A 66,491-nucleotide genomic window follows, 5' to 3' on the forward strand; every position below is an offset into this window, starting at 1 on the left:
CCTAGATATGGTCAAGGGAAGCCTCTTTAAAGCTGATAGCAAGCAGAAATTTGTAATTAATGACAGGCTTAAGCAGCAAGAAGTTTTAAAACAATGAAAAATATACATAGGAGAAAGAACAGTAGATTGTTGTATGGTTCTAATAAGTTACACGAAAACAGTGTACACAGACTGGCCAGCCTTTGGCATTCCATGAAAGGTATTACGGTCACATTGACGGACAGAAGAATGGAGACAAAAAAAAAAAACAGAGAAAATGCCACATCAGAGAACAAGTAAAGAAAATCCTTTCTCATCAGTTCAAATATAAAAGGGACTGGGACAACTGAAGCAGAGCACAATATTGTTTGTCCGGTAGGTTTAAAATAAGAGAGACATAGAAGCTAGGTTACAAAAAATAATAATAACATATTTTTCCGACTGTATTTGATGTTAGACTGTATGTTGATGCTTCATGCCAATGCCTGGTGTTCATGTAAACACTTCGAGACTTCTCAAGACATACCAATAATATCCATTTCAGTTAATTGGCTCCTGCAAGAAAGTGAGTTGCTGCAGGTACTCGAACTCGTACACCTGGCTGTAATTCTGAACGCCAGTATATGATCGTGTCCCAAATCTATCCTTGCATGCGACTAATTAGGGTCAGTTATGTTTCCTCACGGGACTGACGCTTTACCGATCCTGTCCTAATACAGTACATTCCAGCAGCAGTGCCCGGTAAGGAGGCGGGGTTTCCATTAACGCCATTTCTGGTTGGCTGCTGAAGGATTATGACGTTGGCGTCGCTTCTCTCGCCCTCCTTCCTGCTGCATCATCGCTGCTGCCCACCGCGCGCTGCTCCTGCCAGTGCCGCCCTCCTGCCCGAACCGGATCGGACTGGACCGGACCCGCCAGTCGGGCCATGGCCAAGCAAGAGCAGGTGCTCCAGCTGGAGCCGCAACACGAACTCCGATTTAAAGGTAAGGCTCGCCGCCAACGTGTTAGTCAAAAATAGCAGGCATCGGCGGCCATTTTCCGGAGGAGGGGGCCGGGGAGCAAGCAGGCGAGCGTCCTTCATTTGAGGAAAGGCCGGGCCTGTCCTCGTCGCCGACATCGCCTTTCGATGTGTGTATCTCACCCCACTGCCATTTCACGTTCACTTATCGAGCTGTGTCCTGCAGTGGCGATCTACGCGTCATTAACCATGCAGCCCCACTCCCATACAGTGTTTGCCTGCTGGCCTGCACGCAGACCCACCCGTCACCTGCTTTTGGGCTGAGCCGTACTCAGTCGTCGTCCATAGGATTGCAAGATTATCCACAATGACAATCACTGGGCCGTGTGCTGTAACCCCTTAGTCTGCTATAAGGTAACCTGGACAACCGACGAGGCGTGATAACTGCGTTGCGCCACTGCACTGATTTTGGAGCCACGGTGGGCGAAGAAATGGGCGGGTGGCATTAACCATGCAAGGTAGTGTCACCAGTGGACGAGCGCGGTGGGGTTATTCCTGTTCCAGAGTGCTGTTATCGGGGTGTAACCTTTTAATGGACGCCTAATTAGTTTTATGGTCATTACACTCTGGAGTGCATTAGCTAGCTGTGTTTGCAATGCTTCATCAGCAGTAACATTTAAATTAAAATTGAAAAGCCACCACTTACCTAAACTATTCCTCCAGCCTTAATCTAATACAATGGACATTACCATGTCTTACAGTATTACAGGTTATTTTGTTTAATAGATCTGTTTCTACTGCTCTTCATCCATAACTGATACATGTAGTACTATTTTTTTTTTTCAGCCACAGTTTCAATTTTGCACATTTGATTATGTTGACAGCATTTGATACTGGTACGTGGTTATATCTGTATTAAGTATCTTCTGTTGATGTGCTGTAGAACAAAGGTTGTTGTCAATTTTTTTTTTTTTCACCATTCATAGGTGTATGGACTGTTTATGAAACATCCACTTAATGCTGTCATAAGCAGTTCATGGTACCGCATCAAGCCAATTGTCACACTGGACGGTACGATTAAACTTGTTTTAAGGTGAACGTGAATTGTTGACATTTTAAAGGTCCATATCTCCTCTAAATTGTAGAGACTGTATTTTAAAAATGAGTGCCCTTTATGTTTTATATGTAGCCCCTTTCATGATCTTTTTCTTTCAATTTTTTTTTTTAAACCTTCTTAATTTACTTTGAGGGTTACAGGGTGCCAGGCAGCATCAGGAGGAAGGCAGGAACCAACCCTGGATGGGGAGCCAGTTTGTCGTAGGTCATATTCCCTCAGATGCCCACACTTCACCAGTTCAGACCCACAAATTAAACTCACCTGCACATCTTGAAATATGTGATGAAAACCCAAACGTTTCTTCCTGGAATGTGAGCCCTGTCTGTCAAAGCTGGGATCATTACTACTGTGTGACTCTCTGTCTTTTGCACATTCTTTTCATGAAGTGTTTCACTTTCAACACAGTACATGTCATGTTACACTTAACATAAAAAACAAAAAGTAGCTAAACATCCAGATAGGATTATTTCCTTTTTAGACATGCCTACTCTTTTTTTTTCCTGTGCTGTGATTGTACTGAATGTGACATTCTAGAATGACGACAATGCACTGAATTTGAGCGCAGGTTCCCAGCACACACTGATACCATAGTTGTTTAAATGTGTTTTTGTATACTGGAGATTTTAGGACCTGTTATTTGTTATTAGGACACTGTTGGAGGAGCATGTCACTAGATCTGTAGTGTCTTTTTTTTTTTTTTTTTTGGTTGGGTGGGGGTTGCCTTTAAAGTAATTTTCCTGTGTGACATACATTAATGTATTAGGGCACCCATTTCTGACATGCTACATTAGTAACCTGATCTTCAGTGACTCCCCCATGTGAACTTGCTTGCTCCTTTCTTTCCAGCTCCTGTGAATGTGAAACTGCTGTCACATATCTCATGTTACTTGAAACTAAAGCTAGTCTTTGGGCAGCCTATGCACCCTGGATGATTATTTTCTTGATATTAATAAGTAAAATGCATTCTTCGCTTTCATGATATTCCTTCTTTGTCACCCACATGTGGACAACAAGCAAAATTGGAACTTACAGTATTATAATTTAAATTTCTTAATTGTTTTACGTGCTGTTTAAATTCATTACTCTTAGCAACAGACTAAAGCCTAGAGACTTAAACTGATAGGACATAACAGCAAACTAAATAGTGCAGAGTTGCTCATACTAAGTTAGTGTTCCCTTTATAGTAGATTGCAAATCATAGGACTGGAGATATTAACTGGCTACCGTTATGAAAGTACAGTCTTGTATATTTCTGATAAAAAACTGAACATTTCTTTGATTATACTATAATCTAGATTGTTTTAGTAATTATAATTAAGATTGTTTCTGTAATAACAATGTATCACCAGTTTGATGAAAGGTAAGGCTATAGCATAGATTGGGTGGGCAACTCTGATCTTGGAGAGCTGTAGTGGCTGCAGATTTTTATTCCAACCCAGAAACCCGTCCTCCATAATAACCGATCTTCTTTAATTTAATAGCTTGTTAGTGTTTTAACTCCAGCATGTCAGTTCATTCTTAAATCAAAGATTTTTTTTTTCTTTCTAATGATACATGTATCATCCAAGATATTTGAAGCCTAAAACAGATAATTTTTGGTTTTTTACTTTCTCTTCAGTTTAAATCAAATAGCGAGCGATGAATACACACGGGTGGAAATGAAGACAAGCTAAATGTAAAATTTTTGGTTCCTTTGTCATTTGCATCTTAATGCTAATAAGGAGCAGTTTAAACAATGAATACAGCTGTTTAAGACTGAGATAAGCAATTAAGGGTTCAAAATCTTAACAAGTGAGACAACTGAAATGAAGCAGAAAAATGTCACTTGAGCAATAAGTGCTTCATCAGCAATGGATGATTTCTCATGAAGCAATGAGAACTTGATGAGTAGTGAAAACGAGTCACTAATTAAGAAAATGGTTAGAATGAAAACTGTAAGTATTGTGGCTCTCCAGGATCAGAGTTGGCCACCCCTGGCATAGATCAATGGTTCCAAAGTTCAGTCCACGTGGATCCTCGTGACTGCAGGTATTTGTTCCAGCAAGTTTCACAATTAGTAGTTTTCCTTCTGATTGGTCTTATTATTTAATTAGCTTATTCTGCAATCACAAAACACAATAGTGTGAAATTTACATTTTGTAATACAGTGGTGTGAAAAACTATTTGCCCCCTTCCTGATTTCATATTCTTTTGCATGTTTGTCACACAAAATGTTTCTGATCATCAAACACATTTAACCATTAGTCAAATATAACACAAGTAAACACAAAATGCAGTTTTTAAATGATGGTTTTATTATTTAGGGAGTAAAAAAATCCAAACCTACATGGCCCTGTGTGAAAAAGTAATTGCCCCTTGTTAAAAATAACCTAACTGTGGTGTATCACACCTGAGTTCAATTTCCGTAGCCACCCCAGGCCTGATTACTGCCACACCTGTTTCAATCAAGAAATCACTTAAATAGGAGCTGCCTGACACAGAGAAGTAGACCAAAAGCACCTCAAAAGCTAGACATCATGCCAAGATCCAAAGAAATTCAGGAACAAATGAGAACAGAAGTAATTGAGATCTATCAGTCTGGTAAAGGTTATAAAGCCATTTCTAAAGCTTTGGGACTCCAGCGAACCACAGTGAGAGCCATTATCCACAAATGGCAAAAACATGGAACAGTGGTGAACCTTCCCAGGAGTGGCCGGCCGACCAAAATTACCCCAAGAGCGCAGAGACGACTCATCCGAGAGGTCACAAAAGACCCCAGGACAACGTCTAAAGAACTGCAGGCCTCACTTGCCTCAATTAAGGTCAGTGTTCACGACTCACCATAAGAAAGAGACTGGGCAAAAACGGCCTGCATGGCAGATTTCCAAGACGCAAACCACTGTTAAGCAAAAAGAACATTAGGGCTCATCTCAATTTTGCTAAGAAACATCTCAATGATTGCCAAGACTTTTGGGAAAATACCTTGTGGACTGATGAGACAAAAGTTGAACTTTTTGGAAGGCAAATGTCCCGTTACATCTGGCGTAAAAGGAACACAGCATTTCAGAAAAAAGAACATCATACCAACAGTAAAATATGGTGGTGGTAGTGTGATGGTCTGGGGTTGTTTTGCTGCTTCAGGACCTGGAAGGCTTGCTGTGATAGATGGAACCATGAATTCTACTGTCTACCAAAAATCCTGAAGGAGAATGTCCGCCATCTGTTCGTCAACTCAAGCTGAAGCGATCTTGGGTGCTGCAACAGGACAATGACCCAAAACACACCAGCAAATCCACCTCTGAATGGCTGAAGAAAAACAAAATGAAGACTTTGGAGTGGCCTAGTCAAAGTCCTGACCTGAATCCAATTGAGATGCTATGGCATGACCTTAAAAAGGCGGTTCATGCTAGAAAACCCTCAAATAAAGCTGAATTACAACAATTCTGCAAAGATGAGTGGGCCAAAATTCCTCCAGAGCACTGTAAAAGACTCATTGCAAGTTATCGCAAACGCTTGATTGCAGTTATTGCTGCTAAGGGGGCCCAACCAGTTATTAGGTTCAGGGGGCAATTACTTTTTCACACAAGGCCATGTAGGTTTGGATTTTTTTTCTCCCTAAATAATAAAAACCATCATTTTAAAAACTGCATTTTGTGTTTACTTGTGTTATATTTGACTAATGGTTAAATGTGTTTGATGATCAGAAACATTTTGTGTGACAAACATGCAAAAGAATAAGAAATCAGGAAGGGGGCAAATAGTTTTTCACACCACTGTAAATCTGGAAATTTATGTATTTGTGTTCTACTATTTAACATTCTTTTGTCATTTTACTCTTAATTCACCTGCAACCTTAGTTAAATCTTAATAGTTACAGTTAATGGCAAGCAGGGAGACACCGGGGAAAACTATACAGAATGTTGAAATAGCAGATTCTTCAGTGTCAAACTTCACTAGCATGCTCATTAGTAAATTACGACTTAAATAGCAAGAATACCTAGAAAAAGTGGAATTAAAATCATAATGTTGATGATGAAAATTTTGAAAGTGACAACAAAAAATTAAGTTATCGCTATGTAACATACAGTAATGCTTTCTACATTCCAATAAAAATTTAGAACCCCTAGTTTTATAATTTCAGGATTAACACCAAAACATAGGAACAGAGAGATATCACTTTGACTGATTAAGGTAGGAGTTCATTTAATAGTAGAATTGATTGCACCAAAAAGTTGCACATACATGGTTCTCCTCGGACTGAACTTGGGAACCAATTTGGACTGGGGGTGGGGGGGCAGTATTGTCATCAAATCTGCATCTGCTACTCTGCTTAACAATTTGGGACATGCCACACCTACAGACTTATTATTCAACCTCATTTTTTAAGAATTTGGAAAAGCCTTTTAGTCTGAAAAATTCAGGCATTTACAGTAATTGATTATTCAGCATTGCCCCATAGCGCCATTGCACAGGACTGGCAAGACTGAATGGTAGTATGCAGAGACTATGGCTCAAAGCTCCAAAGAAAGCGAGTAAACAAAGCCACACTTTTTAAGACAGGGGTGTCAAACTCCAGGCCTGGAGGGCCGCAGTGGCTGCAGGTTTTCATTCTGGCCCTTTTCCTAATCATTGACCAGTTTTCACTTTTAATTAACTCATTTTCCCTTCATTTTAATAGCCCTGTTTTTAAGGATTCTGTCCTCTGAATTGATTCGTTTCTTCCTGAAATGGCAGCCAAACAGATATGAGACTTGAAACGAGTCAACAGATGAGCAGCTAAACTAGGATTTCAAATTCCAACCAATTTCACTCCAACCAATCTATTAATGAGAAGCTGATTCTTGCTGTTAAGTAATTAAGCCCATTATTTAATTTTGTGGTCTGTTGCTGCTCTCATTTTGCCACCGCAGACATTTCCAAAACTGTTGATTTTCTGTTCGTCAAAATATTTTGGTGACCTGAGAGATCAACCTTATTGAGACCTTCACTTTTCTTTATTTTCATATATTGTGTGACGGGCACAGGTGAGCTGGTCATGTGGCAGCTCGTTTTGTGTCTCATTATTGTTTGGCTGCTAATTAAAAAAAGAGCCAACTAAGGGGCCTGAGTCAAGTTAATTAAAACTAAAGCAAAAGAAGTTAATTAGCAGCAAAAACTGGTCACCAATGAAGAAGATGGTTAGAATGAAAACCTGCAGCCACTGCGGCCCTCCAGGCCTGGAGTTCGACACCTGTGCTTTAAGATGTGTCTTAGATGTGGAAACATACACTGGTGGTTCTCCGGTTACAATCGAGTTTCATTTCTGTGTAAGTTTGTAACTCGTTTTTGTATGCATATCAGAACTTGACCATGGAAAATGTTAAAATGAACAATCAGCAAAAATGCATAAAATTTTATTATTTAATTTATACAAAACTATTTGACAATGAAGCAGTATTACACTAGTTTAAATCACAAAACATAATTTAAACTTATTAAAACTATACTGAACCACGGATGTGTACAGTACAGTATTTTGACCTAATGCTCAAACCTCCTTCAGTTTTTTTTTAATAACCTCGCGGAGTTGGAAAGGGCATAGTGATGGCACGGAAATCCACCATTAACTGACGATTATGAGGCGCATGCTGTCTCTGCTGAGGTATTGTTCAGCACAGCTTTGACGTGTTCTTAGGACACAGGGGATTTTAAGAACTGCGTTCTACCACTGAGCTAAATGGTCAGTTCCAAATCTAGATGCTTACCGATTACAATGCTTATTGTGTGGCGGTCTTTGCCAACGGTTGCATTTGGTGACACTTGTGAGCAAAAACACAAAATAATTAACATGGTGAGAAAGTACGTGCTGTACGAAGTCTCATTGTTAATGACAGCTGTGTCAGAATTGCATTTCTTCATTCATAACTAAAAATGAAAGTTGCTAAATGAAATTTAGTTAAAAAGAAAACATTTTGATTTTATATGCTTATTCAAAACATCACAACTCCTGAAGTTAAGACCTCTGTAACTTGAGACCCATGTGTATTTTTATTAACCTGCAGCAGTAACCTCTGATAATAGTAGCTGTACTTAACTAATAATAAACTCTAAGTGCTAATAATAAACTCTTTAATCACAACTGGACAGTCCATGCAATGATGAGATAAATGTGCATTCAGAGTCAAAGTGCAGGAGAGAGCAGGAGGTATCAGCAATGGGTGATCTACAGTTCAATGTAAATTGAGCCGAGTCTCACCTCCCGTTCTAATCTGACAAGACTAACAACTGTGCCAAATCTTTCTGTGAATTGATTGTATCTGACTTTACTAACTTTGCTTTCCTGTATTGCTGTAAATGTACAGTACTGGGACACTCAAGAAAATTATTTTTAATGCTAATTATCTGGCCAGGAAGTGTGTATTTGCTCATGAAAATACTACATAAGAGTAGAATAAACACAACAAAGAAATTAAATGTCTGGTGTTTTCTTTTAAAAGTAGTTCTTTTACGAATGCAAAAGTAAAGCAATTCACTTTGTTTCATCACTATACTTTACAGTAGTTTCACGTAGTTCTGTGGTAAAATCTTCCCAGCTTCTTATAGAATTTCCCATAGATCGTATTTTGACCCTGTCTGCTTTTTGTTCTTTTACCTTTTGAAGTAATCCCATACAACTCCTGTTATGTTAAGGTTGGATCTCTGCGACGGCCAGTCTAAGGCTTATTCCATGGTAACACAGATCAATTTGGAAGCATCATGTTCAAAGTTTTCTATCCACACATGTGCTGTCATCATTTTGTCAATATTTTTTTCATCCTAAATCATTCCATTTGGACATGCGCAGTGTGATAGCCAAGAATGATATTTGTTTAAGGAGCAAATCCGAAGTAAGTTCAATTGTTGAAAGAATGAAGAAAAGCAAAAGAGCACCTGAAGAAAACACCACACTGGATGACTTTGTCCAGGCAGAAAGGTTACAAATGAGTAATGGTAGCCAATCCTTAAACAGCTTGCCAAAATAAATACTATAAAATAGTCAAATGTTTCAAGGAGCAGGTATCCAGTGGTTGATGTGAAGAATTTAGAAAGGCATATTTCTATTCCCATAGTAAAGATGACTTTACAAAGGGAATTATCAAGACAGAACTGAAGTCGGTGTCTGATCACATGACAGTTATACTGTATGTCAGAAAAAAGCTGATTTCACCCATCCACACAGTTGTGCTTGTTCTGTCATTTTATGACAATGTATTCCCTTTGGAGAGCATTTTTTGATTAGTTTTTCCCTTGGTCATTAATGTCATTTCAGTGTAAATGGAAGTCCAAAGTAATAAAAAATACACAAATGTATCTGTGTTAGTGTGTACTAAACACAGTATTTGTAGTGTTTCAACTACAGACTTCTAATCAAAGTAAATCTTAAATATACTTAGTGTCATTGGGGAACATTATAATGCTGAAAGATTAAGTTTTTGTCAGTTTTTTTTTTTTTTTTTGGTTCCTGAAGGTATGACCTGAAGTTTGTTCAAGAAAGCAAGATTAGTGAAAAATATAATTAAAGTAAGTCAAAATTAACATAAATTGGGCTAATTCCATTCTAGAAACCCCTGATTATAACAAACCTGCATTTCTGGAACAAATTAATCCAGAATTATGTAATCCTGTATGGGCAAAGATACAGATAACTTGTTTACCCAGCTTTTTGGAAAGTGCCTAGGGTTTGTCTATACCAGAAAGAAAGATTTAACAAAATCTGGTTCAGTTAATGGGGCTTCAAATACTCTGAAACAACCTGCAAAAGAACAGGTTTAGCATGAAGGATTAACACTTTGTAGCCTCAGTAATTAGGGAGTAGAGCGTCCAATTATACAATCAAAGTCTGTAAATGTTCTGTTGGAAATGTTGACACCAGCTGCACTCTTTTTAAGAAGCAGAAAAAAAAAAAGTAATGCTTCTACCTGCATGAACAATTGACATAGAAACATAACTTCTTCACCAAATCCTGCCCAGAAAAATGTAATCGGACACTAATCAGACATCCTGGCATGTCCAGAGAAGGATCTGCATTAATGTTACAATTTTACATCGGAGGCTTTAATATAAATCAACAACCCTCCAAAGTAGAGTCTCAACATTACTATTAAATGTTTACATCATATCCCAAATCGCATCTCAGAAATTGTTTGTAATATAAAGTTATAATATAACCTATACCACACTTAATAAAAAAAGAAAAAAACTCCTTAAAAATGTTGGATTTACAAAGAAGTACACAAGTTCCGTAATGGCAGAAAATATGCTCCCAGTGCTTGCTGAGTTAGGCTGCCTGCGTTCCTGCTCTGGACATGTGGGCTTCTAAAGTGGATGAATTGATGGAAAGTTAAAGCTCTTTTAATTTTTAATTAACTTCTGGGCAGTAAAAACTGAAAATGGACTATCTGATCAACTCATAATGGGTCTGTAAATTTTGCAATGAACACGAGTTAATAGGGAACAACCAATCCAGGATTGTGTGAGCCAATTGATAGCCAATGTTCTGGAACATGCTAATCTGCTGATGCTATAGAAAGCTCCTAAATTATCACTTCCTGTAACCAGTCCTTAAGGAAAATATATTAATATGTTTTTTCAGAAGTCAACATTCCATCATGTCCTAACCACCCCACCCCCCTTTTCAAAAACATCCCCGCACGCAACTATATTTCTCACTAACTCTTCTGGTATCAATTTCAAATCTGAATTTGGTTCTCCAAGAGACATTTTGCCATTCATTGTTTCTCCATGCTTTATGTTCAGCTTGTTGCATTTCCACAAGAATTGATTTGTTAGTTGCACCACTTTCTCCTAAACATTTTTCTAAGACTTCTTTGCACATTCAAAGCAATGTCATAACATAACATAGACAGCAAACAGAAAAAGGTTTGGGGATGGCTACCCCATGCAAAATGAAAAACACATTATCACAGACACAAGTTAAAGACAGAATTGACAATCAGGATGAAACTGGTCTATAAATATGGTGGATTAGAGGAAGAGGTGGAATCAGGGAGGCCAGAACAAGAACTGATGTGGCAGGTAAGATGGGTTCTGGGTATTGGACGTGATGTCATCAAAGGGTGGACCGGTAGTGATGTCCCTTAAAGGCTCAGTCTTTGGCTGTTCTGCAGAGGGACAAGAGGAGAAAAGATCTAATGATAGCCCAACTCCTGGCCTAGCTGAGAAATATGACCATTTGATCCTGTAAACTGTCTCCAATGAGCATGTATGTGACAGCATGTACTTTCAGATTCTGAAAAATTTCCCGTTTTTAATGTTGTGTTCTTTAAATATAATCCATCAGATTCAGACAGCTCTGCAGATCTTCCACTTCCTGTCTTCAACTTACTTTATGTCATTCTGAACACCATATCTTGAAAATACAGTTTAGTGTGCTATTGCTCAATGTACAGTATTTGACCTTGTGGATAAAAAAACAGTGATTTTTATATCTGTCAAAGTGTGTTAGCCTTGGAGAACCCAGGCATTTTTCGTTGTGGCTGCCATTCTGCTGACTCTGATTAGTCTGTCTGTATAGTTTGTGTTGTGTTATTTTTATTTACTTTTTTACACCTGCTACTTCGGGTTGCATTAATTATGATCACCAGACACTTATAAACATAGGATCACAAGTGAATTGCCAGCTTTTTAACTCCATATTTGCTGACTCTGCTTGGACGAGTGAGATCTTTCTAAAAGTAGTGACAGCAACAGCAGATTCACCCAAGGAAAACCATAGGGAAACACACCAGAGTGTGCAACAGGCTGAGGGCTCATGCATACTGTCCACCAATGGCCAGTGTCCTACTAGGCTATGTCCAGTAGCTGGGGAGCAAGCTGGATGACGTCAGACTAAGGGCTGGTTTATATTTCATGCTCAGAATGCGTATGTGCACGCATCATGCCTGCTACACGTTCCTAGCGTTCGTTTGACACATCCACTGAGTATGTCCTCAGAGATTAACGCGACGCATGTGCAAGTTGCAGTGCCAGCAAAAGTTGGGGGCTCAGTGTGATCAACTTGGAACATGACATCAGAGTCTCCATGTACTATCGACATGTGACAGAAAGCCACTATGCGGATCCTACAGGATCAATGTGCGTGCTTCAATTTTTGATGAATGGGTTGATGTGGTGAAGCAAAATGCCAACATACAAATGTATTCATGGTGCTTTTACATTCAAGCATTGCATATTCCCCATTGTAATGACATGGTACATTTTAAAAGTCTCACATACCATCTTCTGTGCCATCTTTTTTTTTTTTCCTCACTTTCACAGCAGCATCAGAATGTTTGGTAGCATATTTGAGCCACTGGGGGAAAAAAATTAAGGACACTGCAAAGTTCTATTTTGTGATTAAAGTGGAAATTTTGGATTTAATCTTGAAATGTCCACTTTAAACTCGTAGTTTATTTTGTCATTAAAGTACATCATCGTAAACGTCATCTTAAAACCAACCCAGTTGGTAATCGCTGTGTTCTTCTGGGGCTTCCTCCTGAACTGACAGCAGTGGCAAGCAGCAATCACCACAGCGGTAGCGCTGCTGCCTCGCAGGAGGCCACACCCCTGATGTTCCTATCCTGGAGTTTGCACGTTTTCCTGGTGGGTTTCCACAGTATGCTCCGGTTTCCTTCCAAAGACATGAAGGTTTGGGGATTTGGTGACACTAAAGTGACACTAGTGTATGTGTATGCTTTTGTTCACCATGCGATGAGCTGATGCCCCATCTAGGGATTTTGTTTCTGTCTCATGCCTGATGCTTGCTGGAGTGGGCGCATCCCTGGATTGATGGATATAATCATTAAACATCCTTTTCAGAGATATTGTGGCAAGGTGTTCTTTGGAGTTTAATGGATGTTTCAGAGAAGAGTCAAGCAAAATGACACCTTTTATTGGCTAACTAAAAAGATTACAATATGCAAGCTTTCGAGGCAACTCATATTGTAATCTTTTTAGTTAGCCAATAAAAGGTGTCATTTTGCTTGACTTTTCTCTACATTCATAATAGCTAACAACACCCTAGTACTATGGATGTTTCAGGAAATTCACAACACAGAGAAACCAAACGTTTTCTCACTGTGTTGATATCTCGCACTGCCACCTTGTGGAATCTTCCAGATTTACGGAAATTGCGCGCATGTATAAACAGTACAACACTTGAATAGCAGTAGCGTCTGTTGGAGGTCACGTCGCGTGAAGTATAAACCCAGCCTAAGGATAAAGGTCTAGTGAGACATTCCAGTCTGCAACATTCTTTCTTACAGAGATATGCCTGAAGAGACATGCCTGACTCCAGTAAGACTGGCCCATGCGATTCAGCCTGCTTAACGATTCAACCTACTTAAATCTCTCTTCATTTACCATATGGACAGAACAGAGGAGTATGAAAAACTGAAAAGTGGAGGAGTGTATCTTATGGTCAACAACAACTGATGCGACAGCAGTAACGGTCACTTACTGTCAGTAACGGTCACTTCCTGACAAGCAGACCCCATGTTGTCTGAGTGGCTGACCATACTTCTTCATCCCTCACTCTCATCACAGGCACTACACCAGACTGTCTTCTGAGCTCTCTACTTTACTCCCTCTATGCAGATGATTGCATATCTGCATGTGTCTCTAACATTATTGTGAAGTTTGATGATGATACAACTGTGGTACGCCTGATATTTAACAACAATGAGGAGACTTCCCTAGATAAAATTGAGAGTTTGTCACAGTGGTGTCAGAACAATAGTCTATTCCTGAATGTCAGCAAGACAAAGGAGCTGATTGTGGACTTTGGGAGAAAACAATGTGGACGCTACCGCCCTCTCAGTATTAACAGTACTCCGTTAGAGAGGGTGGACAGTTTCAGATGCATCAGTGTCCACTTCATGGATGACCTGACCTGGTCCAAGCACATGGGCATCTTGGTGAAGAAGGCACTGTCTTTACCACCTCATTGTTTTCGGGCTGCCTTCTCAGATACTAAATTACTTGTATACATCGACCATCAAAAATATTGTGATAGAAGATGTCACTTCCTGGTTTGGAAAAAGCATGCAACAGTACCACAAGGCTCTGCAAAGAGTGGTGCAGTTAGCAGAACATGTCACTCGGTGTGTACTCCGTAACTTCAGGGACATCTGTATCAAGCAGTGTCATACAAGGGGGATAATTCCATGTCCAATCATTACACTTTCGGACCTCATTGTCACAGATTTTAATGAAACTTGCCTTGCCGATTTGGTCATATGAGTAACCCCTGGTCATGTCTCGGATCAATATTAAGGGAGATTTAAGCTAACAAAGTTTGAACTTCTCATTAGATGCTGACTTTGACTGGCTGTATAAAATAAATAAAATATTAGTTATAACTCATATAAATATGAGTTGCACAGAAATGGTTTCCATATTGTTTTAAAGCTCTTTTCCCACACTACAAATAATAAAAATTGATTAGTGAAACATTTTTTTAAAATTGGTCAATTATTTTTACTAAAGCTAGTTTATAATGTCATGAACATCTCCAGAAAATTTAGTCTTGGGTTTTTGAGTTGTTGCTATGATATCCTTACTTATCTGAAGTGAGCATCAAAACCACAGTTCCTTACAATGGCGCTGAATAGCAGTTAGTGATCAGTGAATGTTGCTGGGCTATTAGGGTTCATGAAAACAAAGACTAAAGCCAGAAATAGCAGTAAAAATATTTTAATTTACATAAAAATAAACATGACAGTTAAAAATGAATAAAGTGGCAATGATGCCAAAGTAACTAAAACAAAATAGAATTAATGGCGAAATCAGAACAGTTTTAGTTTTTCTCTTCAGTTCACGCTTTTGACTTCTTCAGAGATGCTGGCTTACTAAAAAGGGTCTTGAATTACATAAATCATTTGAGATCATGAACACTTTCATTGTATGTTTTCAGAAAATATAGATCAAGCCTTTCCTCATAAACCTGAAAAACTAACACAAAATCTAAACTGAAACTAGGTGGGCTCTTAGACCACTAGAATGAGGAAAGAAATTTTAACTTCATGAATAAATTACGTACAAGCTGTACTATTTGACTGGTAAGGTGGGAATGTAAGAACATAAACAATGGTTACACTCTTAATTTGTACTCCCATCAGAGCCTTTGATGCAGCAATTGAGTCATTGCTTAAAATTGTGTATGTCAGTCCTGTTTCCATCACAGGTTTAACTGCTAAAAGCACATCCTAATGATCCGTGACAAATGTATCAGGATAGCATAGGTATGAGTAGAATGGAGATGGTTCATGAGGTTGTAAAAAGTTCAGTCTCAGTCTCAACTCTCCAGTGCTGGGCATAGTTTCTACAACACATCCTAGCCATGTACCTTCATATCCAGATGTTAAAAGACCAGCCATAGGTTCAGGATTGGGAGGGTCTGCTAAGTCACTACTGGAAGAGTCAGACTGACAGATCTGTTTGTTCTGGGTTTGTGAGTTTTGATAGTCTCACACAGCAATTTCTGCAGATGCGCTGACCTCCCATTAAATTGAGACTTGTCTGATCCTGTATTGCTGTTTAAGACACATCATCTTGAGATGACATTTGAAAGGGTCACAACAAGATTTCTGATTAAATCTAAACAACCTCTCAACCGAAGACATTGTAAAAATGTATGCTGCTTCAGAAAAGACAATGCTTTTACCTCCAGCAGGTAACTGACAGCATCTGCTGTCATCATGCAATTCATTAAAATCTGTGACGATGAGGCCCAAAACTGTGATGATATGACATGGAATTACCCTGGGCAAGAAAATTGTATGACACCAGCCATTTCAACACTTGGCTATTTTTCTTTGCTGTAAAATGCTACCACTGGCTAAAGGTCAGTTCAGAGAGACTGAGAAGGAGTTTTTTTCCATACATTCCATCCGCATATTGAATACGAAAAGTGTTTAGAAATAAATTATACTCTATTGTTATTTGTTATTTAGTGGTTATTATTTACCACATATTATTATTGTCTCTTTGTATTATTCTTAAAGGCGCAGTCATTGGAGTTGCACAACTAAGCATTTCACTATATAAATAATTTGTATGTGACAAATAAAATTAGATTTTAACTCCTATTTATTTATTAAATTGAACCATCAGCAAATCTGGTGCAACTAATCACTACTTGAATCATTTTGAACAAGTGTACTCTTGTTGAAACTTAACAAATACATAGATTGGCCAGGGTCCCCTGAGGAGAAATTGTCTTACAAAATATAAGAAAACTGCTTTTCATTATACAAATGTGTTTTGTCTTGGTAGAGAAATATATTGCTCTACTTTCTCCTTTTGTATTATTAATATGTAGCCTTTGTCAGAATGCTTCAAATCTCACAGACTTACCACTGTTTATAAGGTATTGTACCATATAACTTCTCCCCACCTTCCCTTCTACATCCTCAGGCAATCAGGTGTAGTAAAAGACAAGCAGGAGTTAAGTTACAATATAAAAATGTATTATTGATAGTATTCATAAATAATAACACTATGCAAAGTACATTTGAATTTTGGCAACCATACAACCTGATAAATGTTGATGTGTAGTTTCAGGTGGCTCACAGACTTGTTAGTTACTTAAAAATGTCTCTAGTTCATTTGTTGTCGGCTTTCTTCAGAACAGGCAACATGCCTGTCTCAATATGGCTGCCAAGGTGTGCTCTTCATTGTGTTGTCCTTTTCAGTTCATGCATCAGTTTGGTAAGAGAGAAGGAGTGAGTAAAGCATGAAAATTAATAGATGTTCTGTTCAACCCCTAGAGCTAATAGGACGTTGTGGTACTTAAAGGCTTCTGATACAAGCAAGTTCCAAACAGCCATACTTCAAACTAATGGGGGAATAGAAAACATCTTCACACCTGACTGCCCCCTTAACCCCCCCAAATATAACCATTTCCTGAGCTAAAGTTTGCCAGTTAGGCAGCATGACTTTCCTATGAGGGGTTGACTGAGAGACTTCACAGAAACATTAGCCAAACTTGTTTAAGGCACACCCCTCCAAACTCTGTCATAAAATTCAAAGAGACCCATTCCAAAAAAGTGGGGTAAACATTACTGCTTCTCACTAATGTAACACTTATATTACATTGCTTTACCTAAATTACAAATAAATACATACAAAATATTTATCAACTTGTATGCAATTTCACATCACAACAAAATGTTTGTTTGAATGTATTCTAATATAATTTAATACTTTCATGTGGACACAAACACTTACTACCCAGATGACTAGCATTAGAAATAATTCTCTTGAGTGGTTTATTAGTTTTGCACAATACTTTACATGCCTTGGAGATTCTCTGTGAATACAAGTACAACGTTCAAGCCTTTTGTGTGACTTCTTGTTAAGAATTTAAATCCTGGAGCCTTGGTGTTAAACAGTCCTTTATGTTAAGTGACCTAGACTGTGTCTTAATGGTAATGTTTTTGAATGTTTTGGTCACATGTTCAGTTTATTTCAGGCATTTTGTGTATTAATGGTTGAGACAGTTTGAAGGTTTTTCAGTGGCATGTGCCTGATTTACATATTCAAGGATTTTTTGGTGTTGTACTTGTATAGATAGATGGAACTTTTTGTCCTGAGGGAAATTTGGCTTTTTACAGAAGATCTTTAAATAAATAAAAATGCACAGTATGGTATGAATACACACCAGAATTACTAAAAAGCATGACAATTTTAAAGAAAGAAAACTTCTGACTTGGCTGTCAGTCATGGCGAGACATTATGCAGATGTATTGCTGTTAGTGTAAAGGAACCCCAGCAGTGTTTCTTAGAAAACTTTTGCTGAATAATTCGTTAGGTGAATGTACTCCATGTTGATGTGTCAAAGAGAGCATGTGCAGCATTTTTCATAATGACAGTCCTCTGCTATTATCTCTAGGGAGTCTAGAATGTGTCCCATAACTGAACTTCCCCAGTTGATTCGAAGGGCCTCTTTTGAAGTGATGTAACTAGCCCAGCACACCAGAACATTGCATTGGCTTGGCCGTCACAGGGTTATAGAAGGATGTCACTTCAAACATTAAAGGAACTCCGTCTCCTAAAAAAACCACGCTCAGGGCCAGAAATAAAAGACAAAAGAGTAGATGACAAAGTAGAACGTCATAAAGAATTCAAAAACGTTGGCACGATACACATGCAGAGCAGGTTAGAGATAATGAAAGTACTAAAATTTGAAAGTCTCAAAAAATGATAGTAAAGATCGCATTAGCACAAAAAAAACAAATTATTACTCGGTGAAATAATGGAGTGGCGAAAAGAGAGAGAATTTATTGTTCCGATTGAAACTGTATGTCAGAGTCTTGTAGAGCATCTAATTCGTGTTGCCATCAGGGAAAAGTAGTACTTCTTCCCAATGAAGAGGCGTATCCGCGAGAATTAAAAGATTTGTTGTTTGGTGAAAGTGAAATCCACATACGCGAGTGGTAGAGATGCAAAGTGGCTGGCTGGATATAGAGAGAGAGTGGTAGTCAGAGACTGTATTTACATTATATATTTCCTGAATATTTTAGCATGTGCTGAGAGTTTTTCCTTTTTTTGTAATTAACCTTTTTGACTTTTTAAGGAGGGTGGAGTGAAATGTGTACACTTCAGTTATATGTTGTTCTTTATGCTGCTCCCGTTAGGGGTCACCACAGCAGATCATCTTCTTCCATATCTTTCTGTCCTCTGCATCTTGTTCTGTTACACCCATCACCTGCATGTCCTCTCTTACCACATCCATAAACCTTCACTTAGGCCTTTCTCTTCCCTGGTAGCTCTATCCTTAGCATCCTTCTCCCAATATACCCAGCATCTCTCCTCTGCACATGTCCAAACCAATGCAATCTCACCTCTCTGACTTTGTCTCCCAACCGTCCAACTTGAGCTGACCCTCTAATGTACTCATTTCTAATCATGTTTATCCTTGTCACGCCCAATGCAAATCTTAGCATCTTTAACTCTGCCACCTCCAGCTCTGTCTCCTGCTTTCTGGTCAATGCCACCGTCTCCAAACCATATAACCTAGCTGGTCTCACTACCGTTCTGTAGACTTTCCCTTTCACTCTTGATGATAACAACCGTCTGTCACAAATTACTCCTGAAACTCTTCTCTACCCATTCCACCCTGCCTGCACTCTCTTTTTCATCTCTCTTCCACAATTACTCTGTACTGTTTATCCCAAGTATTTAAACTCATCCACCTTTGCCAACTCTACTCCCTCCATCCTCACCATTCCACTGACCTCCCTCTCATTTACACACATGTATTCTGTCTTGTTCCTACTGACCTTCATTCCTTTTCTCTCTAGTGCATATATTCACCTCTCCAGGGTCTCCTCAACCTGCTCCCTACTATCGCTATAGATCACAATGTCATCAGCAAACATCATAGTCCATGGGGTCTCCTGTCTAATCTCGTCTGTCAACCTGTCCATCACCATTGCAAATAAGAGCCAATCCCTGATGTAATCCCACCTCCAACTTGAATGTATCCATCACTCCTACCGCAGACCTCACCACTGTCGCACTTCTCTCGTACATATCCTGTACAACTGTTACATACTTCTCTGCCACTCCCGACTTCCTCATACAATACCACAGTTCCTCTCGAGGCACCCTGTCATATGCTTTCTCCAGGTCCACAAAGATGCAATGCAACTCCTTCTGGTCTTCTCTAAACTACTCCATCAACATCCTTAGAGCAAACATTGCATCTGTGGTGCTCTTTCATGGCATGAAACCATACTGCTGCTCACTTATCATCACCTCACTTCTTAGCCTAGCTTCCACTACTCTTTCCCATAACTTCATGCTGTGGCTCATCAATTTTATTCCCCTGTAGTTACTGCAGTCATGCACATCCCCCTTATTCTTAAATATCGGCACCAGTACACTTCTTCTCCACTCCTCAGTTTTATAATAGCGTGATTTAATTAAGATACTATCATTGCCCTGTAGCTATATTCCCCCATTGCACTCTCAAAAAAAGTGTTAAAAGAAAAACAGTGTCAACAAAATAGATTTCTTTCATTACTCAGGAATCTGGAAGCAAATAACCTCATGCAAGAAAGGTTGCCATGCTTTCTGAACATGCTGACGTGACCTCCGTTTAGTAAATAAATAACACAGCACATCCCTAAGATATAGTGAAACTAGGCAGTAAAGAGTTTTTCCAGATGAATCTGAATAAGAAGGATTCGGACAACCTTAGACTGAACACTTGACTGTGGACATTGGCGTCATCGAGCATAACTCCTAAGTGGGCAAGACACCTAACTTGAAACTGAAGGAATCTTACATCAATATACATGTTAAACTCTATTTGGGTGTGTATCTAGGGAAAACCAAAAGGTTGAGTTGCATCTCTCATAGGATGGGTATAATTTGTAGTTAGAGAGATAAAAAAATTTAATTGTGTCAAACACAGGTTAAGGAGGGCTGCAATCATTATGGAGAGGCTTTCCACTATCCTTTGGTGAGTGTAATAATAAGGTTATGTCTCTAGAGCTACCTTAGGAAACCTAAAGGAAAAATGTCTTACAGATTTTTTGAACTTCTTTTATCTCTAACGTTGCTTTTTATCATTGTTCCACAATAGACAGTGTAAGGATTAGTATTGTAAATTTCGTCATATTATGATGATAGAAAAGAAAATAAAAAAAAAAATTATTTTTAGTCTCTTGTCCTGTCAAGTATATTACACCGAGAAATGAACATATGAACACTAAGTAGTCTGTGCTTCTGATTATTTTACAGATATTAGCATTTCTTGCAGGAGGTGTTTGCAGTTATCTGCTGTTGACAGAAGGCAAAAGTATTATAGGGTGACTAAATTTGGGGGGGGAACTCTTAAAATGTGATAATGAAATTGCAGATTATGTCATTGATGGTTTCCTTTTGGAAAGCAGAAACATATCGTGGAGTGTGGAATTCTGGAATTTTCACGCTGCACCCAATTCAACACTACACATCTAGTGTGGTTTTTGTGTAAATTTTGTGACACATTCACAGTGCACTCAAAAATGTGTTTTGCCACATCCAATGTGGGGAATGTATCCTATTCTGCATTCAGAAGTGAATGTGTGCAGAAGCAGAGCAAACAAGAGAAAGTAGCCCCATCATTGTTTAAATAAAATAACTACTGTGTTTGTTCAACTACTGTTCATATGCATGTCAAGTTAATTGGTGATTCAAAATTGGCCATATGTTGTGTGAATGAGATTTGCAATGGACTGGCACACATTCTTTTTCACGCAATGAAACATGGATGGCCACCTGTTCCCTGAATTGGTGTATGCAGGTTTGATAAACATTATGTTATGTAACAACAGACTCGCCACACACTTTCTTAGCTTCTTGATGCTTTGTAAGATGACTACATCCCAGCACTTCTGATACATTCCAAACATTTAATTATTCTGTGTTTTGACTTCTTTTTTTGTGTGTATTTGGAAGTTGAGCTCTTATGAATATTTTATGTGTTTTATCAGTGAAGTATTAGTGATGTTAGCATGCTAATGATGACACAAAACTGTGGAGCACAAAGCACATTTTTAGTAAAATAAGTTGTAGCAGATTGCTCTTTTGATTCAGAGGCAAAAAAACAGCATACCATATACAGAGGGTGTTCTCTGTTTTGGTGTATAAGTATGGTAAAGCAGAGAATATTGTTGATTTGCTTTCAGTGCCTAAATCCATCCCAACCTTCCTTTCATTATTATTGGTGGTTTTCTTGGCAGTTAAAAGAGACAGAACAATCCTGTCTGGGTAGTTTGTTTTACCTTCATAAAACTAAATCATTGGGGAGTTTGGGGGGTGTTGAGGGCTGACTGCAGAAGTTGCATTATAAAAATTTCTTCCGATTTTATTTTCAATTTTTAGATGAGATTTAAGTGTTTAACTACTTACCAGGGCCCTCATGCATAACGCTGTGCGTAGAATTCACACTAAAACAAGGCATAAGAACAAAAGCGGAAATATGCGTATGCACAAAAAATCCGATGCATAAATCTGTGTGTTCGCCAAATTCCACGTTCTTCCAGTCCATAAATCACGGTCAGCGTGAAAAGTAACGCACATGCACACGCACACGCCTGCTGTCCCACCCAAACTCCTCCTAAAACTACGCCTCTTTGAATATGCAAGTCAATATTAATAGCCCTTAAGTTCAGCGTTCTGTGAAAAGGTAATGGCAAAAGCACGGGGGGAGGAATAAAACACTTTCAGCGAATACCAAGTGGAAGCAAGGAAAAACGTACTATTTGTTGGTTTAAAACAGTGGTATAAACAACAACAAGAAGGAGATGATTGAGTGACATAGAGTGTCAGAAAAACTCAAAAGCTCAAGTTCATAAAGTCGCACAATGCCCAAAATAAAAAAAGAAGTCAGATATCAGAGTCGCTGTGATCTGAGTGTCATATGAAAGCTTATTAGGGTGTAGAGAAAAGAAAAAAAAAATAGAGACACGGTGAGAAAAAAGCTTGAAAAGTCAGCTTTAATCTCAAAATTTCCACTTTAATCACGTAGTTTATTTTGTCATTAAAGTAGAACATCATTATCTTCATCTTTAAATCGTTTCTCAAATCCCATCATAACTAAAGTAGCACATTAAATGCTTTGTTTTGTATGTGTTCTTCTATGTGCTCTATGTGTGTGAATCACTATGTGCTTCTTAATCAGGCTTTCCCTTCCTCCGACAGGACACAGAATCCATTACATTAGTGATATTCCAGCTCTCTGAATAATTAAAATACTGAGATGTCTACTTGATTTTTTCATGATGATAGGAGTTAAAGCATGTTATTAAACATGGGAACATTGTGTTGCAGTGATAGTGATAAGCTGGCATCCTGTCCAGAGATTTTTCCTGCCTCCCGCAAGATGCTTGCTGCACCGTGCGCGACCTTCGATGAAATAATTTATTGCAGCAGTACTGTCTCTTTCAAATGTACTAACCTCCAATTCCTGTCCTTCCTTTTCTTTCTCCAAGTAAGCAATCACCACACAATCGGCTCTGTAATAGATATAAAGCCAGCTGAAAGCTTAGAACGCCAATTCTTCAAAACATTTAAGGAACATTGAAATATCTTTGTAGTACAAGTTTAATTATTCCATCCATCTATCCTTCCAGTGTCCTGCCAGCACCAGCAAGAATACAGCACGAGCCAGGGACAATTCCTGAACTAACTAGTGCTGCGCCACCGTGTCCTTGCATGTTTAGTTATTAACAATATAGATTGTTTAAATAATGTTATCATTTTATCTGTATAATGTAATAAACATATGTTGCTGCATTTCATCTTAAAAATGATATTGTCATCATATGTAAATACACGCTTTATAAAATGGCTCAGGTTGTGCAATATTATAACTGTATCGCAAGTTTACAGTGAGGTAGTTGTACTTATAAGTACAAAGTGTTTTACAAGAAGCACTTAATGGACTGATTGAGTGTGTTTACAGTTCTTAGGATGAACTGTTTCTGAACCGCGATGTCCCTACAGGAAAGCATTTGCCATATTAGAGCAGTTCAATAGACAGCATGGCTGAGTGTGCTTGATGCTGTATATCGATAATTCTCTTTCTCAGTTTCTGTAGAACTTTGATTCCCCACTCAGATACAGTGATATGAATACTCTGAGTGGTGCAGTGGGAGCAATATGGAAAAAGTGGATCCGCTGTGGCAACCCCTAACGGAAACCGCAGAAAGAAGAAGGAGGAGGTGCAGTGAGAGTAACAACGCTAAAGCATCTATGGTATTTGGAATAGTTTGGCCATTCAGTGGACCATTATATTCTTACAGTTTAATTACAATCGGATGCCTTAAACTAATAAACAATATGTGGTTAATTTGAGTGTATTTATAGAGCCACGTCAGGGTTGTGCATCTAAAAAAGAAACGGAAACCACACTGGAACAAAAGCACTGCTTTGACGCTAGGTGCCTCCAGTTTGCAAAACCAAGCGGAGAACTTGCGTACACCAGGGTTTTTTTTAACTAGCGTGAAAATGTGCGTGGCTTTACACCAAGTTTAGGTTTTATACATTGTGATTTGAGCGTGGAGTGTTTTCGTGCCTATGCACCGTTTATACATGAGGCCCCAGGGCATTACTAAATGTAACAGTAACTGTGTTTACTTTTTTGGTCTTTTTTTTTGTTTGTTTATGTTTATGTAGCTCTGTGTGCAGGCTTTTGTTGTGTTCAACTCAGAAAGCTTAACTCCTGCTGTGAAAGTACAGTACTAATCTACAGTATCTCTGTTCTTTAAGGTCCATTTACAGATGTTGTCACTACAACCCTGAAACTCAATAATCCATCAGAAAAAAATGTCTGCTTTAAAGTGAAGACTACAGCACCTCGCCGCTATTGCGTTCGACCCAACAGTGGTGTCATTGATGCTGGGACATCCATCAACGTCTCTGGTATGTATTCTAAGTAAAAGTCCTCTATTGTATTAAAATATTTATACTGTGTAAAAAGATCTGTACCTGCTGATATGTTAGTATGTCGTAAGAGTTGGTTGTGTTAGAGTTTTAAATGTTTAAACCATGTTGGAATTTGCCTCGAAAGCTTGCATATTGTAATCTTTTTAGTTAGCCAATAAAAAGCGTCATTTTGCTTTATTTTGAGCGTACAAAAGCTGAATTTGAGTGAACAAAATTCATTGCTGCGTGCAAAAATGTATTTCAGTGTTTGCGCTTATCCATATACACACACACAATAGCACCCTCTCGCTCAGTTTTTCATTTAGCTTGCGTAATGTTGCTTGCGCTCACAACATTCTCTGCTGCGGCGCTCAACTCTCTGTACACCGTTATAAGTGTGCCACAAAACCAACCAATCACAGACTTGGTTTCAAAAATTCTGATTGGCCCTTACGGTCTCCAATCAGCTCGCTAGCTGCTGCATTCCGGACACGGAAACACTGTCCACTCAGCCTCGCTTCTTGCAGATAGAGGGAGTTTTGATTTACTCTGCAGCCAAAGAAGAGATGGCAGATGTAATAATAATGTACAAAATGATTTTATATTACTTACATGTGGCGGGACATGTTGTTTTCGTGCTGCTGTTCAGTATTCACGACATAAAGAGAGCTACTCAAATATAATTTGGAGAGTCAGTTGGCATGGTTGTATAATGCAACTACATTATACTACACCAACGATAGTCTTAACAAATAATATATTTTAAAATAAAATAATTAAAGATATTATCCATAAATTGGGGTTTAATTGAGTTTAGTTGGATTTAGCTACATTTGGACTGTTTCGAATGCAGCAGCTAGCGAGCTGATTGGAGACCGTAAGAGCCAATCAGAATTTTTGAAACCAAGTCTGTGATTGGTTGGTTTTGTGGCACACTTATAACGGTGTACAGAGAGTTGAGCGCTTGCAGCAGAGAATGTTGTGAGCGCAGCAACACATTGCGAAAGCAAGCTAAATGAAAAACTGAGCTTAGAGGGGTGCTATTGTGTGTGTGTATATGGATAAGTGCAAACACTGAAATACATTTTTGCACGCAGCAATGAATTTTGTTCACTCAAATTCAGCTTTTGTACGCCAAAATAAATTTCTCCTCAAAATGGAACACTTGCACTTGCAATCTTTTACGCATGCCAGAATATAATTTTGCTTCACATCTCACTATTTTGCAACAAATAAACTGGTGAAAAGGTTTAGAAACCACTTTCAGTATGAATTTACTGCTGTTCTACAGCTGAATGAAGGACACCTACTTGATGGTAACACCCCTGTACTGATGGTGTCTTTTCTTGTACTAAGCACATTGCAGTAATGTAAATTCCCAAGTTCAAGGATACAATAAACAACGAGGAAAACTTTTGGTTTGAAAAAATATATTTAGAATGATATATATTTATTTTCTCAATTAATATTAAAGCTTTGCGTTATATTTTGGTAGTCGAATAATTGTTCAATTTTTTTCCCAATTAGTCACAATTATTTCATGCCTGACTATTTTGATGCCAGCGACCTGTGGTTGCACATTCTGTTCTGGACTCCAGTGAATGTCTTACCTCATCTGCTCATGTCTGTCCACCTGTGAAGGTCACCCTTATGTCTCTGCATTAACACGATTAAAATTAATAATAATCAAATTAAAATAACCAGTGAAACATATGAATTTGAAAATAATCAGATGTTTTATATTAGTGTGACCATCACAATAAAAAAGAAATACATTAAACAATACAAACTAAAGTGCACATAGTCTTTAAACAAAAAAAGTGTATTTAACTTAACCAAAAATGGCCACTGGTGTGTCTTAAAGTCCAAAAGTTTAAATAAAGCTTAAATACAAATACAATAAAACAGTAATGTACAGTTTATTAAAGATTCAGTGCATATATTCCTGATTGCAGTGCAGGAACGTGAGCATTTCGACATGCTCTGGTGTGAGGCTGGCTCTCTTCTATGAGACAATGTTCCCAGCTGCTGAGAAGAGACACTCGGAGGGAGTAGAGGTAGCAGGAATACACAAGCATGATTTTGCAGATAGAGAAAGATGTTTTAATCATTACACTCTGAAGGAAAAGTGTTGTAGTTTATCACATCATGTACTATATTATGCCAAAATAAAAAAATAGTGGACTAAAATATGTAACACGCTAATTACTGATATACTCCAAAACACAAGTTAACTAACGTTAGTTAGAGATCGTTTACTATTCATATGAGCTCAAATATTATACGAAAAAAAAAAAAAAAAACCTAGGATGGCTCAGCTACTCCTAGTCACTCGTTTACTATAGCTCCAAACACATTAGCAAACCTAACTGAAATCATATTCACTTAACCCTTAAACCGCCGCAACTGGCTAAATTCAGTTTCCAGTGCAATTTGGAAATATGCTGAAGCCGAGTATATGCAGTGATGTACATTCATTGAACTCAGCATCTGGCTAAAGTTGTTTCTCAGTCAGCCAGAGTCGTGCTAGTGCATTGCAGTCACAAAAACCAATGTGGGTCTTTGTGAGTGGAGCCTCTATTAAGGGGTTCTGTTTATGACGCGTCAACGATTTTTTGTAGTCGACGTCGTTAATTACGTCGACTAATCGTTGCAGCCCTAATTGTATTTGACAAGTTTAGTATAAATTGGAGATCAGTTTATAATTACGCTTGACAATAAGGTCAGTAGGCATTTGAAACAGAAGGTGAGGTATTCTGTAAATTACTGTGTGTGCTACTTTTCCTCTAAGCAGAAATTTACTTTGTTTTAAATAAAAAACCAATGTTCCTGTTTAAGGGAATTTGGAGTAGAACCAACTACAGTAGAGCTCCTTGTAAAGCATTTGTTTTTCGAGGTTCTTGAGTTTTGCCCATACAGTTAAAAAATTACATCCTGTCGATTCAAATATTCTTTAGGTATACACAAGTGTGTTTCTATAGAAACAATGCTAGGAAATAGAAATATTTTCTAAACACCCTGCAATCAAGACTAAATTAATGTCTAGGTTTGTTTTAAAGTTGAAAATAAGGAATTGTTGTTTAATTCATAGCCTCCACTATTCTATTGCTTATTAATTTCCTGAATGCAAATAAGTGGCACAAGGGAGTTTAGACTGTACATATAAAACTTAACAGATAAACATGCCGTGTAGAAATGTATAGTATTTTTTTTTTATTTACATGCCCAAATTAAACATTAACATTTGATATTATAGTAGTTAATTAAACGATTTAAATATTTTTGCATTTCTTAAGTTTAATTTACTCTTTGTTATAAATTAGTTTAATTATGTTGTAATTAACTGAAGTTTTGTGTCAGTGGTTAGTGATAATGCTTCACTGCCCTAGGGGACCTGGAGTCTCCTTTATGTGGATTCAGGCATGAAAATATGCAAACAGTACAATAAAATCCAGTTTTTAAAACATGGCATGTGCACATTTCTACATTGTTTCACCTTTATAAATCACACTCGTCTTGTAAATGCGCCTACATGAATGTGCCTTGAACTTTACCTGGTTGCTGTCCTGAAACAACCGTACAGTGCATCCAGAAAGTATTCACAGTGCATCACTTTTTCCACATTTTGTTATGTTACAGCCTTATTACAAAATGGATTAAATTCATTTTTTTCCTCAGAATTCTGCACACAACACCCCATAATGACAACGTGAAAAACGTTTACTTGAGATTTTTGCAAATTTATTAAAAATAAAAAAATTGAAAAAGCACATGTACATAAGTATTCACAACCTTTGCCATGAAGCTCAAAATTGAGCTCAGGTGCATCCTGTTTCCCCTGATCATCCTTGAGATGTTTCTGCAGCTTAAATTGGAGTCCACCTGTGGTAAAGTCAGTTGATTGGACATGATTTGGAAAGGCACACATCTGTCTATATAAGATCCCACAGTTGACAGTTCATGTCAGAGCACAAACCAAGCATGATGTCAAAGGAATTGTCTGTAGACCTCCAAGACAGGATTGTCTCGAGGCACAAATCTGGGGAAGGTTACAGAAAAATGTCTGCTGCTTTGAAGGTCCCAATGAGCACAGTGGCCTCCATCATCCATAATTGGAAGAAGGTCGAAACCACCAGGACTCTTCCTAGAGCTGGCCGGCCATCTAAACTGAGCGATTAGGGGAGAAGGGCCTTAGTCAGAGAGGTGACCAAGAACCCGATGATCACTCTGTCAGAGCTCCAGAGGTCCTCTGTGGAGAGAGGGGAACCTTCCAGAAGGACAATCCTCTCTGGAGCAATCCACCAATCAGTCCTGTATGGTAGAGTGGCCAGACGGAAGCCACTCCTTAGTAAAAGACACATGGCAGCCCGCCTGGAGTTTGCCAAAAGGCACCTGAAGGACTTTCAGACCATGAAAAACAAAATTCTCTGGTCTGATGAGACAAAGATTGAACTCTTTGGTGTGAATGCCAGGCGTCACGTTTGGAGGAAACCAGGCACCGCTCATCACCAGGCCAATACCATCCCTACAGTGAAGCATGGTGGTGGCAGCATCATGCTGTGGAGATGTTTTTCAGCTGCAGGAACTGGGAGACTAGTCAGGATAAAGGGAAAGATGACTGCAGCAATGTACAGAGACATCCTGAATGAAAACCTGCTCCAGAGCGCTCTTGACCTCAGACTGGGGTGACGGTTCATCTTTCAGCAGGACAACAACCCAAAGCACACAGCCAAGATGTCAAAGGAGTGGCTTCAGGACAACTCTGTGAATGTCCTTGAGTGGCCCAGCCAGAGCCCAGACTTGAATCTGATCAAACATCTCCGGAGAGATCTTAAAATGGGTGTGCACTGATGCTTCCCATCCAACCTGATGGAGCTTGAGAGGTGCTGCAAAGAGGAATGGGCGAAACTGGCCAAGGATAGGTGTGCCAAGCTTGTGGCATCATATTCAAAAAGACTTGAGGCTGTAATTGGCACCAAAGGTGCATTGACAAACTATTGAGCAATGGCTATAAATACTTATGTACATGTGATTTCTCAGTTTTTTTATTTTTAATAAATTTGCAAAAACCTCAAGTAAACTTTTTTCACGTTGTCATTATGGGGTGTTGTGTGTAGAATTCTGAGGCAAAAATTAATTTAATCCATTTTGGAATAAGGCTGTAACATAACAAAATGTGAAAAAAGTGATGCGCTGTGAATATTTTCCGGATGCACTATATAAAGACTTCGCTAATCAGCCTCATGCATGGGTAATCGCAGTGCTGCACAACATCATTGGCTTGTTAGTGCAGCCTTCTACCTGACTGTGGTATAGCAGGTCCATAGCTCAGATAAAAGCAAAGTTTTAAATAGATAATTGCCGCACTCACGGCTTAGAGGGGGTGTGGTAGTGTGGCAGGAGCGGTTCCCGGGTGTTTCGTGATGCGGGTGGTCCTCGCTTAAGTGCATAGGTTAGGAGTCATCCGCATCTGTAATTGGCTAATCGCCACACCTGATCCACATCCCCATAATATATAATAGAAGTGTGAGGCGGATGGGAAAGGGAGGAAAAGAGTCGGAAAAAAGGAATGAATGGGAAGAGAAGTTAAGGGAGAAGAAGGTGGCAGGAAGGAGAAAGCCAGATGGGAGCATGGAGTAGAACACGTATCATCAAACTGACACATTGAGATCGCTTCACATGCATTCGACAAGTACGTGGTTGTGCTCTGCGACTAATCGTGCAAGGTCATGTGCGGTATTATAGCACCTGTCTTCTACATTCTGAGGGTCAGTGGTGGGGGGTGTAAGGTGCCACTGTCTAAGTGGGTAGCCACTATAATCTGGCACATGTAATGACAGGATTGCTGTTACAAAGAATAGTACAGGCCATATAAAAAGGTGTGGTTTCAGGCAGTCACCTTACCAACAAGCCAGCTACCACGTACAGTATCATCCTGTCTGGCAAATCTTCTTTCCCTCAGAATAAATAAATTGCGGGTTGATCCAGACCACTGAGCAATGACCTTTTGTCAGTCTCATCTTGGCATCACAAATGGCTTGTGCATTAATGGAGTGTAACTTCTTGTGGTTAACAAAAGCTGCTTCATTCTCATTAGATGCCCTTCTTGCAATATGGGTGTAGTAAAGTTCTTTGAGTATGTTAGGAGATCCGGGCATTGCTGCAGATTGTATTTTTATGCTGACAAAACCAGGTTATGTTTTATGTTTGTACACCCACACCATAGGAAAATTGGATGTAGTATCTGTCCAAGCGACTAATGTCTTCCAGCACAGCAGGCATGATGGAAGAAAGCTTGGCAGAGAGATTCCTGACCTGTCAGCCAGTTCCCTGAAAAATGGCAACAGGAAGCCGATAAAAACTGATGATACCCAAAGAAAAGGTTCTTCAGGGCAAATGCGCAGCATTGACATCCTTTTAATGGAACAAAAATAGACTCGGCACATCATATTCATCATTTCCAAGATTTAATGTTTGTTATACCAATGTAGTTACAGTATAAAAACCGCTCAATGATCATTTAGCTGGTTTGGCTGCATTTTCTTTCTTGATCAAAGGTCTTGTCATTTACCAGTTTTTCCAAAATGTTGCTCACAGAAGAGTCAGAGTTGCCATAAATATGGGAATGTTCTTTCAGCAAATTTTCTTTTATTATAAATTCAGAGGTTAGTGTGGAAATCCTTGTACACACATTTTAGGGCTCTTTTTGTGCATGCTAAAGTGTTATAAATCTGACCCCTGGGCCTTATTTCAGTTTGATGACATATATAAAAGTTGTCCTATATAAAATTGCCCATTCTCTTCAAGTAGGTATACTCCTGATTCTGAGGTCTTCTCTATGATGTATCAAAGGCTGGCATCATGAGAAAGGCAGTGCCAGTAAATTAAGCTGTGACTCCTTGCTACCATTTTTAAAAACATGTTTAAAAAATGAAAGAAGTAGTTTGTGGAAACAGTTAACAATTGCAGTACAAGTTCACACTAATGGGTTTGTGAAATGCTTTGTATGTACACCACTCCCTTGTAAAAAATGCCAGTATCCTTGCCAGAAGTTTAAGGTTACTGTAATCCTGCACAACTGGCAAAATCCTGGAAGTGTCTATTGTCTTGGTATCATGATTCTATCTTCCAAACTCTGATATTTGCATGTTATCCCTTCTGTTTCGTTCCTTTCAGTCATGTTACAACCATTTGACTACGATCCTAATGAGAAAAGCAAGCACAAGTTTATGGTGCAGTCTATGGTGGCTCCTTCAGATATGACGGATATAGAGGGAGTGGTAAGTACTCATATCTGTACTTAGTTTTTGTGGTGTAGTAGGCAAACAGGTATATTTGGCCATAATCAGGTGCAGTACTTTTAATCCATGGTAATTATTTTGTGGCAGGCAGCTTGGTGCTTCTTCCTTCTTCCTCACAGCTCTAGGTGACTAGGTTCAATTACAGCTTGGCTGTTTGTCTTATCTTTATGACATGTCATTATGTTTTATCTCGGAAAATTCTGGGAAAATTGTGTCACAATGATCAGCAGTTCAAAACATTCTCTATATATGTACTGTAAGTGTGCTTCTCATGGACTAGTTCTCCATTCCTGCTGGGTTCCTGCTTTGCGCACGGATAAGCAAAAAGTTCTTGTGATCCTTAAATTGAATAACAAGGATAAGTAAAAGGGCTGATGAATGGTTTTATGGTAGAAGACACATATCGAATATATAGGAGAGAGTTAGAATGTGAGTATTATCAAACATAAGTACTGGTTCATTTGAGAGTTCGGGCTCCAGTATACTCGTGGGTAACAGATGAACAGTCTCCATCCATCAATTATCCAACCCGCTATATCCTAACACAGGGTCACGGGGGACTGTTGGAGCCAATCCCAGCCAGCACAGGGCACAAGGCAGAAAATAATCCCCGGGCAGGGTGCCAGTGAACAGTCTATTTAATTTAAATATTGCTTAGAATCATGTAAAGATTATGGATGACACATACTGTCCTCTTCTGCAGTGGAAAGAAGCTAAACCTGAAGAGCTGATGGACTCCAAGCTACGATGTGTCTTTGAGCTTCCAGTTGAGAATGAAAAGCCTGTAAGTGTTAACCATGCGCATGGGTCTAGATGATCCATGCTTGGTCTCACGTGAGTGGTGCTTGATCGTTTTGTGCTTTCCATGTTATGGCATACCATAGCAAGTCTTAGAGTTATATACTTTATCTACTGAAAATGCAAAGTAATTATTTTGTTAGTGTTAGAAGAAAAGGTTATCATAAAACATTCCATTGGTGTAAAGTTTAATTCCTTTTTTATATATGTGTATTTTAAAACAGCATGACTCTGATGCAAACAGAATTATGTCCACAAGTGCAATAAAGACAGAATCCTCATCTTTATCCAAATCGGTCAGCTCCTCTCTGGATGAAGGTGAAGCTAAAAAGGTAATGGAAGAGTGTAGAAGGCTTCAGATAGAGGTTCAACGACTGAGAGAAGAAAACAGACTTATAAAGGTAGGTGTGAGAATAAAATAGTGAGCTACCCTTGGGATTAATAAAGTATCTATCTATCTATCTATTCAAGTGAAGATCTACAAGAGCATGCAGATCATCTGAAGCTCCCAACATGTGTTTTCATTTTTTTGTAAGAAGGTGCTGTTGTGAATTATCTTACTTTTCCCAAATCAGATTCTTTGGGTACTTTACATCCCAGATTTTAAACGGGAAAATAAATTTCACAGAACGCGTTTGGGTATATTTTGTGTGATTTGTATCCTTGTAAAGAGATGCATCCTCTTACTGTATGTATGAAAGATTGGAAGTGTTATGAAGCCTAAGCAGATGAGACCTAATTTGCCTTAACTTTCTCTCATAGGAGGATGATGGCCTCCGAATGAGAAGAACCTCTCCAGTGGCTAGTGGACCTTCAACAGGTGCTACAGCTGTAATGAAGGAAGAAGGGCCTACCACTCGACTGCTTGCACTGTCTGTTTTATTCTTTATTATTGGTGTTATTACAGGGAAATTGGTCTTGTAGAATCAGCATGTGAATGGAATATCCATTCTGGTTTGATCAAAATGCCATATCACTGGGGTAGTATTGAATCATACTGTGTTTAAAAATAAAACAAAAACTCATGAAAGAGTCTCACAGGTCTTGCCTTTAATTAATTAATCTTCCCCCTCCCATCTTGCACAGATACTTTTAATTTTAATGAGAAAATCATATCTTGCGTTGGGGAAACCAAGAAAATGCGTGTTTGCGGAGACGTAGGAAAGAGTGAAATCGTGCAGGGGTGCAGCATAAATGTTAATTTGCTGACCCTTAAGTAAAAGTGCATTTAGCACCTCTGTTCAGCTGTGTCACTACAGTTAATGTGAAGCTGCCACCGCCGGCCAAGGAGACACCGCTCGTCTGGCCATTAGGTCCCTCTCTGTCTGGGTGGTATATGTTTTCACAATGTTCCCGTTACACTTCCAAACTGTAGTGGTGACAGCTCACATGATCCTGTCTGATCCAATCCAGCGCTGGCATTTACCAGTTGGGTTAATTTAGACCAGTGAGCTTCCTCCCCAGTTTGTGATTGCTGCTCATTTCCTCATAATATTCTCAAGACTCCATCCATGCCAACTGTGGACTCTGCAAAATCTTTTCACGCACTGTATATACATATATAAATATATATATATAAATATATATAAAATTAGTCAAATTTATCCTGGAAATTGTACTGATGAAACTCGGCTTGCAAGGATGAAATATACTGGATACTGTTTAGATTTTTGTCCAAGAGGATGTTTCTAACTGGCTGCCATCTAAAATCTAAAACAATTGTCTTAACGGGACCACTTTGTGACTAGAAGTAGGTTTCGCTTTTTTTTCTTTCTGTTCTTTTTTTTTTTTTTTTGACAAAAATGTCAATGAAATACTGTTGAAGTATAAATTATTTTAATGTATTACATGTCAATTACAAATTGTAATAAAATAACTTGCAAAATGAAATGAGTTCTTTCTAAAAATTTATAGAAAGGTGGAAAGTGTTATTTGTGCCGAGAGGGGGTGACCTCCCCTTGCGTATTCTGCAGAGACCATCACCACATTTGTCACAATTGTCGGCAAACAGTTTGTACGTATATAAATAACAATCTTAAGAAATTAATACTCATAATTATCTAGTCTATTGCGTAACGACCGACCCTGTTGGACTATGTAGCATCTTAATAAATTAAATAAAGCCCCATACCTGCTTTGTTTCAGCTGCTTTTGTTTTGTTTTTGCTTTATTTTTCATTTGTTTTTTGCTGTTTTTACGTTGACAATAGTAGGGAGTACAGTGTTCTACTTATCCTATCTGTGTTTCCTGTAAACATAATATAAAAATGTAAGTAGTAGTTTAGGTTCCACCAGGTGTATCTCATGTATGCTTCTTTCAGGTCTTGCATGGCAGCGTGCTTTTGCAGATCAAGGTGTGCTGTATTTGGGTGTCAACAATGTGTATGAGAAGCTGACAACACAGTTCCCAGCTGATTTGTTTTTTCTATAATCTTTGGTGTTTATTCTTGCCAACAAAGCAATTTTCAGTTTATTCAACAGAAAGACGTTTCATGTAAAATGTGTTTAGTATGCAAAGTACTTATTTTATATTTTGTGACTGAATAGCTAGTCATTTTTTAAATAATGGATGTACTGTCTTCTTGGATCAGTTCCCAGCCTAGTTTGGACCGCATGTGATTAGAGTCCAAAGCCGCACAAGCCCTACATGGTCTGCTCCTGCTGGTGCAATGGAAGAGCCAGACACATATCTTTAGGTTCCCTTTAAATGCAGGCATGACTTGCTTTAAAGTGAAATCAAATTGGTCGCCCTCTGTGTTTCGTAGGCTCTTCCAGCATCCATTAAATAGCATTATGACACGCGTTTCAAATCTCACAGCACTTATCTGTTTAAAATGTCTAGGAACGCTCAGCTTCTGTAATCGGCTTTGCACTTAATTGAGAGGAGACGCATCGGTCAGCACCAGGAATGTGTTCGTTTACTTCTGGCTTTAAGCTCTTTTGAGGAATCTTGACCATTAACTGTTAAACTGGACCGCATATGAAGGGACTCCAAAGCCACACAAGCCCTACATACTCTACTCCTGCTGGTACAACAAAACAGCCAGACACGTATATTAAAGTTCCCTTTAATGCAAGCATGACTGGTATCAAAATGAAGCCAAAATGGTCATCCCCGGTGTTCTGTAGGTTCTTCCAGCATCCGTTAAATAACAATATGACACGAATATCAAGTCTCGCAGCACTTATCTCTTAATGTCTAGGAATGATAAACTATTGTAATTGGCTTCACAGTTAAATCTCCGCACTTAATTGAGAGAGTGTGTATGTATATGTATATATGTGTGTGTGTGTGTGTGTGTGTGTGTATATATGTATGTATATATATATATATATATATATATATATATATATATATATATATATATATATATATATATATATATATATATATATATATATATATATATAGTATATATATAGTATATATAGTATGTATATATAGTATGTATAATTTTTTTTAAATTTTTTTTTATATCTTCTACTTTCTAAAAGACCCTTTCAGTTTAAAAGAAAGGTGAGAAATCCAGCGTATATATTGTTAGCTAATTTGAAAGATGCCATTTAGCATGTTTTATTCAGTATAACCCCTCACAACTGGTCAGTATAGGACTGTTGTGTTATTTCTGTCATGACCACCTGGGATGTGCAGTGGTCAGACTGTTGGAATTTTGTAAAATGTGTACAGTTATTATTGGAGCAAATACAGCTGTATTAGCTTGCCTTTCAGAAGAGAGCTTGTCTGTTGCTCTTTTACAAATATTAAAATTCAGGCCACTTCCAGAACAAGCCATGTTTGAAAGCACGTGCAACAACAGAATAAGCTGGCTATAAATTTGCACGAAGCACTTTAACAGTTTTACTGTGGTTAACCACCCGTGTAAGGATGATAAATGTTGAGCATCTGCTTGTGCTTTAAAACCTGGAGTAGCAAGGTCTCTTCTAATTTGCCGTAATGAGTACTGGCTGGGCGGACACGGGATCAGGGAGGTCTCGGGGAGGACGCTTTACACCTGCTCGCATCTGCTTGATCAGGAGAATAACCGAGATACAGGAGTGAAGGCTGAAGGCTTCTGCTTAGTCCTTCTGAAATCCAATTTAAACTAGCAAATGAACTTCCCATTTAATTAGATTTAAAACGTTTACATATTTCTGCATTAATCTTTTGACACTTGAGGGGCTTGGTGTTCTAACAAATATGAATGTAGAACTGAATTTTCTTTTTTTTCAGTTTAGGCTAGTTTTCTGTTTCTGCAGGTTCTGACAAATATCTTTTTTAATAGTCTGGATGGTTCCAAAAAAGAAACCATTTTCTGGTGTGTAGCCACAGATGTGGAGATTAATGGAATTTATTTGTGGGCCACTAAAATGCTCACATCTGCGTCTAGTCAGTTGAGAGCAACTGTGTTTTTGGAACCTTTTACATTTAAATAATTGGTTTGTAAAGTGAAAATAGAGAATAAAGTTACAATATAAATGCTATAAAATAATTTAAATATATGAAAAGTACAGTTTCAATTACTGTTTACTGTGTTCTCCTCGGCGTGGCGTGCCGGACCGGATGAAGCCAGGATTTTCAAATTCAGATGTGAATTAGCTTTGCTTGAAGGATTTTTTTTTACAGGTAAATACAAATTATAATACCAAAATAGAGACTCGTACCTCCCCAGATGTACTAAAACTTTTTGTTTAATTTGATTTGAAGCTCTGTATTGACTAATATAGAGATATTTTGTGAGGGAATAGTTCAGGGCTTAGCAGTGATTGATTGATTTGAGCTTCCTTCTGTTTTTAATGAGCTTTGGAACAGATGTGGCAATCAATTTTTAGACTCAAGTCATTTGTAACTTAACTCTTAATGTGGGTCTGTGCTTACCACACTGCTCAAAAGCAGCATTTTCCTTAGTTTTTTATTTTTTATTTTATTGAATATAAAGTAAGACTAGTAGCAAAACTGAGCCAGGACTATCAACTTGTTTGAGTAGGAAAAATCCACGAAAAGCATTCCTTAAAATATCTGGTTACCAAGCTCATGATGTTTCCGCTGGTCTCCTTAAGATTTCTTACTTTCCGTATGCCGCTTGTCCTGTAAGCGGAAAGCATGATGCAGAAACCAGAACAGGATAAAATGAAAGCTTACGCCTTCCTTAAGTAGTAATAAGCCGCGGCAGGTGACCTAAAGGAACGTTTAAACACCTGATATCGGACCCTTTAAAGACCAGTGAAGTCACAGAAGTGCAATAGTGTGTGGGGAAAAACACGGCTTGAACATTAAGATTTGAACAAGACTCCCTGCTACACATCATCTCACTTCATTCTCCCTGTATTCCCTTATGGGTGCCAAGGACAGTGTTCATCCCCTAGGAGACCCTGTATCAGTAATAAACAAGGAACACAACAATCATCCCCGAGGGGATTTTACGTGGTGCTCTGGTGTAGGCTGCCATCACTGGCTTCAGACCTGAAAAAGGTTTACAGCCCGGCTGGTGTGCAAAAGCTACAGCCCAAGCGATTACCTCATAGTGCTTAGTGGGCCACAGCAAGCCTTTCTGGAACTAATGGGAAAAATGTGTTTGGCTTGCCTTTCTCTCAACCATTCTGTTGCCTTCAGCTTCAGCTGGTCTATAATGAAACTATGAGGTTTATGGCTTCATTATACCTATTAAAGCAACAAAAGTGCAACATTCCTAATTTGAGTGGCATAGGGCGCAGTCTTGCTGTTAGACAGAGCCAAACAGCAGGAAATTGGTTGCACTGGTTCATTCTCCAGGATTGGGTCCCACCTCCCATTACTGTGAACGTCAGCAACCAAATGCCAGATTTGGAGAAATGTCTCACCACTTGTGAACTTCTTACAAGATCCCCCCTGGTACGGGGACTTGAAAATTCTGCCTTCAAAGGCTGCCATAACACTACAGACAGATTGTTTTCATCACTTTAGTCTTTATTATAAAATGAATTGACTACAAAATAAAGTTTGTATGACATCTGACGAGGACCTAGTCCCTCAGTTAGAATACCTTGTGCAGGTCCAAAGTCACAGAAGTATATTTCAATTAAATGTTTACCTTACAGGCATTTGGCGCTGATAATAGAGCAACGCCAGTATGTCCCTCATGAAATAGGACTAGAGGGAAGCTCTTGCAGATGAGCACTCCATCCTGCTCTACCCCCGGGCTTTCTGAAGAGGTCCTAGAGTGCAGCAACGGAGCCCGTCTGATGCTGATGTTTCTTGGAACTGAAATCTTTGGACAGATCGGACCACGAGACTGCATAAGGACACTGCATGCTCCAGCAGTCTGGCAGTCCAGCAATGGGTCCAGTGACACCCACCTTGATGGCTGTAATATCTACACTTGGCTAAAAGGTACAGTTCTGTCTGCCTCAAAACGCTGCAATTAAGCAGGAACCAAGGACGAGAGTGGGGGTCCAAGCAGCCAGCCCTAATATGCTTTTCTCACTTCTGGAGGCTAGCAATAGCTGGTCATGCCTGTCTACTTGCTCTGCTGATGCTGTGCACTGGACCAATGGTGCCTGGTAGGATGTGGGCCTCTTCTGTGGTCTGTCTGGGCTGGAACCATCAGTGGGCCGCTCGCCGGTGAATAATAGTAGGCGACCTTTGTGATCCAGTTGCATTTTGAATAGCTCGTATTCCTTATGAGGAAGCTTAATGCCCAAGACGGTACAGCCTTTCGTCCCGGTGATGTCCTGTTCCACCCCTATGGTCCACTGGCCAGAGTCTCCACATGTACCCTCCTTAGAGGAGTTCAACAGCTGCACTGACGCCTTGTCTACCGGTGTTACTCGTGCTTGTGTCACCTTAAAAGTGAACTTTGTGCCCCCATCACAGAAAGTAGAGTGGCCATCACTGATGTAATGGCCAGCAGCGTGGACGATGAAAGTGGGTTGCCTGCAGGCTGGGTCCGAGTAATGGTAGTAGAAGCCTTCCCAGGAGGAGTTGTGCTCATGGAAGATGAAGTAGCGTGTGAGGAAGAGCACTGCAGGGCGTACCTCACACTCCCAGCTCACCCACTTTCCATGGAGGCTAACGGGAATTTGTGGATGGAGTGGCAGGATTGGAGGATGATGTTCACTGGAGCGGAAGATGATTCCACAGATGGGACATGGATGGACATGATTCTGCGGAGGAGAGCAAAGTGTTAGGGAAAGGAATTGAATCGACAACTTCAGGTGCATTAGAAAATGGGATACCTCTGAAGGGACCCAGCAACTCCCAGGTTCTGTCAAATTGATGCCAGGATCTGGGGTCAGGTTTATAAAACGTGAGTAGTACACAAAGTGGTCCGAAATTTGTGTATGCAACATTCCATGCAATAGTGAAGACTTGATGAGAAAACGTGTGCATATTTACAGCAACACTGACCCATACATATATGCAACATTTCGGATGAAGTGGGAAACAAGGACGCCCTTGATAGAGTAGAAAAGTGCAGTAAAACAGCTTAATGACAACTGAAGCGTATAATTCACATTGCCAGTCCGTTATCATAATGCTGACGTGACAGAGCTATTAAACCTCAAAGGTGATGAATATGATATTCAGACTTTATTTTTGGAATTCTTTAAAGAGGGACAATGCTGCCTATTTGCAATGCAGAACTTTGGTTTTTATCCAGTTTATAACCGGTCAGGGATATTTCGACCAAGCTTTACTCCATCCTGCTCGCTCTGCTGAAAGTCATTAACCGGCAGGTGAGACATGGCACTCAGTTTCTGTAAGGTGCAGGAGTACACACAGTAAACATAACATGTATTTGCCAACATAAAAAGGTCATTTGCTGCAGTGTCTGGTTGTCCTATTGCACTCACTGCAATAAGCGAGAATGAAGCTGCTTTTGTTAACTGCGACCAGTGACATTCCATTAACTCGCATGTCATCTGTGATGCCAACATGAACCGACTGAATCTGCAGTTTATGGTGTGACTTATACTTTTTGATTGTAACCGCCACCAAGTCATTACAAGTGCCAGGTTATAGTGGCTACCCACTCAGTCGGGGACGCCTTTCCTCAACTCTCAGAACGCAAAGGAATGGCGCTACAGTGCCACACACACTCAGTTGTGGAGCACAGCATAGGACTCAAGGTGTCACATGCGCGGCTGCTTTACAGGCCAATGAAGTTCTGCATTATCGTGATTGCATATGTATGAGTTGATTAGCATAGTCCAGATATGATTGTTTCAGAGTGGCAACCAGGCAGGACGTAGAAATGTCCACATATGCACATTTTTACATGATGACTGTGATTTATAAAGGTACGTTGTGACGAAGTGTGCATACACAAAGTCTTCAAAAAAAATCAGATTTTTTGTTTGTGGCGTTCATATTTTCCTTTTTTTAAATGGCGTCACACATTTTTTCACTCTCGAATCCACATAAAGTTTTATAAATGAGACCCCCCCCGGGTCCCTTGTAAGGGACTTAATTGTTAGATTGCTGTAATGTAAAATTAAAAATTAAACTTATAGTAAGTGATCAACCACAGCTTCTAAGTTAGTCCCGACTCCCTAAGGGATGATTGATTTGTGAACGATTAAATATTTTTTAGCGACTCTTTTCAATGAATCATAAGAATCGATTCGTGAGCACAAACAAATCGGCTCAGTGGAGCCCAGCTGAACTAAAGCTGAAGTGCCAGCGTATTCTACGTGATGTCATCATCGCTTTCTGTGTTGATTCATACTTGTTATTGTGTAATGTAACATCTTATTTTATTTATGCATTTTAAATGTATTATCATGCTTTTTGTATGGAAACAGGGCAATGGCGTATAGATTATAATGTTAAATATACAGTACAATGATTTATATATTTATAAATAACTAAATCATATATTTATAGATAATGAATTAAATATAAATTAACAAGCAATATTCATTCATCCATCCATCCATTTTCCAACCCGCTGAATCCAAACACAGGGTCACGGGGGTCCGCTGGAGCCAATCCCAGTTTACACAGGGCACAAGGCAGGAACCAATCCCAGGCAGGGTGCCAATCCACCGCAGGACACACACAAACACACCCACACACCAAGCACACACTAGGGTCAATTTAGAATCGCCAATCCACCTAACCTGCATGTCTTTGGACTGTGGGAGGAAACCCACGCAGACACAGAGTGAACCTGGGTCTCCTAACTGCGAGGCAGCAGCGCTACCACTGTGCCACCGTGCCACCCGCAATATTCATTATATATTTATATACACACATTTCATATATATATACTGTATATATATCTGAAACAAATGTACAAATTAATAATTTATACATTTGTGATGCGATCAGAAGGGGACCCCAGGAAACTACAGCATAAAGTATCCCTAAAGAGGAATCAAAACAAATGATAGCTTGAAAGAATTGATTCAGCAAATCGAATCAAAATGCCCATCACTACTCCCAAGCCACTGAAGGTGTAAACACACTTACCACTGCACTCTGAAGGGGGCGCTGGTAGCCAGTTGGCCTGTACATTGTCCTTTGGCTCCAGTCTGTGTGCACATCTCCCAACAAAAGCTCCTCAACTAACTTTCCTTGCGGGTGATGGTGCTTCTCAACCCGTAGGATGCTGAGCTCCATCATTGAGAAGCCCAGAGCTGCCCTGCAATCCCGACCTGTCTTGGCACTGTAAAGCTCATACATGCTACCCAGCACCCAACTGCCCCAGCCAGACAGTAGCTGGGGACAAGTCTGGTTGATCTGGAGCAGAAACTCATGTATAGTATTCTGACTGTGGAACACAATTCCCACTTTATGCAAGTGATGGTCAGTCTCAGTGGCACCCCGGGTAATCCAGGAGGCCTGCCTCAGACGCAGCTTCCCTTTGATGACAAGTGAATATGAAGGTTCATGACAGCGGCCATCCCGGTAATAGAACTGGAGAGCCTTGAATAGTCGGTTAGGGTAGAAGATATAGAAGCGGGTGAGAAACTCTGGTCCAGGACGCACTTCACAGCTGCCAGAATACAAATAAGGAGGGGGGTGCAGGTTAGGCTCAGGGTGGATCTACTGTCCCACAACGCAGCAAGTCAGTCGAGGATCTTACCCTGTGGACACCCAGCTGCCTTCCAGTCGAGGGGGGATAAGAGCTGTGACTTGGGCCCCATCCTGCAGGTGACGCAGTTGAAAGTTACATTGTGACTCCCAGTAAAGCTTCCCAGTGACGTTCAGACTGGAACGAGGTGCTGACGGAACTTCCCATAGCTTACTTCCTGCCAAAGAAATAGACATGCAAAAAGAATGTACAAATTCAGTGTAATTAGAAGAGAAGGAAGAAAGGTGCCCAGCCCATGCCCCTGAACTGGATAAGTGGGTAGAAAGTAAATGTGCCTAGATGGAGCCCTGGGATTTCCTTACTCCGCACTCCCACCATGTTGTATGATAAGTTTCAGCCAGCATCAACCTTGCACATAATTTATGAATTGTGTGCAGAGGGCTTCCTCTGTCAGCTTGGGGTTCCATAAAAAACACCAGCATTACAGTTTCTCTCTGTGTCCTCCAGTCAGCCACTTGTCAGCAGGAAATCAGGCTGCGTGCGCCATGGCTCTGTGGTTTAGAAATGTCACCACATAGGCCCCAGCAGCATGTCAGAAGGGGAAAATTATAACATTAAAGACTCCATATGTTTCAGAGCCAAAGATGTTCAACATTCAAACTGGACACTTTCTCCTCATTTTTCAAAATTCACTTTGGTTAATGGAATGATACGCTATGCCTGGCAAAACATCTGGATGAAATTAAAGGAAAGACGAGTCACTAGCATACTGGAGGCTGGAAGTTCAGGGTCAGGCTTCCTAGATTTATCATGATGAGAGCATGACCAAACCCTGCCTCTCTAACCACAGCGGGCGCTCAAAAGCCAGAAAAGTGTGAGAGCCCCCCAAACCTCATTGTGCATACAGTACATATCGCTCAAACATATCCAAACCTTTAACTCTTCTGACTATGCAGATCTGACAGCCACGTCCAAGTGTCCAGTGCCACGTGTGGTTAACTACCACTGGCACCTCACCTTCTAGGCTGCACTCTCCGTTCATGGAATGGCAACATTTGCCAGGGTGAAAAGTGAAAGGCCTCGACTCAGCTTCAGCAGGACCCTAGACTTTACTAGTAATGAGAAAGCCAGCCATTCAGTTTGTTGGCTAACTGCTGTGATGCTCAAGCCTGATAATAATTGTCTGCTTTCATTTGCTCTAATGTTTTAATACGATCAGTGCTGTGAAATTAATCAAGTCAGACATCTCAGGTTTCAATTCAGCCACTGGCTACGTCTCTTGCTGGCACCCACTCGTATAGTCAATGTGAGGTTGCTTCATCAGTCAACTCAGCTGCCAACTCCTTGTCTCACCCTGAACAGGTAGATAACATCATCGTTCAGGGACTGACTCACAGGGTCATCATGAGAAGATATTCTTAGTTACCGGATATTCTGCCGAGTCTCTGGCACCTCTCAGCTCGGCTTTAGGCTCCTAGTGTTGCCCTAAACAGGTCTACTTGACATCCTGGTTTGCCCTTGACTCCTATAGTTGTCCTAAACAGTCTCCTACACTCCCAGTTCACTTTCTAACTCCCAGTGTTGCCCCGTACACGTCTACCCATTTCCTAGGTCAGCCATTTATTGCCAGTTTTAACCTAAGCAGGTCTACTTGATTCCCAGTTTACTTGTAGTGCTATCTTAAGCTTGTCTAGTTGACGCCCAGGTGGCTCCCATTGAAACCCCAAGCAGGTCTACCCAGTTTCCAGGTCAAAGGTGGACTCCCAGTGTTAGCCAAAGCAAATCTATTCACAGTTATAGCCATTCACTGCCAGTATTAACCAAAGCAGGTCTGCTTGATTCCCATTTCACTTGCAGTGCTATCATGAGAATATCTAGTTGACACCCACATCCACAGGATGACTCTCGTGGTTAACCCAAGCAGGTCTAGTTGATTCCCAGGTCCACAGCACACTCCCAGTATTGGCTAAAGCAGGTCTGTTCCACTCCACGTCTAGTCTCTGACTCCCAGTGTTATCTCAAGCAGTTCTCAAGCAGCCCGCCATTAACTCACTGTGTTATCTCAGCTTGACATCTAGTTTCACCATTACTTTGACTTATTGGATTACACTAAGGAGTAATTATTACACTCCCAATAATAGCCATGGTTACTGAGCAGGTTCGCTCAATTCCCAATTCAGCCTTGCATTGCCAGTGCTACTCTAAACAGGTTTTCTTGACACCCAGTGTGGCCAGAGAGTGAATTCTGAGATCCAGTGTTACCTAACCAAGACTGCTGGACTCCCATGTCCTCCACTGACTTCTTGTGTCAGCCTAAGGGGGTTGGGAGGGCAGGTCTGCTTGACCATTTGTTTGGGCGCTGCTTCGCACAGTTATTTAGCCAAATATGTGTCACCCTAAGCCTGTCGCCTCATCTCCTTGTTGAGGTTCTGGGTTTTAGCGTAACCTTGAGCAGATCTACTAGATCTGTTGTTGACTTCCAGTGTGATGTCAAGCAGGTTTACCCAACTCCTACTACGGCCACTGACATGTCTCCTCGACTCCCAGCTCCACCAAAGACTCACAGAGTTTTCCTAAGTTGTTCTATTCACCTAATCAATTCAACCCCTCATTTATGTGTTACCCTAAAGACGTGTGCTGGACTTCCATTTCTGTTTCTGTTACCTTACGTGTGTCTGTTTGACTCTGAGGTCTGCCACTGACTCCTGGTGTTACCCTAAGCAAGTCTAGTCAATTACTAGTTTGGATGCTAGGTAGCCAAGTCGGCATGACTCTCGGGTCCACCCCTGACTCCTTGCGTCACCCCATTCAGGTCCTAGTTGAAGCAATGGGTTTCAGTGTAACTTGAGAAGGTCTACTAGATCTATTGCTGACTTCCAGTGTTTCTTCAAGCAGGATTATTCAACTCTTAGTTCTGCCTCAAGCATGTTTACTTGACTCCCAGATCCACCACCAATTCCTAATGTTTTCCTAACTAGTTCTGTTCAACTTCCATTTTTAATGCTGATTCTCTGTTACCTTAAACAAGTGTACCAAACTTGTGGTTCTGCCACCGAGTCCATGTTACCCTCAAGCTTGTCTACTTGAGGTCCACCACCAACTCCCAGTGTTTTCTTAAGTAGTTCTATTCAACTTCTATTTTACAGGCTGATTGATTCTCTGTTACCCCAATTAGGTGTACTGAACTCTCTTTTCTGTTGCTGACTCCCAGTGTCATCCTGGGCATGCCTACTTGACTCTGAGGTCCACTACCAGCTTCTGGCATTTTCCAAAGTAATTCTATACAACGGGTACTCCGGTTTCCTCCCACAGGTTAGGTACATTGGCGATTCTAAATTGTCTCTAGTGTGTGTGTGTGTGTGTGTGTGTCCTGTGGTGGGCTGGCAAACTGCCCGGGGTTTGTTTCCTGCCTTGTGCCCTGTGTTGGCTGGGATTGGGTCCAGCAGACCCCCATGACCCTGTCGTTAGGATATAGTGGGTTGGATAATGGATAGATGGATGAATTCTATACAACTTCCAAATTACAGGCTGATTCTCTGTTACTCTAAGCCGGTGCATTGGACTCCAAGTTCTGTTGCTAACAAATAGTTTTAACCCAAGCACGTCTAGTGGAGTTCAAGGTCTGCCACTAACTCCCATCGTTACCCAAATTAAGTCGACACAACCTGTAGGTCTATTGCTGACTCCTGGTGTTACTCTGAGCAGCTGTACATGACTCCCCGGTTGGTCAACAACTCCCATTGTTATCCTAGGTGTGTTCAGTCAGTTCCAGCTTGGCCACTAACCCTCTGTAATACACTAATGTGGTGTACTGGACTCTCATTTCGCACAGTAGCTTGAAATGCCATTAACCAAGGTAGATAAGGAGAAGTTCACATAGAGACCAGGTATCAGCCACAGCAGAAGATATTTCTAATGATGATACAGCGTCTTTCACCTGGGTGTGTACTCATGGTGATCAAAAGAGAACCCCTGAGAATGGGAAGATGAAACACATAGGCTATCCCCAAAGACTGATGGTTTTTGTCTTGGCTCTCCAAAGCCCTCACCAGGTGTCCTGCTGCTGCACTGCAGCCTCTTGCCCCTCTTACACTTGGCTGACTTGCTTCTTCCTCACCATATGGAAGTGCACTAGAAGGCAACTTGAAGCCAGATGACAGTCAAAAACCCGAGGCGCCTTTAGTGATGCAGAGTAAAGTGTCGACTAAGGAGATTTAAAACAAATGATTTCATAAAGGCAGGACGGCGCTGCCTGAAAAACCACCTCTGACAAGTAAATGGAACAAGATGGGAACCCGGGAGTACTACGCTCAAAGCAGCCTTCCTGTGGTTTCATTAACAATCCAGCATGAGGAATAGGGGCCTCTTGTTTGGGAAGTCGGCAAGAAGCAGCCATGGATTTGCAGGGAGCTCTGCTGCCGACCCCGGGCGTGCTTGCCTCGCCCCTGTGCCAGGTTGTCACCTGTCTCGGCTACACCCTCCGAAGGATGAGGCGCTCCGACTCCCTGGCTGTCTCTTGTAGCCAGCGAGAGTCGAGTGGCCGATCTGAGCTTGCATGCCACTGTCTCCTGCGTATTGCTGTCTACCTGAGAGACCTGCTGGATCGTCCGAATCTTCCGTCGGATCTGACTGTTCAGTCGCGTCTTTTCCGTACCCAGCGACATATGGGACATGTTCTAACTTTCCGCAAAATGCAATAGAAGACTCGGAGTTCTGGTGCTACTTTAACGATCGCTGCGGCGAATGTCAAGACCACTCACCTTCCAGGGTCGATAGCGCGCCCCAGATCAGGAGCAGGTGTGCTTTAAGAGCCATCGCAAAGCACGCGGTCCGGGCAAAGTGGACGAGATAGCTGGCGAGCTGCGGCGGCGGCGGCTGCGGTCTCTAGTCCTGCCTGTCGGATGATCTGCCTCTCAGCTCTGCCTGCAGCGACTGAGGGGCGAGGAGGCGAACAGGGGGTGGAGACTCGCCCCCCTCAGACAGCGCTCGGAGAGCAGCTTCTGGAAGGGCAACAACAACAAACAAAGGGCCCCCGACTTTTAGATCGTTTGCTGACCAGAGGGCGCCTGTCGGCCACGGGTCATCAATCGAGTCCTAGGAGTGTCTATCATCGTCTCCCTGAAGCTCTGGAGGAGGGTATAGGGTACCTCGGTTCATTCATTCAGGATGGAAACAGGGGCTACACTGTACTACAGTATACTGAGGAGCTCGTCCGTGGCCGCGAGCTCCTCTTCAGTCTGTGTGTACGTGGGTGCGGCAATTGGACACTGCGCGTGGAATTCCCATCGTGGAGGGGGTCCTCTAAAATCCCCATGTGCTTTGTGGATGGTGGCACTCTGTGACACGGAGAACATTCTTGTAATTCCGTTCAAGGCTAATGGTGCTTTGATTCAGTCCAGAGACCACAAGTGTGTACGTGTTTGTTTGGGGACTGTGTGGGGAATTTGGGGGGTGGGGAGGGGTACAATTATTTTTGGTAGATCATGTGACCGAAAGCGCAAAGTGTGTTGTGTTTCAGTGAATGGCGGTTACGGTTCGTGTAATTCGATCAATTAAGGATATCCGTGACATTCTGGGGCGTCCCAGGAAAAATCTCTTGCTGTTTTATAGTTGACAGCCTCTTGAATCGGAACGTCTGCGTCCCGCGGTTTGGTTCGTTAAATTGGCACTTCTCAAATTAAATTCATAAAGTTTTAATTCTCCGTGAGGTGAGGCTAACGTTTTTAATGGATGCTTGGGTTTAGTGCTCGAGCAAGTATAATAATAATAATAATTAATAATATATTGTATTTATATAGCGCCTTTCCCATGCTCATGGTTAAACAGCAGGATATATGTAACATTGGATACAAATAGTTTCTGCATAGAAAACTAAACAAATAAATACAGAATATACAAAAGCATTAAATAGAATAAAGAAAAAGTAAATAATCCTGGGTAAGATACTAAGCTCAATAACTATACATACAATAAAAGAAAATGAAAGAAGTGCAAAAAGTTCAGAGTTAATGCGAATTTTACCGAAAAGCGTTGTTCACACGTGTCCAAAGGAGTTCTAGTCTTTTAAAAAGAAAACGCGGTGTTTCTAAATCCCAAATGACAGGAACCCTCTAATGGACTTACAGTATAAGCCCCTTCCACTGTTTGAGACGGTACTTTTGGGTTACAGTCAGCTCCCGCCACCTCCTACATGTCAGATGTCCCTGTCACATCACACGATAGATAGCGCAGGTACCCGGAAACACCGTGACTGCGCCGATTCGGGGTGCGTAAAAATGTCTGCCGCCTTTTCCCGAGAGCTCTGTCTGATTGCTTGGCCGCCATCCTCTTCCCTATACGTACGGGAATCTTCAAATGTGAGAGCAACAGCCACGGACCGCCAGAGTCAACGTTGGGACAAATCCACTCGCTTCCTCACCGAGAGATGATGAGCGCCAAGAGCCACCGCGGGCAAAGAGGGCGAGCGTCGCCCATCCCGAGTCCTGCCAGTCAGACCATCTGCGCGTCAGCCATACCCGGGCTGCTTTTTGGATTATGTAGTCAATTTCAAACTCAACCCTACGGAAGCGTATTACTGTCACGACATAATAAAAAAAATATGCTCACTATCACGTTATAACGTGAAAATATTACATTATACCGTGAAAACATCACGTTAAAACGAGAAATCGTATCATGTGATAACGTGAAAATATAAGATTATAACGTGAAAACATCACGTTAAAACGACAAATAGTATCACGTTAAAACGTGATACTATTTCACGTAATTACGTGATAAAGTTTCATGTTATAACGTGAAACTTTTTTGGTTATCCAGTGAGGAGTGCACGTCTGCAAATGAAACGGCTCATTTACACGACTTGATCAAATTCTACTTTATGCTTGGGGTCGGACATGGAGAGATTCTGCTCCTGCTGACTAAGGTGGATGGTTTTGTAATAAGTATGCGTACACTGAGAAGAATTTTAAAAGACATGGGGCTTTACAGAAGAAAGAATCAGTCCGACATTTTGGAGGTAGCATCATTTCTCATTGACCAGCTGGAAGGGCACGGAAGGCTCCATGGATACAAGCTACACCATCTCAGCTGCATTCAAGCTGGGCATGTTGTGACCCAAACCACGGTGAGGCATTTAATAAAATTTCTAGACCCCCGTGGTGTTGAGCAAAGACGGAGGAATCGACTGATGCGACGCGTGTACATTAATCCTGGACCTAATTTTATGTGGCATGTTGACTCTTATGACAAACTAAAGCCGTTTGGAATATGTATAAATGGAGCGATTGATGGTTTTTCAAGGCTCATGATATGGCTTCATGCTTATTCAACAAACAGCGATTTTACGTTTTAACGTGATACTATTTGTCGTTTTAACGTGATGTTTTCACGTTATAATCTTATATTTTCACGTTATCACATGATACGATTTCTCGTTTTAACGTGATGTTTTCACGTTATAATGTAATATTTTCACGTTTTAACGTGATAGTGAGCATATTTTTTTTATTATGTCGTGGCAGTAATACGCTTCCGTACAACCCTGTCCGAAATAAACTTAAACGACGCATTCACACGTTTACTGATCCTGCTAGGCTATGTATCCCGGCAGACTTAGGAAGATGAGCACAACACAGTGGGCAGCGGCCCACCATAGAGCCCACTCAGGCACACATCAGACCCGCTCATCTTGGTGCAGTTTGCAGTCAGTGTCGGATTTAAGTCCAATTGATGCCCTAAGCACAGCCCAATGGTGTCCCCTCTTAGAGCTTCCATTGCTTAAATGGCAAGTCATTAAGACTTAATAAGCGCGGAAAGTGAAATTAAACATTCCTTGCCTATGTGACAAATCAGTAAAAGAAATAGTAAAATAAAGAGCTTAAAGGTGACGAGTGTGTTACGCATATCTGCTGGTGATTTAAATGTTTACCTGAATAAGACAACTGTCTTTACACTAGCAGGGGTGGGCAATGTCCGTCCTGTGGGGCCACCGTGGCGGCAGGTTTTCATTCCAACCCACTTGCTTAATTAATGTCAATGTCAAATTTATTTATATAGCACATTTAAAACAACATAGGAGTGCTGTGGCCAAAGTGCTTTACAATAACAGAATAAAAGAAAAAAAAAAAACATTCAATTAAACATGCATAAAATAAATAGAAAGAAAATAAACGCACATAAATAAAATAAATAATAAATAGAAGTAATGTTACATAATCACAATGAGGAAACCATCGGTATTACTGAAGGTCACCAAATGCAAGTGAATAGAAATGAGTCTTTAATCTCGTTTTGAACAGTTCAAGTGTAGATGTGATGAGGTAAAGAGTTCTACAGGCGAGGAGCAGCGGCTGTAAAAGTCCTGTCTGTCGCCTTTAGTTTTACACTTGGCATGAGGGACAACAAGAGACAACTGACCAGAAGATCTAAGCACTCTGGACGGCTGGTGTAAAACACACAGTTCAGATAAATAGGCATGTAAGGATTTAAAAACTAGCAACAAGATTTTAAAATCAATTTGAAAACTGACAGGCAGCCAGTGTAAAGAAGTTAATATTGGAGAAACCAATTCTTGCCAATCGCAGACCTTATTTAATTTCATGGCTTGTTAGTCTGCAACGTAAAGTTCTTATATCGTAGACTTTTTACTTTCCTATGTTATCATCCAAATGATTTGAAGCCTAAAACGGATCATTTTCAGTCTGTCACATTTTTCTATTAAGTGTTTTATTAAATCAAACAGTGCATGATGAACACACGCAGATGTAAATGGAAAAAAAAAAGCTAGATGGAGAACTGCTGGCTGCTTTGTCATTTACATCTTATTTCTAATAAGGAGCCATTAAAGCAGTGAATGCAGCGTTTTGAGATTGAAATAAGAAATTAAGGGTGGGGAACCTTAACAAGCGAGACCACTAAAATGAAGCATTAAAATGTCACTAGAGTAATAAGTGCTTTATCAGCAATAATTGACTTCTTATTAAGAAACTGGGCTGGAACTCCGGCTCTCCAGGACTGACATTGCCCACCCCACACTAGAGAAAAGCAAAACGTGATGTCTGATGACACCTTTAAGACAAACTTTTGAAATTTAGCTATCGCTACGCAAACATAAGCTTTTTATTTTAGTAGTGTAGAATAAAGTTGAGCATGGCAGGTAAAGAAAATTACAGAAACACTCTGTTAAAGTCGAGTGTGGTCGTGAAGACGGCGGGGTTGGACTTTGTGGTGCCCCCTTTCCTTTGGTGCCCTAAGTACATGCTTATTTGGCTTAATGGGGAATCCAGGGCTGTTTGCAGTCATCAGTTATCCTTCCCTGGATGTTTTGTGGGGTTAGGTAGGAAAACCGAAGCACCTGTAAGAAAATCTATACTGACCTGGGGAGAACATGCAAAGACCACGTAGACGTACATTCACTGAGCACATTCTTAGGACTAACACCGGGTAGATATCTTAAAACATTTGCTCTCAGTTCTCCATGGCATGCATTCCACAAGATGTTAGAAACATTCCTTTGAGATACTGGTCCATCTTGACATGAATGCATCACTCAGTTTCTGCAGATTTGTCAGCTGCACAGTCCAGTTCTACCACTCCCCAAAGGTGTTGTGCTGGGTTCAGATCCAGAGACTGGGAAGGCCACTTTTGTTAGATGTGGTGCATTGTTATGCTGGAAGTAGCCATTAGAACAGGGGTCCTCAATCACGGTCCTGGAGGGCTGCAGTAGCTGCAGGTTTTTGCTCCAACCCAATTGCTTAATAAGAAGCACTTATTGCTCAAGTGACACTTCTGCTTCATTTTCGTTGTCTCTCTCGTTAAGATTTTGAACCCTTATTTTAGTCTTAAACGGCTGTATTCTTGGTTTTTAATTGCTCCTAATTAGCAATAACATGCAAATAGCAAAAGAGAGCAGTCAGTCATTCATTTTCCAACCCTAACACAGGGGTCTGCTAGAGCCAATCCCAGCCAACACTTGGTGCAAGGCAGGAACAAATCCCTGGGCAGGGCGCCAGCCCACTGCAGGGTATACACACACACACACACACACACGCTAGGGACAATTCAGGATTTCCAAAGCACCTAACCTGCATGTCTTTGGACTGTGAGAGGAAACCCACGCAGGGAGGACCTGGGAAGCGAACTCAGGTCTCCTTACTGCGAGGCAGCAGTACAACCACTGCGCCACCATCAAAAGAGAGCAGCAGCTCTCCATTTAGCTTATTTCCATTTACACCAGTGTGTATTTATCATGCACTATTGGGTTTAATTAAATACTTGGAAGTCCTCATCCATTTTAGCCTTCAAATCATTTGGATGATATCCTTAGAAAGGGGAAGACAATCTACGATATGAGAATGACCTGACATAGCAGAGTTAAAGCTTTAACAAGCCATGAAATTAAATTACTGGCAACAATTGCTTCCTAATTAAGCAACCAGGTTAGAACAAAAATCTGCAGCCACTGCGGCCCTCCAGGACTGTGATTGAGGACCCCTGCATTAGAAGATGGACAAATTGTGGTCAGGAAGGAATACACACAGTCAGAAACAATACTCAAATAGGCTGTGGGATTCAAGTGACGATTGATTAATATTAAAGTATCCAAAGTGTGCCACGAAAACATTCCCCACACCATTACACCATCACCACCAGCCTGGACTGTTAGCACAAAGCAGGTTTGGTTCATGGATTCACGCTGTTAGTGCCAAATTGTGACCCAACCATCTGTGTGCCTCAGCACAAGTTGAACTTCTTCAGACCAGACTATGCTTTTCTTGGCTGACAAGAGTGAAACCCAACATGGTCTTCTGCTGTTGTAGCTCATTTGCCTCAAGGTTTGACGTGTTGTGTAATCTGAGTGGATATCTGACTTACTACAGCTTGAACCAGTATGGCCTTTCTCCTCTGGCCCCTATCATCAATGAGGTGTTTCTGTCTGCATCTAACTGGATGCTATTTTTTTTTTTTTGTTTTTCATACTGTTCTTATTTAACCCTAGAGACTATTGTGCATAAAAATCCCAAACATCAGCAGTTACAGAAACACTCAAACCAGCCCATCTTGCACCAACAATCATATTATAGTTGAAATCACATTTTCTTTTTTTTTTGGCCATTCAGGTGTTTGATGTGAATAATAACTGAAGCTCCTGACCTGAATCTGCATGATTTTATGCACGTGCTGCTGACACGTGATTGGCTGATTATTTAACTGCATGGTGCACAGGTGTTTCCAATCATTTGCCCTGGAGGTGTGGGGCAGCAGCACCTATCAAGGGCTAACCCTAACCCTAACCCTAATCCTAACCCTTTTAAATTAGCAGTTCGGGACTAAGGGTTTACGTGTTGGTTTTGCATGGATTATGTTTTTGAATGGATTGTGTTTTTACATATTATAATACAACCAGTAACGGCGGACTTCACCATAACGTGCAGTGAATCCACTTGACTTGAGCATTCCTAGTTTTCATCCTCTTTCTCTGTACGTTTAGCATTCGTTTGTTCAGAGGTTCATGCGCTTGATGCTTCCTGAGCAGCTCTTCTTTTCTCCACCCTAGCGGCCCGCTTCTTCTCTTCGTTCGTCTGTACCTTTTCGCGTTCAGACTGATTAAGTCAGTGTTTGTGTTGCAATTACTTAATAAGTTTTTCTTAATTTTTCACTTAAGCTGGCACTTAAGTCTTCAATCTCCCTCAAGAATGATTTAAGATATGAAGAGGTAGGGGAAGTGACGGCAAAGGTGGTAGGGATGAGGACGGTGCCCGTAAGCATGCGCTGCACAGCTGCCCTGCTGCTGAGAGTTGATTCTACAATAAAATAAAATAAATAGAGGAATACAAATCATCACCTACGGATGTGGGGACCTACTACCATTGCATATGGCAATGTCCTTTAATTACTAGATTTTGGAAAAATATTGCTATAGAGCTTCGCTCCATCTTTCACCAAACGATCCCACTGAACCCTGTGCTGTTCGTTCTGGGTCTATCTATAGAAGGGCTCTCTCTGTCTTCTGTACAGATGCTTTTGTTAGGTAAACTTTTACATTTAGCGAGGCGATGTGTACTGTTTCAATGGATTCAGAGACAACCCCCCACTGTTACACAATGGTACAGAGAAATGTTCAAGGTGCTGCCAATGGAGCGCCTCAGTGCCATCATAAAGGGCAATTGTAATGCATTCTGTAGGATATGGCAGCCTTTGCTTGATCACCTACCTCGTGATCTTGCTGTGCTATTACATAAAGGGGGACCACATTTTGTTTTTAAACATAATAATTAATGTCTGTATTCCCCTTTTTTTTTCTCTCTCCCCTTTTTTTTCTTTTTTATTTCCCTTGACTTCAAATGTGAAACGCTGTACATATTTTGACCCAGACATGTACTGTATATCTGTAACTCATGTACCTGTATTTGTTGGGTTTTTTTTCTCTTCTCTTTTTCTTATTTGTATTTGGCTGTGCTGATTGGTTGCTGTTTGTGTTGTACCAAAAAATCAATAAATCATTGTTTAAAAAAAAAAAAAAAAAATCATCACCACGAGATGTCAGGTAATTGAAAATTTCTTCACAGGTTTCGTTTTTCCAGCGTACTCACCTCGTTTGTGTATTAGCAGCGGGAGGAAAAGTAAAAGGGACACCGTTTTGCCGACATGCTTGCCTTGCTCCGGTATTAGTCACTAAGCAAGTCACTCTTTCTTCAGAGGTTTCCCTTTACCGACGCGCTGGCCTCGCTTGCGCATCCTCGGAGGTGGAGCCTTTACCCTTACCCCGACTCCACCTCTCACTTCTAGGCCGGACAGACACACATACACTTTCACATGTAGACGTTTATATATAAGATGTTCAAGCTCAAAAAAAGAAAAAGAACCATTAAATATACATTGTTGAAGTGATCTGCTGTGAGTCACAGGCTAAGTTAGGTGCAGGATTTGAACCTATGATGACCTTTGTAGTTTTACTTCCAAAAACGTACCAGTGATCATCCATCCATCCATTATCCAACCCGCGATTGGAGAATACACACTTGCTGCTCGTTCCTAATCTCAAATTTTAAACAAACACATGTGTTGGTGTTGGCTGTTAATGCTCATGTTGGAAGTCAGTTAGATGTTATGAATGGTGTCCACATCAGGGCATTGTAGGCGGCTGGGGTCACTGAAGGTCTTGTCATTTTATTTAAATACTATGTTGTTCACCCACTTTGGACAGAGTTACCTTTTAAACCAGCAGCCATCTTTTACACAGCTCATCTTCAAATGAATGTATAGCAGCCTTTGATCTCTTAGAAGAAGAAATGAAGAAGTTGGAGTGAAACAATCTGGTCATTCTTACCAGGCAGAGAGGCGTAGCCATCTTACCAGGGCAGCCTGCCTTCGCTCATCCTCTAGTCCAGTGGAGGCATTTCTGTCCATTCTAGTGCCTTGCTTTCTGGGTGGGACACTGGACTGTCTTGAATCTGAAGAAGCAGAGGGATATTCCCTTTCTTCCACTTAGTCAAAAGGCAGTCATTGAGGGCTTCTTAAAGGAGGGACTTGCCAGCCTCTCGTGAACTAAAACAAGTTGCATTCTCTGGCTCCTTTGTTCCTGTCACGAAAGGTGCTTTCACAAAATACACCTGTTGACAAAAAAAAAACGCAAACTACCGCTGTTGCGTCAGAACATCAATCATTAAGGAGCTGCCGAGGGAGAAACACCTCAACGTTTTCAGTTCACTGACAGGAGTGGCTGAGTTAGAAGAAATGAAGCAACCTAAAGGAAAAAAAAATACAATCAAAAGGTTTACGTAATGTAACAAAATAACAGCTGTCAGGATTCAGACTAGCACTAAGGCCATTGTATGAAACTATAATAAAGGTGCTCTGTTATCATCTTTCTTGGACCACTTTATTTAGAAACATTTCTTTATAATTCCTTGTATTTCATGTAATGGGTTGGCATCCCGACTAGGGCTGGTTCCTGCCTTGTCCCCATTGCCATCAGGATAGGCTCTCACTCCCTATGGCACTGACTAGAAATGAGCAAGCTTAGAAAACGAATGGGTGAGTGGAGGTCCTATAACATCAAACAAGCAAACCATTTATTCATAACCAAAAAACTCATGTATAAATCTGTACCCAAAATGCAGGATTTTATTTGTAACTATCTATGACAGGTACTTAAATACATTGTCACACACACACGATTAGGGGACAACTAAAATGCTTGAATAAACGTAATTCCACGCCCGACCAGGGGGTGGCGAAGTGCACTGATTCTTTCTCTCAATTCTTTGCAGACCATTCTCGGGAAGTCCTGCCCGTTTCTGGGGCAACCAACGACGTCACTTCCGATTCCGGCCCTGATGACATCACTTCCTCTACTTGCATTTAAAAGCCGCCATCTTAAGGCAGCAGTCAGTTCTGTTTTGGTTTCAGTCATATGAACATGTCTGTTCTATTTAATCATTTTTGAAGCCGGGAAATATTATATGGGTGGCTGCCCCAAACCTTTCCAATGACTCTTTGTCGTTCTTGTGACAACATATTAAAATATTTGATATCTCTTGGCTTATGTGTACCATTAGCGTTCATCCTACACTGTTTCTCCTTCAATATCCTTGTGTATCTCATCTTGTATGTGGCCAATGCTTCCTTTCTCGATTGCATTCCTGTAAAGCCTGCTTCTCAGAATCTGCCATTTCATGTTGCATTTATCACCTCCTATCTACTTTTTGACTACCACTAATAATAATCTCTCTATTATAAAACAAAATCATGGAAGTTGACGAGGCGTGATTTTCTCAGAGAGACACTTATATGTCCCACAAGAAAAGAGATTTAACCACGCCTGGGGCCGGAAATAAAGGACAAAGTAAAACGTCATAAAGAATTCAAAAATGTTGGTGCGTTACACATGCAGAGCAGGTTAGAGAAAATGGAAGTACAAAAATTCGAAAGTCTCAAAAATATGATAGTAAAGATCGCATTAGCGCAAACAAACAGAAATTATTACTCAGTGAAATAACGGAACAGCAAAAAGAGATTAAATATATATTTTTCAGATTTAAACTTTAAGTCAGAGACTTGTAGATCATCTAATTCGTATTGCCATCAGGGAAAAAAAAAAGTAGTGTTTCTTCCCAATGAAGAGGCATATCCACGAGAATTAAAAGATTTGTTGTTTGGTGAAAGTGAAATCCAGCAAGAGAAAATTACAAACCATGCGAGACAAGGCCTTATGCAAAGAGATTTGAAAAAGTTCTGCAGCACATAACCACGCACACAGGTCAATCATTTCTCATTTGTGTGAATGCTATTGTCAGACACATTTCTTGTACAGAGAAAGAAATGAAATTCACTCACGAGTAGTTATATGTTGCATTGTCATGGAATCAAAGTTCAATGTGATATTGACGAAAAGAGATCGAATATATGGACACAGATGATATGACAGAAGTATATAGATATTGTTTGGCTTTAAACTTTAAGTTGGAGTCTTGTAGATTGTCTAAGTCGTGTTGCCATCAGGGAAAAGTAGTGTTTCTGCCCAATGAAGAGGCCTATCCACGAGAATTAAAATTTTTGTTGTTTGGTGAAAGTGAAATCTACATACACAAGCGACAGAGACGCGAATTTGCTGGTGCGAAGCTCAGGCAGGAGGGTTGGTGAGCGAAGCGAGCAAGGGTGAAGCCCTCTAATAATAATAATAATAATAATTATAATAATAATTAATAATTCCTTACATTGATATTACGCTTTTGTCAATACTCAAAGCGGTTTTCATAGACTGTAGGGAGCCGCTTCAACCACCACCACTGCATAGCACCTACCTAGACGATACACTCACCACACATTAGTTGTTATGTCATGCAGGGGTGAGAGAGAGAGATAGGGGATGATTAGGGGGGCAGAATGACTAGCCCATGGTGGGCAATTTAGCCTGGACATTGAGAAACACCCTGCTCTTTTAGAAGAATGCCTAGGGATCATTTATGACCACAGAGTCAGGACCTCGTTTTATGTCTCATGCAAAGGATGAGGCCATTTTTATAACACAGTGCCCACATCACTGCACTCAGGCATTGGGATCTAAACACAGACCAGAGGGTAAGCGGCCCCTGCTGGTCTCACCAACAACTCTTCCAGTAGCAACTTAAGCTTGTCCTAAATGATCTCCCATCCATGTACTGTCTGGACCTAAACATGCTTTACTTCAGGTGGATGACCTCTTCTGAAGTGCAGGTAGTATGGCTGTTGGCCATCTACCAAAAACAGCGGACAGGCCCACCATTAGCCACTTCTTCTTCATCTTTTGCCCGCTCCCGTTAGGGGTTGCCACAGCGGATCATCTTTTTCCATATCTTTCTGTCCTCTACATTTTGTTCTGTTACACCCATCACCTGCATGTCCTCTCTCACCACATCCATAAACCTCCTCTTAGCTGCTGTGAAAACATAATTTATATTCTTGCTAATACTTCCCAGTCTTTGGAGACAACTCTCAGTATTCCTCCTACGCCTTTCCTATTAGCCTTTGCCCTTGCTGTCTTGATCATGTTTGACTGAGCAACCAAAGTGAAACTGACCAATCAGACCAAAACAAAACTGACCAATCAGATTGCTTGGATACCAATCAGACCAAAGCAAAACTAACCAATCAGATTGCTTGGATACCAATCAGACCAAAGCAAAACTAACCAATCAGATTGCTTGGATGGACAAGGCACACAGTGACAAAGACAGAGGTGTTTTATTATAAAATAGATACAGAGTGACATAGGGTATTGTGAACAAAATTGTCAGAATATGCTGCTGATTAGTAGTTTCAAGCAATGTTTTCATCTTAGTCTTGTTATATACTGTCATTTCTCACCCTCTACTTTCTGTATTGCAACGTCTCGACTTCTTAACATAATCCAAGGTTTTGACATGTGACTTTTGGATGTGCACCCCTCCCCCAGGCAGGGTGGGCTCAGGGTCAGAGTAAATGGCAAGAAATAGTAATACAGTGTGACTGATGGGGTGATGGTCAGCATGTTTGCCTTGCTTACCCAGAAATGTGTGTTTGATCCCCGCCTATTCGATTTAACCTTTTCTTTAATCAGTAGTTCACCTCACTATTTTTGCTGTGGTTCCAAGACATATTGTCGGCAGGATTATTCAATGCAACTTGGGGCTGTTAGAAGCAGGAGGAAAAAACAGGATTACTGCGAAGAAAGAAGATTTCCCATACTAACCATTATTACATCCTAAATGCAACAACAAGATATGTAAGAGATGATTTAAAATTATAATTTTTTTACCTTTTCACTTATTCATCCGGACTAAGCCAGGTAAATCAGCTAGTTAATTAATAATTCACATGTTTTGTCTACAGTGCATTATAGGTTAACATTAAAAAAAACTTTCCACTTACTGTATGTTGGCCATCTGAAGGTAACAATATGCTGTAGCATCTTTGCAGCAATTTAATTCTATTATCTTTGTATTTCTTTGTATTTTTCTAAATCCTTACCTAAACTTTGTTTCATTGTTTAATTTTTGACAGCAGCAATTATTTCTATATCAGATTTTCATATTAAACAGGATATTGCTAATAGTCCATCCATCCATTTTCTAACCCGCTGAATCCAAAGACAGGGTCACGGGGGTCTGCTGGAGCCAATCCCAGCCAACACAGGGCACAAGGCAGGAACCAATCCTGGGCAGGGTGCCAACCTACCGCAGGACACACACAAACACACACCAGGGCCAATTTAGAATTGCCAATCCACCTACCCTGCATGTCTTTGGATTGCGGGAGGAAACCCACGCAGACACAGGGAGAACATGCAAACTCCACGCAGGGAGGACCCGGGAAGCGAACCCGGGTCTCCTAACTGCGAGGCAGCAGCGCCACCGTGCCGCCCCATTTTGCTAATAGTGCTTTATAAAATGTCAATTGTTACAAGAAAAAAAAATGTAAATTAGTTAAGGATAATAATATTAAACAAAAAGAAATTAAATCAATACGGGCTTATACAGTACATACAATTGACAAATAATTAGTAGGAAATTAGAGTCCTTATATATTGCATCATGTCCGGTATCAAATCCCATGTAGAGCTAATTGGTTGTCAGCATGGGTTTACTTCCACAACTCTAAAGCAGCTGCCATACCTCCTGCACTTCAGAACAGCTCATCCACATGTTTGTGTCTGGCCAGTATTTGGAAGGGAGATCATCTAGGGAAAAGCTTGAGTTGCTGCTGGAAGAGGTGTTGATGAGGCCAGCAGGAGGTGCTTCGCCTGTGGTCTGTGTGTGGATCCCAATGCCGCAGTGCAGTGACGGGAACAATGTGTTTAATGAGATGTAAACCCGTGGTTCATGTCATAGAAGATCTTTGGGCATGCTTTAAAAAGAGAAGTGTGTTCTCCAATGTCCTGGCTAAACTGCCCACCGGGTCAATCTGGACCGTGAATCGTCCCCTTGCGCTTATTGGGTAACTATCTCTCTTACTTCTTCACCATGTGACAGCTAATGTGTGGCGCAAAATGGCTGCCGTTGCATCATCCAGGTGGATGCTGCACATTGGTGGTGGTTGAAATGGCTCCCCACTCACTATGTAAAACAGTCTAGAAAGGCACTATAAAAATGTTACCATCTATCTAGACTGACCCTTTGTGAGTGTACAACCCATAATTGACTGGTGACCAGTCTGGAAGTGGTTTCTGTCTTGCACTCAATGCTAGCAGAATAAGCTCTTATGACCCTGAATTGCAGGTTTCAGAAGGTTGTGTTATACTTTTGTATTCTGTGGTCTCATGAAGGGTACTTGATCTATCAAAGGTTAACAAAACCTGCTCGCTATGACTAACAGACTCCAATCTGACAGTGCCCAATGATCCGGGCCAGCTCCCCTAGAGTCACAGTAGAAGTTTCTCTTTGAACGTTGCAAGCGGCCGCCAGTCACTTAGGGCAAGAACTCCCCCACCCAGTGCCCCATGTAATTGCTTGTGGTCTCATACCTGGAGGCAGGTGTTCAAACACTCGGCTGCGGGCGCCTGCGGGCTCGTTTGTCTGCTCTGCCACCCTTGCAATCAGTTCTGCCTGATTCATACATGGTGTTGAGTTTCCTTCGTGTGATGATGGGGGAGGTGGGGGGGGGGTGCTCTAAACATCTCTTGTCTCATGCAGGTCTCGCTCCACCTTTACAAAATCCTTATCCCATTTCAAAGGTGCAGCTGCTCTGAACAGACATACCATACTGTCTGAAACACTCCGAGGTTGCCACTGGGTGGCTTGCACAACATGCAGCACGGCAGTCCAAGAGCTGCAAAAGGACACCTCCGAGTACATGTCTGAAAAGAAATTGGCCTATCCCTTTATTGGAATAACATTCACCTGTATTTTCAAACTGTGATAACCAGGAACGGCCAACAAAACATTACAGTCCTCTGCCTCATGGAGGTTTCTCAGTTTTGTTCTCTAAGGGAGCTTTCAGCACTTAAAATGCAGGCTTACTCAGAGGTCCCGGCATAGAATGAACTTCCCTGTGTAAATGAACAACAACAGCTCAGAATGACGTACCTCACAGCTTCTAGGAGTTTAGCCGATGCTCCTCTTAAGTGATTCACAGCTGTGGTGCTTCAGTATGCCCCATCATACACCACCTACCCCTCAACCAGCACAGCCCCAAGTTGACCTCCATTTCTCTCTGTGATCTCCCGTGACTTTCATTGTCTGGATTTGGACTGTCTGCTTGATGTCCTGTCCTGATTGTCCAGGAGTACAGCTAATCTATATATATAAAAGTCAATGTATGTCAGCTGGAGCGATTTTCATGAAACTTGGTACACATGTTTCTTATTGGTCGACTACAAATATTGTAGGGTGAAATCAGGTGGTAGGGTGGGGGTGATTTTGCGGTCTTGTATGCATGATATCATCCAGTTGACACTCAGAACGACCACCAGAGGGCAAACTGGAGGTGACTGCCAGCATCTTTATATATAATTCACTAAGGCAAGACACCCATGGAGAGCACGCCGGAAGGGGCGTGGATTGACTAAGCCGCCGACAAGTAAGACACCTATGGCACACGCAGGAAGGAGCCACGCCCACCAACTCCAAGACCATTGGATACGACGACAACTTGCAGAGCCACGCCCACCAACTTGGACGAGACAACACAGAAAAAACGGCGTCATTTATATCCGTCTGTCGTGGAGGCCACATGCACCTCCGAGCCACGTTGACCATTCATAGAGGCATGTTTCTCGCGGAGGTGAATCGCCATATGCAGCGTGTAAAACGGTTTGCGAGGGGTATCCCATGGGATCCTTTATAACTGAGGTTAAAACACAATGAAGTAAGCAGTCTTTAAAAACCGAGTTTTCGGTTACGACGCATGGCCGCGTGCACCATAGCAAACTGTTTTACACGCTACATACAGCAATTCGCGCTACTACCGTGGTCGGGTGTCTTGGTGGATTATATATAGAAAAGCAGTCAAAACCGCACAGAGCAATGAAAAGTCTACGTGAGTCACAGGTGCATGTGGACTGTGCACAGACGACAACGACTCAAGTGGCGACTTAGAGGTGGGCACATGAGCAGACAGGGCGCGATGGCGGTCCGCCAGTTTTCAGTCACGGACGATTGTGTGTTGGTTCGTTCCGTGCATTGTTACAATGTTGCTTTTCTTGCTGATTTATTACATTACCGATTTTTCAAATGTTAATTTTCTCCCTGGGTTTAAAAAATCATTAAAAAAACGGCCTGATTATGGTACGCCGCAGGTTGGCTAGTTCTTTATCAAGTCCTTCCGTGAGAACCCTAAATCCAAAGAGGACTGTTTCATTTATGTTAGGTAGAATGCCCAGAGGGGACTGGGCGGTCTCATGGTCTGGAATCCCTACAGATTTTATTTTTCTCCAGCCGTCTGGAGTTTTTTTGTTTTTTCTGTCCCCCCTGGCCATTGAACCTTACTCTTATTCGATGTTAATTAATGTTGATTTATTTTGTTTTCTTATTGTGTCTTTTATTTTACTATTCTTTATTACGTAAAGCACTTTGAGCTACTGTTTGTATGAAAATGTGCTATAGAAATAAATGTTGTTGTTGTTCTTCATGTTTGAGCAGCACCGCACCCCTGTTGCTTTTGTAATTAAATGGAGTTGGCCGGTTCCCGAGCACCAACTGGATGATAACATACATACAAGACCGCTTGATCACCCCCCACCCTACACAGAAGGGGGTGGGTTACGGTTGACTTCACCCTACAGTATTTTTAGTCGACCAATGAGAAACATGTATACTAAGTTTCATGAAAATTGCTCCAGCTGACATAAATTGACAAGACGAGCACATTAGTGAGTCTTCATTGTTTGTTAATTTATTTTTATTTTTAAAGTTGTGTTCTTTTTTAATTATATTTTTCTCAAACAATTAAAAATAAAAAAAACCACTTTATTTTCCTTCCAGGCAAAGCTGGGTATTTCAGCTACCATGTTTCCCCAAAAATAAGACCAGGTCTTATATTATTTTTTGCTCCAAAAGATGCACTAGGGCTTATTTTCAGGGGATATCTTATATTTATTCCTGTACAACAATATACATTTATCCAAATACAGTCATGTCATCTTCTGGAATATCGTCATAACTCTCTACATTCAAACCCTGAATTTCTTGCTACTCCTGCCGCTTTTAGGATCCTCCAGGATCGATGTGCGTGCTTCGATGTTTCATGAATGGTTCGATGTGGTGAAGCAAAATGCCGACATACAAATGTATTCATGTTGCTTTGATATTCAAGCGTCGCATATCCCCCAAAGTAGTGACACGATACATTTTAAAAGTCTCGCATACCATCTTCTGTGCCATCTTTTTTTTTATTTTGCACCTTTACAATACGATCAGAATATACGACGGTGTATTTGAGCCGCAGAGAAAAAAAATAAGGACATGATGAAAATGTTTATTTTGTGATTAAAGTTGAAATTTCGGCTTTAACCTCAAAATGTCCACTTTAACCTCGTAGTTTACTTTATCATTAAAGCAGACCATCGTAAACTTCATCTTAAAACCGACCCAGTTGTTAAATCGCTATGTGCTTTTGGGGCTTCCTTCTGACCTGACAGCAGTGGCAAGCAGCATCGCCACACAGAAAACATTAAAATTATAATATTCCAGATTTACATTTGATATCACTTTCATGATGAAATGCATTAAAATATGTATGTTACATTTTACAAAAAAATTGTTAACTTTGCTTAAATAATGAATACTGTTAATAGTTACACATATGGGGTGGCACGGTGGCAGAGTGGTAGTGCTACTGCATCCCTTGTGCTCCCTGCCTGGAGTTTGCATGTGTTCCCGATGGGTTTCCGCAGTGTGCTCAGTTTTCCATCCAAAGACATGAAGGTTTGAGGATTGAGTAAAGCTACAATGACGCTAGTGTGTGTGTGTGCTTGTGTTCACCTTGCGAAGAGCTGATGCCTCATCCAGGGATTTTGTTTCTGTCTTGGGCCGATGCTGCTGGAATGGCCACATCTCTGAATTGATGGATGTAAACATTAAACATCCTTTTCAGAGATATTGTGGCAAGTTGTCCTCTGAATTTAATGAATGTTTCAGTCACACACGTCGCATTGAGTGACGTATAAACCTGGCCTTAGGCGCCTTACTTTTCAGCTGACGATCTTGACTAGGGCTTATTTTTGGGGTAGGGCTTATATTACAGAGCAGCCTGAAAATCATGCTAGGGCTTATTTTCGGAGTAGGTCTTATTTTCGGGGAAACATGGAAGTTAGAAATAAATGACAACATGGCTGTTAGAACCTATAGGATCACAGATTTGGCCAATGTGGGGTGCCATGCCGCAGTAACCCAGCAGGTGTCTCTGCTGCATCCATTTTTAAAATACTAATAAGCTCAGGGACAATCAGGTCCTCAATGCCTGTGCTGTATAGTCATTTGGACTGCAGAGAACCTCTAAATTTGAAGTATAAACTATTTCATAAGAATGATTAAATAGCTCAGAAAATCGATAACATGTTTATTTTATGAGTTATGTTTTAAAAAAATGTAACAGAGGTTTCACTTTAACTTTACATTCTCCTGTATGTGTAGTTTTGAGGTAAGGTGGTTAATTCAAATAAAGAAGACAGAGGTTTTGAGGTAAAGAGACAGAAGTTTGGATAGAAGGTTGTTATATTCATTGATCATGGTGCTGGAAATTGGTGGTGTTGCATGTTGATTAATGCATGCAAGTAATAATTTCATCTTACTCCGTATATGTGACAAAATCAACCCTATGGACCTACGATGAGTCAAAGGCTGCCCCAGCATTCCAGAGTTCAAGACAGGACCCATTCATAAGCATAACACCTGATACACTCGCAACTTGCTAATTTTTAGAATGGCCAATGAACCAGACAAGTGCACCTTTAGGATGCAGGATTGAACTGGAGAACCTGGAGAAAACAGGGAAGAACAAACCAATTCCATGCAGACAGACAGAAACCCTACGTACTGTAGATTCCTGGAACTATGATGCCCCAGGGCTAACCATTCTGCCATGCTGTAAAAGTGAAGAATAAATATATTTTCCACTATTTAAAGGTGTCTTTTGCCATGTTTCTCCTTGATGGGACAAACAAGCTTATGAAAGTCACTTCGGTTGGATAGACATTTTGGGTATCTTCGTGCAGTGCCTACGCTTTTTGCATGTCTCTCTTGACTGTTATGCAAAATGCACTCATGCAGTAGTTTCCAGTTAAGTGGGACCCTAATTGGTACCCTTGTGGTTTACAATCCAGTGCCTTAACCACCAGGCTACCCTGTCTACTTTGGACTGGGACACCATTTAAGAAGCTCCTATGTCAGGTGCAGTTTAAGAGACTGGGACACTACACAAGACTCACCCTGTGTAAAGTGCACAGACATT

The 66,491-nt window shown here is 40.6% G+C and overlaps 2 protein-coding genes across 2 annotated transcripts; one reads left to right on the plus strand and one right to left on the minus strand.

The window, feature by feature from the left end:
• The first annotated feature begins 780 nt into the window (after nt 1-780).
• vapb (VAMP (vesicle-associated membrane protein)-associated protein B and C) lies at nt 781-34,713 on the plus strand. The gene is made up of 6 exons (XM_039734491.1): nt 781-962; nt 24,315-24,467; nt 31,647-31,750; nt 32,475-32,555; nt 32,794-32,970; nt 33,332-34,713. The coding sequence occupies exons 1-6, from the start codon at nt 905-907 to the stop codon at nt 33,491-33,493; spliced, it is 735 nt and encodes a 244-aa protein (XP_039590425.1). The 5' UTR covers nt 781-904; the 3' UTR covers nt 33,494-34,713.
• Nucleotides 34,714-38,516: 3,803 nt separating this feature from the next.
• On the minus strand, nt 38,517-47,606 carry apcdd1l (adenomatosis polyposis coli down-regulated 1-like). The gene is made up of 4 exons (XM_039735910.1): nt 47,345-47,606; nt 42,636-42,801; nt 42,020-42,545; nt 38,517-39,708 (listed from the first exon to the last, which is right to left on the minus strand). The coding sequence occupies exons 1-4, from the start codon at nt 47,397-47,399 to the stop codon at nt 38,953-38,955; spliced, it is 1,503 nt and encodes a 500-aa protein (XP_039591844.1). The 5' UTR covers nt 47,400-47,606; the 3' UTR covers nt 38,517-38,952.
• Nucleotides 47,607-66,491: the final 18,885 nt, after the last annotated feature.

The sequence above is a fragment of the Polypterus senegalus genome, chromosome 14 (genome assembly GCF_016835505.1).
Source record: "Polypterus senegalus isolate Bchr_013 chromosome 14, ASM1683550v1, whole genome shotgun sequence".
In the NCBI taxonomy this organism is placed as follows: domain Eukaryota; kingdom Metazoa; phylum Chordata; class Cladistia; order Polypteriformes; family Polypteridae; genus Polypterus; species Polypterus senegalus.

Bases quoted from the DNA above. Each gene is read 5' to 3' on its own strand.
- apcdd1l (XM_039735910.1), bottom strand. From the start codon at position 47,399: ATGGCTCTTAAAGCACACCTGCTCCTGATCTGGGGCGCGCTATCGACC. The intron at 42,802-47,344 runs GTGAGTGGTCTT...TTTCTTTGGCAG, and splicing joins CGCGCTATCGACCCTGGAAG to GAAGTAAGCTATGGGAAGTT. The intron at 39,709-42,019 runs GTAAGTGTGTTT...TCTCCTCCGCAG, and splicing joins GCCCCCTTCAGAGTGCAGTG to AATCATGTCCATCCATGTCC.
- vapb (XM_039734491.1), top strand. From the start codon at position 905: ATGGCCAAGCAAGAGCAGGTGCTCCAGCTGGAGCCGCAACACGAACTC. The intron at 31,751-32,474 runs GTAAGTACTCAT...CCTCTTCTGCAG, and splicing joins TGACGGATATAGAGGGAGTG to TGGAAAGAAGCTAAACCTGA. The intron at 32,971-33,331 runs GTAGGTGTGAGA...TTTCTCTCATAG, and splicing joins AAGAAAACAGACTTATAAAG to GAGGATGATGGCCTCCGAAT.